Raw genomic sequence first — 69,686 nt, 5'->3', positions numbered from 1 at the left:
GATTCCGCAGTACACCCTGAGCAGCGTAGAGCCGCGCGACTGCTCCTATCACTACCAGTACGAGAACTCATACCTGAACCACACCTGTGTCGAGGCCAGCTTCATCTTCGACCGCCAGTTCAGCTACTACTTCGTGCAGATGTACCTGCCGTCCATCCTGATCGTGCTCGTCTCCTTCCTCAGCTTTTGGATCCCGGTGGAGAACGTCTCCGGCCGCGTGATGCTGGGGGTGACCTCGCTGCTGACTCTAGCCACACAGTTCACCACCGCCCAGCGCTCCCTGCCACCCGTCTCTTACATGAAAGCCATGGACGTCTGGATGTTCTTCTGCATCGTCGTCGTGTTCTTTGCCATGGGGGAGTTCACGCTGGCTTACAGCTTCAAGAACCTGCGGCTGGGCGTCGGCAGCCGGGTGAGGCCGTTGCTAGTCAGACCGAGGAAGGTGGCCACCATTACAGTGCTCCCCGGGGACGCAGAGGTCACCAAACGGCGCATCGCCTTCGGTGCGACGGCAGACTCAGAAGAGCAGCTCGATCAGAATGAGGGCCTAGTGAACCGCTTTCTTAGCTGGCTCAACAAAGGTAACTCGAGTGTCATTGATAACGTGTCAAAGATTATTTTCCCTACCACTTTTGGTGTGTTCAATATTATTTATTGGATGTACTACACTCGTGCACAAAAATGAGCATCTAAATATGCAAGCGCTGATATGACTATACAGTAGTAGACACCTATTGGACAACCAAAGAGTGTTCAAATGAATTATATTCCCAACTTTCGTAATAATGTTTCGTATGTCGTTATGCATAATCCCATGTTCGCTTTCAAAGCATAGTAGGCAAGCAGATCGTTACATGTTATCATTAAATCCACTTTATATAACATACAAGCATTTTTAGTGTATAAATGCAGTTCATTTTCACATGCACCATCTTTTTCGCAAAGTATCGTTGTTTCGATAAATAAGTGTGCTATGCCAAGTACAAGACATTTAATTATATTCGGAACCTTGTTTCGCGCCGTTTTGATTTCTGATGTGTTGTCGCATGGATCAGCAGAGCATAATAAACACCAGCAGTGAATGACTATACATCCAAGTGTTCCAGCCAAATCCAAAAGAGGGATGCAGCCCATAGTAATCATATTCCCTTTAGAGTACTGAATACATATATGAGGCTAAAAACAAAGTTTTATACCATTAAAGAAGTTTCGTTTGGCAGTCATATATGTAGTGTAGCTATATCATATATGGTTGAGCTAAACATTCAACATAACATGATAATTCCTTGCTTTATTTTGCAATATTACAGCCCAACTTGTTTTGTTTTCATCACTGTTCGTTCCAAAAACAACTGCATGAACCATGTAATTGAATTCATATTAATTACATCTAACGGTTAAATATAGACGTAAACATGACGATTTCAACAGAGAAGTAGAAGTCATTCAGAAAGAAGACCGGCTGTTTCTTCATTTGCTAGAGGACGGCACAGAACGTTAGGTGATCTTCAGTATCACGGAGACTTTCCTTGGCGCCTCTGAAATAAAACAACTTGTTAACATCAATCAATGATTGAGAACATGAAGTCAGTGTAAACAATAAGTCGAAGCCATTCTGTTACAAATGGTCCAAAATTGGAAAAAGCTTTTGTATCGCCAGAATTCGCCTCACGTATAAAACGTCACTTGATCACGCAGCTGAACGCTGTGCGTTGAAACTCGATACCTTGATGTTGATTTTGGGCACATCAGCCTGGCCCACGCGGTCGATCTTAGGGAGGTTCTGAAGAGGAGCTTGACGAGCCTCCACGCCATCCCGGATAGGCAGTTTTACCGGCACTGGTTTCAACGGCTCACTGAAAACGGTATGGTATTGGTTATTGGTGTAAAATCACGACTGTCATACCCAATTTAGACTTCAGGACCAAAAACCTGCAGTTACGCTTGTTCATCTCTAACAGCAACAGACAAGCATACAATCTTTTTACGCACACCTCAAGCTATCTGCATTTTTCTTGCCACTGGCATAGAGGAAGCAGCGACATTTGTATGGCGACCGAGCTATATGACCCACCCGGCACGCCTTTCTGACCTGAGAGGAGCCTCGTCAGCGTCCTCCGGGCTCGGCGACAGGATGGTGGCGTTCCACAGAATGTCGTTCAACACATCGATGATGACCGGCATCAGGTCAGTGCGCGTCTCGTTGACGATCACGTCCACCAGAATCGGCCCCAGGTCGTCGGCGAAGCCGTCAATCACAGTGGCCATGTCTTCGCTGTTGAACAGGTTGTGCATCTGGACCTGGTAAAGGAGATAGAACTTTATTAGATTTGATCAAAAGTCCGGAGTAATGAATATAAAGATATAATAGAAAAGCTTGAGTATGTACTGTGAATGTTTAATTTGTTGTTATCAAAGGTTGATGAGTTGATGGATAGAATGGAAATCTAAGAATGTTTCCGCTTACGTCCAGAGTGTCGAAGTGGTAGTAGAAATCCAGATCGGTTATCTGGTAGTGGTCATGTCCACCAGAAAAGTTTTGCTTCAGATCGGCATTGGCAGTCAGGACCATGCCTTCCATGGCAAAGCTGCAAACAATCATGACGTAAGACCTCGATTCAAGTTGGTAGATTGATCACAATTCTAGTAATGACCTGTTGATATAATAGAAGTATTTTATTTACCAGTAAAACGCCTTTTGGGCGAAGAACGAGCGAGCGAGATAGTGAGCCCTGCACGTGCGCAAGGGCAAGAGGGTACTTCCAACGGGCTTGTGCAAAGCACCCTTCTAACCGGTCGCTAGCGGTGTGCCAAATTTGAACGCAATCGGCTCAGCCGTTCCTGAGATCTGGAAGCGGCATTCTGCACGTGCGCACGTGCAAGCGGGGTCCAAACTGACTTTTGCCCGGCACCCTACTAACTGGTCCCCAGCCGTGTACCAAATTTGAGCGCAATCGGCCCAGCCGTTCTCGAGATCTGGGAGCGCCCCCTGCACGTGCGCACGTGCTGTAGCACCCCAACCTTAACACATGCAGATGAATTATCTGATGGAGACCTAACTGTGTACCGAGTTTCAACTCAATCGGCCCAACCGTTGTGCCGTTATTGAGGTTGCAATTTTGGGGGTTCTTAAAAAATGTCTAACTTTACCACGCGCCACGTGCGGTGGTTGGCAAGAACGCATGGTGGCCATTACACCACAGAACTTTTACGTCCAAGTGACATTCAGTAAAGAAGACCGCTTGTCAATCGGATGTCCCGTTCCTAAGATATTAGCTTTTGAAGAGCGTCCCCACGGCCGGCCGGCCGCTCATACTCAGGATTTTCCCTTAATTACGAGCGAGCGAGCGCAGCGAGCGAAGCGAGTCTTTTCAATATAACGGAAAAATCTCAGTATGAGCGGCCCGGCCCGGCCCGGCCCGGCCCGGCCCGGCCCGGCCTGTAACGCTTTTGAGAGGCTTATATCTCAGCAACCGCTGGACCGATTGGCCTGCGGTCTTTTTTGTTGGGTAGCCCCATCCCTTCTACCCCGTAATTGACTACTTTTGATACATCTCAGTGACCGTCGTGGCACGTGCCACGTGAAAAGTCAAGGGTGTTCAAGCTGTTTTGCAAAAGTAGTGATTTTGAGAGGCTCATATCTCAGCAGCCGCTTGGGCGATTGACTTGCGGTAATTTTTGTAGGGTAGCAGCATCCCTTCTACCCAAAATAGGATACTCTCGATGTATGTGGGTCACCCCCAGTGCACGTGCAAAATACAACAATAAGAGGTGCCAAATTTGTTCCCATTTCAGTAACTCGGTAATTACTGGGGCGATTTCGCTGAAACTTGGCATACAGGTAGGCACCCACCAGGCAATGCATTCCCATGTGTTGCGGTTAGGGTGCTACTGCACGTGCGCACGTGCAGGGGGCGTTTCCAGATCTCGAGAACGGCTGGGCCGATTGCGCTCAAATTTGGTACACGGTTGGGGACCAGTTAGTAGGGTGCCGTGCAAAAGTCATTTTGGACCCCGTTTGCACGTGCGCACGTGCAGAATGCCGCTTCCAGATCTCAGGAACGGCTGGGCCGATTGCGTTCAAATTTGGCACACCGCTAGCGACGGGTTAGAAGGGTGCTTTGCACAAGCCCGTTGGAAGCACCGTCTCGCCTTTCCGCACGTGCAGGGCTCACCATCTCGCTCGCTCGTTCTTCGCCCAAAAGGCGTTTTACTGGTTCAGTATGAAGTCGCTCGCTCGCTGCGCTCGCTCGCTCGTAACCACGAATATAACACCAGTAAAACGCCTTTTGGGCGAAGAACGAGCGAGCGAGATAGTGAGCCCTGCACTTGCGGAAAGGCGAGAGGGTTCTTCCAACGGACTTGTGCAAAGCACCCTTCTAACCGGTCGCTAGCGGTGTGCCAAATTTGAACGCAATCGGCCCAGCCGTTCCGGAGATCTGGAAGCGGCATTCTGCACGTGCGCACGTGCAAACGGGGTCCAAACTGACTTTTGCACGGCACCCTACTAACTGGTCCCCAACCGTGTACCAAATTTGAGCGCAATCGGCCCAGCCGTTCTCGAGATCTGGGTGCGCCCTCTGCACGTGCACACGTGCAGTATCACCCTAACCGCAACACATGGGAATGCATTGCCTGGTGGGTGCCTACCTGTATGCCAAGTTTCAGCGGAATCGCCCCAGTAACTACCGAGTTATTGAAATGGGAACAAATTTGGCACCTCTTATTGTTGTATTTTGCACGTGCACTGGGGGTCACTCACATAGATCAAGAGTATCCGACCTTTGGTAGAAGGGATGCAGCTATACCCTACAAAAATTACCGCAAGACAATCGCCCAAGCGGCTGCTGAGATATGGGCCTCTCAAAATTACTACTTTTGCAAAACAGCTTGAACACCCTTGACCTTTCACGTGGCACGTGCCACGACGATCACTGAGATGTATCAAAAGTAGTCAATTACGGGGTAGAAGGGATGGGGCTACTCAGTAAAAAAGACCGCAGGCCAATCGGTCCAGCGGTTGCTGAGATATAAGCCTCTCAAAAGCGTTACAGGCCGGGCCGGGCCGGGCCGCTCATACTGAGATTTTTCCGTTATATTGAAAAGACTCGCTTCGCTCGCTGCGCTCGCTCGCTCGTAATCATCCACAGCCATTTTACTATTTTATTGTAATAGCCAAGGGGGAGGGGTGGTGGTGGGGGGGGGGCTGACGGGGTACAGTCGTAAAATGTATAGGATTAAATTAAAGGATTAGGTAGTATAGGATACATTAAAGGTAGTGTGCCACCTTTGAAAGATTTCCCATTTTATTTTTCCTAGGATAAGAAGCTTCTGTTTTTACCTAATATCGCCAAAAAATCAAAAATGGGCCTGGAATAGTGCCTTTTTCGCCTAAAAGTTTATCGGTTTTTCGATATGTATAACAACTGTAGTGGACTGACCTGCAAACAGGCGTCGGCAACAAATCGCGAATGCGGCGCACATGTGACAATAAGCAAAGGACTATAGAGTTACGACGTACGGGAATGAGTTATCAGTGCACAATATCGAGCCTTAAACTGTATGCCTGTATTGGTATTGTTTCTTTTATTTGGCTGTCGAACATTATTTATGGTTTGAAATATGATTTTATGTAAAATAATTGATATGAAAAAGCCGTCTCTTAAGTTATGACCCCATTACAGCACACGCAAGTGGCAGAAATGCCAATGATCAGCTGACGCATTTTTCTTGGCCGAAGGCAGAGCGCGCGGCCCGACGCACCACCACCGAACCACAAAGCATGAGCAGAAGCCGCGCCCAAAGCCAGGGCCCCGGTAACGTGAGGTAGCCGAGTCGGGGCAGCGTGCGCTGACCCAAGCCGGGGCCGCAGCTTTGGGCGCGGTCTACCGCATCCCCGCGGGCAGCCCCGGGCTATCACATGACACCGGGAGGACGCGCGGCCCCGGCTTGGGTCAGCGCACGCTGCCCCGACTCGGCTACCTCACGTTACCGGGGCCCTGGCTTTGGGCGCGGTCTACCGCACCACCTAACAGGCGTGTTCGAAACCGCAGGAGATGATGATGAACGGGTTTATCGAAACTTGATTGGATGAGCGTATCGGTAAAAGCGATTTCAGTGTGTGCATTTATTGTTCATAGTGGTGTGAAATGTGGTTGGGGTACGACCGACAACCCGTCGGGGCGAATTTCGCACTGGGGTACTCAAAATTTGAAGAATTTAAGACGTTTCCATGAGTTTTGAAGGTATGGCTAACTTCTAAAAATCCGGTTCTCCTTATCTGGGCCATTAACTCCATACGGTCCAGGAAAGCTGGCACACTACCTTTAAGGTTCGAAGAACACGAAGAACACTTTTTATCTTTTTTTAGCTTTGTATTCTGATGAAGAGCTGTGCTCGAAATTATTAATAAACAAGTGTTTTGATCTAACCTTTTCAAACTAGGAGGGTAAGGTCATTAATCAAAATGCTTTAATATGATCCTCGCACAAGCACTGAGAAACTTAAAGAACTTCCCTAATTTTAGCCAAATTCCTCTAATCCTACTGGATATAGTTATATTAATTAGGCAAAACCGAAACTCTATTGTTTAACTTAGTTAAGTTTGTTCATTGAATCATCCCCAAGCACACGTCCAATGATGTATGAAGTCATAGTACAAAAAAAGCCCGAAAGGAATGGAGTAATCCGACTACAATTATACCACGGAATGCAAACACGGCGCCGCGCCCGGCCCGGAGTGACCCGTACAACTGACCTGGCGGGGCCGGCGCCGTACAGAGGAAAGAGGTCACCGATGACGCTGCCGCTGCCGAAGGCATAGTTACACTCCAGGCTGAGGGTGGGCAGACTCAGAGCCAGGTCCAGCTTCAGGGTAAGCATGTTCACGTGGATGTTGTCGATGACGAACGTTGACAGATCGTGCAGGAGAGCTTCGGTGATGTTCAGGTGGATGCTGCGAGCGAAAGAGGCGGCGACGTGAGGCGATGCTAAAGAGCACGAAACTCTTGTCCGATAGATCCTGCAGTTGTTTTAGGGCTTGTGCCACGATCACGTATAAGATTAAAACGTCTACACGATTTAAGATTAGCATGCAATGTAAAAATATTGATTTACACCTATGCTAGCGGCATATTTTCGTCGGTGTAGGTAAATGATCGAAATGTGCTCATTTGTTGTAGCCACATACGCATGCCGGGATGAGATCGGCAAATAGCGGCCATTTTACCTTTGTAAGTTGAAACACCTTTGGTGTTCTTCACTTTCTTTAAATCAAACACAACTCTATAATTTTCATTTTGTGGGAATTGATTCTGATGCCAATGGAAAACCACCATATATGTAAACTTACGTAAGGAGTCCCGGCTCATCCAGGTTGAATGGGATGTCGGGAATGGGCTGCGGCTCGCTCAGGGAGTCTCTGAACGCCTCCAGAAGAGCGACGATGAGCTCATCGATGGGTCCGCCGACGGCCGGCGGCGCTGTGCAGCCGCGCAGTGGACACTCAGGTCAGTGAGAAATAGGGCTTCAACTGGATTATTGTTGCATTATCTATATTTATTGGTTAACATTGCATTAAAGTTATTGGTTAATCACTGTTCTGCGAATATTTATTATTACGAGCGAGCGAGCGCAGCGAGCGAAGCGAAGTCTTTTCAATATAACGGAAAAATCTCAGTATGAGCGGCCCGGCCCGGCCCGGCCTGGCCCGGCCCGGCCCGGCCCGGCCCGGCCCGGCCTGTAACGCTTTTGAGAGGCTTATATCTCAGCAACCGCTGGACCGAATGGCCTGCGGTCTTTTTTGCTGGGTAGCCCCATCCCTTCTACCCCGTAATTGACTACTTTTGATACATCTCAGTGACCGTCGTGGCACGTGCCACGTGAAAAGTCAAAGGTGTTCAAGCATTTTTGCAAAAGTAATGATTTTGAGAGGCCCATATCTCAGCAGCGGCTTGAGCGATTGTCTTTCGGTAATTTTTATAGGGTAGCTGCATCCCTTCTACCAAAGGTCGGATACTCTTGATCGATGTGAGTGACCCCCACTGCACGTGCAAAATACAACAATAAGAGGTGTCAAATTTGTTCCCATTTCAGTAACTCGGTAATTACTTGGGCGATTTCGCTGAAACTTGGCATACAGGTAGGCACCCACCAGGCAATGCATTCCAGTGTGTTGCGGTTGGGGTGCTACTGCACGTGCGCACGTGCAGGGGGCGTTTCCAGATCTCGAGAACGGCTGGGCCGATTGCGCTCAAATTTGGTACACGGTTGGGGACCGGTTAGTAGGGTGCCGTGCAAAAGTCAGTTTGGACCCCGTTTGCACGTGCGCACGTGCAGAATGCCGATTCCAGATCTCAGGAACGGCTGGACCGATTGCGTTCAAATTTGGCACACCGCTAGCGACCGGTTAGAAGGGTGCTTTGCACGAGCCCGTTGGAAGTACCCTCTCGCCCTTCTGCACGTGCAGGGCTCACTATCTCGCTCGCTCGTTCTTCGCCCAAAAGGCGTTTTACTGGTTGAGAATTTTCAACAGAATGTAATGAATGAGAGTTAGCATGCGTGAAAAGACAAAGATGTGCTGAATATGGGCTGTCTTGACGGGAAAACTGAAAAGGCCATACTTGGAAAAGGCTAAATAGAAAATAAACCAATTTGAAAAAAATAGAAAAAAGAAATAGAAAATATAAAAATAGAAAAGAAAGCAGTACATCTATAAATGGTTCGGACCATATCATATGGAATAGTTCATGCCGAAGCCAGTGCCAGCAAGACAGTAAACGTTACCGTGCTGTTACTCACAGCTCTTGGGCGCCCCGACACATTGTGTCACCAGAAGACACACCGCCAGTGGCTTCAGCAGCATCTGGGCGGAACGAGCACAGTACGTGAGGCATTGCGATGTGAAACCGTTCGAAACAGCGTGACTGTCACCGACAGAACTTAATCGGAATCGGTGGCTGGAAGTCTGCACCAAAAACGAAATAAGCTTAATAAAATGCTTGTGACGTTTTTCCAAAAGCAAAAACATGCATCTGAATGTACACCGCAAACCATGAGATGAGCCCTTTTCTCAAAAGAAAGCAGCAATTTTGACCACATATTGCTGAGTTACTAAGCACGATCAGACGCTGATATGACATCACTTTGCAACGAGAAAAGTTCACTGGTCTCCAACCTTATTCCCGCAGTTCACATTCAGATACCCTCCCCAGCCGAACTCTACCTTGGCGAGCTGTGATTGCCCTGTCGCAGCTCTGGCAGGCCTGCGTCCCCACCAGCGATGCCCCGGCGACTGGCCCTCGGGCCCGTGGGCTGACTGGCGCCCGGATATCTGTGAGACAGCTCACACATGGTAGGTTCACAGGAGCCCCGCCCTGTTATAACGCCCTCATTTCACAGGAGCACCCACGTCGTTTTTAAGGTGTGGCTGTGATATTTTATGTTTCTAAATGGATGCGGAAGAGAGAAAAAGAACAAGTGGTGTGTATCTTCATGCTGTGTGGCTACTGGCTACTGAACCTAAGCGGTCAAAACGTGAATTACTCACGCGTACATAAATGTAAAAATTCGTATCTGAAGTCTATATTTCCTATATCAGTTTTAAGGCTCAATAAAAGTTTTTTTGCTCTTGTGAAAGGAGGAAGCAAGGAGGAAGAAAAACTATTGAGATTACACTTTCTGTTTTTTGTCTCCTGGGCAAGTTTGAAAGTTGCAAAAAATCTATTAACGAATGATGTGCCGCGAGTTTTTCATTTTATGTCATTCACAACTTTTTAACAATTTGCAAACCAGAAAAGCCCAGGCCAGTAAACATCGTATCCATAGCATCTTTCGACTATCCCCGAATGTAGTTTTTCGGCGGGGGACAGCCAGCGTCTGTTGTTTCTCACGCTATCGGGGCGTGTATATCTCGCCTCTCCCGCTGGCCTGTGCGGGAAGCACTGGGCTCAGGGACAGGGACGTGGGTAGCGGCGCCCAGCGGAGCAGGTGACGCTCTCAATGACCTTGGAGCCCGAGTTTGCAGAGGCTAAACGGCCCAGGACACGTTTTGATAAGAGTTGTTTGGATATTCCTATTTCATATATTTACGCATCAGATCTGCATAGTTCTATGCTACAGACGCAGTTAGCCGTGGATGCAAAAGTCATTCGAAAAACGCCATATGTAAAGGGAATTAGTAGGTAAGAGACGATTTTACACATATAACACATCAGATCAAATGTAGTGTCTCGGCATTGGTAAGACTTTGCATAGATAACGTTTGTGAAAGCTAGCCTGCCATGTACAAAGCACATCCTATATATAGCAAAAGGACATTTCAACATATCTCAATCTTAGTTATTTTTTATTACGCAGTTGAATCCAAGCATATCATGTAAATTTTCCTCTGGTGTTGAAGATAAGAGACGCCTGAGAACGACACACATGGCTGGCCCCTAGAGACGGTACATGGCTCAACGTCACTTCACAAAGCTGCTGCTGATGCTTTAGTGGCGCAGAAACTACCATCGGAGGCACACATTGTAACTTGCTGCTCAAAGGTACGCTTGTTTTTGCGTGTTCAAACTACATCCCCACGTTTTATTTTGCTTCTTGATCTTTATTATATAACGCAGCCTAGATTTGGTCGACTTAGGAATGCCATTTTGTACTTAGCATCAAAACATAGCCGTTGCTATTCGTAGGTCTAGTTGTTATTGGCGCCTTTCTCAACATAATTTCAAGAGATTTATTCATATTCTGTGAGCTTCAGTATAGCTGAGAGCTATTTTACTTATTTTTGCACTATTTTTATTCTATTCAACGGTGGGAAAGTTATTTAAATGCACATACTATGCTTACATATATCATTTGGTAAGCTAATGCTCCAATTTTGCAGATGCTGCTCCGGACTTTTTTGACGTGCCTTTTGGTGTCCCAGTCTGTTAGTGGGCTGCCGAAATTGGCCTCCGTTCAGGCTGGTAAGTGGTAAAGTTCAAACGCATCCCATGAAGCGGATCCCATAGCGGATGGCTATTATCAGGCAGGTACGCATAAAAATGACATTTTCTCTTGCTATCGAGTTACGTAGATTGATAAATGACTGACCTTCATGTCACGGTGCACTAGTGCTGTATCATAATTTTTTTTGATAAAGTAGTGTTGCCTTTATTGTAAATGTAATTAATCGACATTTCTTAGCAAATAAAAGTACGTACGACGAGGTAACGTTTTTCCACATTGCAACTGCGCTTTAAGTGACTGATCATATAGGACGTTAATAAAGAGCCTCATCTAAGTTATGCGATATCACCCCGACAATTAAAAGCATGGTATTGCTATCTAAAGCACGCGGTAAATTGCCATCCCTGTTGCGATGGGTTTCCTGCAGCGGCGGCGCGGTCGTCCAGTGACGCTGCCGTCTCGGGACCGATTGACGACCTGCTGATTGCCCTGCTGGAGCAGCTGAGGAGCCTCCTTCCCGAGCCGCTGCCGCTGGGAGACCTGGCCATCGACGTCGACTCACCGTCCACGATGTGAGACTGCGGCCTATAGGATCTCTATTGGACACTATGAATTGTCCCTTAATGTTTGCATGGTTTACTTGATGGACCACGTTATGTACAATTGAACCCTTGCATGGCATTGTTCAATGGAAAAGATGAATCGCTCAATGTTATAGCATGCAAAATTCATAATCGCTCCATCCATGTGAGTTCCGTCAACATGGTTACACACGGCTAATGGCTGTTAAGATGTTAAAATGATAATTGCGCCATTTGATGATGTTCTTTATGATCGCTGTCCTCGAAGCACCGCCTCTAAAAGTAACCAACTTCACTTCGCAGCATCCACGCCAACATCACTGATGCCGTTCTGCACAACCTCTCGACGTTCATCATCGACAACGTGCACGTGAACATGTTCACCCTGAAGGCTGCCGTCGCCCTGAGCCTGCCGACGCTGAGCCTGGACTGCAACTACTACATCGACAGCAGGAGCGTGCTCGCCGAGCTGTTCCCGCTCTACGGAGGAGGCCCTTGCAGGTCTGCCACCTATCGTAGGGGAAGTTGGGGCAATGCCGGAGTTGGGGCAAAGCCGAAATTCGAGATATTTCGAAAACCGTAAGACATGGATGCCACCTGTCAGTGATGCTCTGAAGCTTAAGTGACTACAATTATCGCATGTTTGTTACGAGTCGTCATTCGGAATACTTCGACTGTGAGGGCGCCAAGAGCGTTTTCAAGGTACGTTTCCTTTGTACTACATGCGCCTTTGAAGCTGCATTTTTTTACTCATTATGCTACCGTTTGTCTGGCCAATTCGGTCAAGTAATCTTTAGCATGTCTTTGCATAAGTGTGCTGCCTATTTGAAATTTATACAGCACGTTGAAAAGTTATGGGCCTGCAAATGAAAGTATGGCTGGCTGGGGTAATGCCGAAAACGTGCGATTACGCACGTGTTAAAAGCACGCTACGTGGACTTTACTGCTGTAGAATAGCAACGCGTATTTTTAGTCACACAAATAACACTTTCAACCGACACAACGGCCTGTTACCTATAAGGAATGATTTACCTGGCATTTTCTTATTATATCACACAATTATAACTTCCAGTGTGCACCGTGTCCTCAAGCTCTTGAAACGTGTGTCAGCTTTGATGAATTTTGGATAAAGTTTGAGATAAAATGGCAAAACATCAATGTCGGCATTCCCCGTAGATCATTTCTCCCATTTTCGGCTTTCCCCGCAGTCCGGGGCAACGCCGAAAAAGTCACTTCTTTGATATTTTTAGTTTGTGCGCTTAACGGTATGCGAATTCATCAAATGCGCCTGGTATGTTTGAAAGGCAAAAGACTGGCCTCTCGAATGACGCCAACAAGAATAGCGTATGTTGTCTACCTTGCGTGCTACGGGCGTCAGAAAAAAAAGTCTTCGGCGTTCCCCCAACTTCCCCTAATAACAAACTATGTCAGCCCTACACAATAACTTACGCAATAGCTCTTGATGCAAGTGATATCGACTCAATGCTAATGCATCACCATAGTTCTTTTGGAGAAATTATCCATGAAAAGAAACATCATGCGATGAATTTAGGCGGTTTTCGCGAGGCGGTTTTCGCGTTTAGGCGGTTTTCGCGTTGTTTTGACTAAGGTCTTTATCATTCATCATTGTATCTGATCCTTCGAAGTGACTAATGACCTCGCACTTCTGGTAGCGTGGCTCTGGGAAATTTGGCGGCCGCCGTCGACGCTGACCTGAAACACAACCGATCCGATGGTAGCGACCACTACCAGATCGAGGCGCTCGACTTCAATCTGCACTTTGACACTCTGGACGTGAGCCATGATAAAACGCCGCATGCAATGATAGTTTTAATGTCGATTGGCCTCTCGTTTCATTTTAGTTTGTCATTAAAATAGAACAATCATTTTCATAAGAAAAGGCAATCATTTTGACCATACTGCGGTATATGCCCCTCGTTGGGCAAGGGGTTTAAATGAACATCGGGAATTCATTTAAACCCTGTTATACGTCAAATCTTTGTGACCACCGTTTAATTCTTATATTGCTAAGCCGCCGCACCCGATTACAGATCCAGATCCACAACCTGTTCGACAACGACGAGCTGGCCACTGTGATTGACGAGTTTGCCGACGACTTTGGCCCGCTGCTGGTGGATATTTTGGTCAACGACACCCGTCGCGACCTGCTGCCGACCATCATTGACGAGCTGAACGACCTGCTCTGGAACGCGTCGCTGCCCCTTGCCGAGACTCCGGCCGTCAAACACTTCCAACGCTGGACCAGGTGGTAATATTTTTCCTTACGATTTCAATAAATTAATATATTAGGGGAAAGTGGGGTAAGACGGTCAGGGTAGGTAAGACGGGCACCCCTTCTGCAGACAAAACCAATAGCGCTACGAGCGAGAAAAATTAGGACCAGAATTGCCTTTCCCACTACAGGGTGGACCAAAAAGGATGGAAACATTTTAAACTCGTGTAAAACATGCATCATTGCATGCATGTGACTGGGAATGATACCAAACAAGAGTACATTTCGTGGAAATTCATAATGGCATCACTCTCATATGCTTTCTCTCGTTTTCAGTCTCTCACAGCAGATGTTCGAAATGACCACTTTCGCGAGACAGGCACAGAGCGACCAGCCTGGCTGCTGACACGATAGCCCGCTTGTATGGCTCACACAGCCTTGCTGATCGCTCTCTTCAGTTCAGAGGCTTTCTGAACCTTCCTTGTAGACCTGGCCCTTGAGATGACCCCACAGTAAAACATCCATAGGGGTCAGGTCGGATGAGCAGGTAGGCCAGTTCCGACTGGCACCGCGGGATATCAGCCGGTCACCGAAGTGGTTTTCGATGCACTTGAGCGTTGTTTTTGCGATGTGAGGAGGCGCACCGTCTTGCTGGAACCACATAAGGTCTATGATGAGGCTGCCATGATTCGTTTGGACTTGCTCTCAGAACTTCCTTAGCGCCGCCTGGTATGCGCTGTTGATTGACGGTCACAGTGTCGCCGCTCCCTTCTTCGAACCAAAGTGGACCCACGATTCCTTTTCCGCTGAGGGCACACCATTTCGGTGACCTTGCTGCTGTGCAGTGACTTCTTTATCATATCATCTCAAGGGCCAGGTATATACAAGGAAGGTCTATGTGACCTGAAGAGAGCGATCACCAAGACTGTGTGAGCCATACCAGCGAACATGTGTCGTCGGGCTATCGCGTCAGCCACCAGACCGGCCGCTCTGTGCCTGTCTCGCGAAAGTGGTCTCTTCGAACATTTGCTGTGAGAGACTGAAAACGAGAGAAAGCAGATGAGAGTGATGCCGTTATGAATTTCCACGAAATGTACTCTCGTTTGGTATCATTTCCAGTCACATGCATGCAATAATGCATGTTTTATGAGAGTTCAAAATGTTTCCATCCTTTTTGGTCCACCCTACACACCACCATTGAAGTCTGGTGAATTTGTGTTCAGTCGATAATCTTTTATTTTGATTTCTTTAAAACACTCATTTCATTGAAAACATCCAAAATGTATTGTGCAAGCTTTTGTGTGCAGCACTATAGAGTTAAAAACTCGCAATCACTTGTGGTACACTCATATGCCACAGTGCTCATTTACCGCGGATTTGCTTTGTCTGTATCAAATTGTCCACAGAGAAAAATCGTGCTGAGCTTCTGACATTGAGTTTGGGGCACTGAACTCTATAATGTGGAATGCGCATCGGCCGCCAAATGGTGTCCAACGGTGCCGCCATGTTGCGCAGACCAGAAAGCGGCCGCCGCCTGTGCTGGGGAATAGGGAATTCGGGACCTCGATTTACGTTTGCGGTCGCTGCATCCGTTACGCTCAAGCTATGTGGACACGGAACCCGGCATCTTACGCAGAATTGAGTGGAGAACAAGATGAAATCCTAAAAAATCCTCAGCTACAAGGAACTAATACGTTAAATCCTTATAAGTCAATGGGGAAATATGAAAATTGCTATTTTGGCGCCGAGAATGATCTGAAACTATCTCAAGCATATCGAATCATGATTTCATGCACTTTTTGCAAGGTTCTATGCTTCATATTTGCATTGTTGCCCTTGCGTGACGTCATCTGTGACGTCACAAGGGTCACAATTTTTCTTCAATAACTCCCGATCAAATTGAGCTAGCGAGTCGGGAAAGCCACCAATGGACTCAGGAAGACCTGCCGAATCGAATGATATGCGACATGACCTCTTTCGACCAACTTCGTGACCTGGGGGTGCTGACCTGACCTTGACCTGAGGTCAACACCCTAAGTTGACCTGACCCGAACAAAAAGTATATCACTCGATGCGCCTGAGCTAGCTGAACACGATGATGCCAAAATCGCGGCTCTACGGCCATTTTTGGCGAAGCTATTTACCAAAAACCGAACCCGTGCCTTAGATCACTTGACCTGACCTCAGAGGTCACCGGTTGACCTGAGACCCTTACAGCGGGTTCCTACCATTCACTCTGCATTATACTTTGCCGCATACGACCACTTTACCGCTTAATTCTAGTTTAATTAGCGGTGCATTAGCGAGGTGGGTTCAATCAACCCCCTCGGCCGGGGCAAAGGTAGGTCAGGCGAGTGAATTTGAGGAATTCTGAAGATACGATCGTGTTCCCCACTCAATTCTACGTAAGATGCCGGGTTCCGTATCTACGTAACTTGAACGTAACGGATACGGCGGCCGCAAACGTAAATCGAGGTCCCGAATTCCCTATTCCTCAACACAGGCGGTAGCCGGTTTCTGGTCTGCGCAATATGGCCGCCACCGTTAGACACTACGGCCAATAGGGTTGAAGCGGCATTGCTCCCCTGTGGTTTGGGGTAAGACGGGCAACTATGAATCCAATGGGTCTGTAATGGTGAAAATATTTTTGTTGCTGTAGGAAAAAAGAAGCACTTCTAATGAGAATATGTTCGATTCCGATACTCACAGACATGTTAGCAATATTCCTTCAGCACAGTTTATTCTCGAATAATGAATGTGAAAAACGGTTCTACATGGCTTATGAACTAGGGCCTATATACGAGCATGCGCCTTCTGCACGAATCTGGTATACTACCATTTCCGAAGCACTTGAGACCAACGAGCGACTGTATCAATGCGGCTAATCTCGGGCATTTGTTGCGAGCTGTGCTGGTCGGTGAAAGAAGCTGGCCGTCTTGCCTTACCCATGTGACCGTCTTACCCCATGGGGTGGGGTAAGACGGGTTTTTGCAAGGTTTTGCAAAAATAGCTGCAGTTTATTTGTTGAATCAGGTCTAAGCCTCATCTTCTGGCAAATGGAAGTAAAATGTCTACAAAAGGTTTTCACTCAGTTTTCCGTTTCTATGATGTTTCTAACCGGCCGAAAAATGGCTCCAAAGTTATGGTGCCCGTCTTACCCCACTTTCCCCTACACTGAAAACAATTTAACCCAAGGCCCGCGAGTAAACCGGTGTTTTGCGGGTACCCCTATCCGCAACCATTTTTAACCACCCTCCCAGGAGTACAGTAAGGTCCCATTGCAGTGTAGTCGTCCCTGCTCTCAGCGGACTTGTTCGCTGACAGCGGTTATATCCGCTCAGAGCAAGTACGACTACACCGCAATGGGACCTAGCACTACTCCTGGGAGGGTGGTTAAAAATGGTTGCGGATAGGGGTACCCGTAAAACACCGGTTTACTCGCCAGCCTTGGGTTAATTTTTTTTCAGTGTAATGCATTTGATGAAATGATAGAAATGATAAGTTGTTAGATGTAAATGATGACAATGCAATAATTATCGCGTGTTTTGCTCGGTCCGTGTTATGGTGTTGCTGATATTCGAGTTGTGATGGCGTTTATTTTTTTCCGATAGGACGGCCCCGTCGACAAAGTTGGTCAAGCTGACCAGCTCCGCCAACGCCAACTCCTTCTTCGACAACATCATCCCGAACCTGCAGACGTTCATCGTCGCCAACAGCCTGGACCCGATGCCGCTGCCGGAGATGGATGCTGAAGTACGACCGTCAGCATACTTTTCTTGTAGTTCAGTTCGCTAGTCAAGCCCGTTTGATTACATAAGTTATGCCGTAAAGTTAGATCAACTCAGCGTCTAATTAATCTCGCCAACTACTAACTAGTAACAAGGTTATTTCTTTGTAATTATTTTAGAAAACTTATTTTCTTTAAAACTAGTTTATAAAACACTTTCTTAGAGGCTGAAACAGCACTTGCACTAAAATCACAAACCCAAAATCATCCATTCATCGCATCTATTGACAAATAAGCAACATATGTATGACTCTACATGTCCACTTTGCTACCAAAGAAGAACTTTCCACGCATGCCAATCTCATTATTGGTTCCACCTCACCAGGTCCTGGGAAATACCGGCGTGAAGCTGTATAACGGCTTTGTGAACGGCCTGTCGTCTGTTCACCGCACGGCCGACGCCCACCTGGTCTACGACGAGGTCGAGTGGCTGTCAGTGGACGGCGGACTCGGATTCGACGAGCTGGTGGCCGGCTACAGCCTCAAGATCGAGGTGTTCGGCATCGGACCGCACGTCTCGGCCGAGATCCATCTAACCGGGACGAAGGCCGAGTTCCAGGCGCAGATCTCCTCCCAGGACCTGGCTATCGAGCTGGGAAAGCTGCGAGTCTCCGACATCGGGTAAGAAGCGTTGAAATACAGTAGCATAAGATAATCCAAGAAACATCACTAGAGAGTTGTGAATGGTTAACACGTCATGCTTTCACGTTTAACGCTCCGTTTATTTATTGTTTCCATGGGTGTAGTAGACAAACAAACCGATAACTTTGTGGCAATTTGTTGAACGCTTCCCCTCATATCATTTCCACACTGTTTCAGGAGTATCAGGGTGATCATCCACGGTCTGAGCCTGTTCGGGTGGCTGATTGACCCCATCATCGACCTCATCATCAACCTGTTCCGGGGCCCGATCGCCGACGCCATATCGGACGCCATGTTCAGTGCCGTCAACGACATGCTCTCAGAAATCGACCTCCTGGCCATGCTGGAAAACCTTTAAATGATGACGGGATGGTGGAAACGTGGTGAATCATGTAATGATTCCGACAATAAGTGCCGTACATTTATGATCATATGTATGATTTGTCTAGTTATCCAGTATTCATGCTTGCCAAGATACGTTGTCCTGGAAATGAAATACATTGATATTTGGTGTAATAAATGACATTTAGATACGTCCATTGGGGACCAAGAAAACCAAAACCATCCCGAGGAAGGACTATGAACTGAAAAGATGGCGCTAACATGGACTAAGCGACCACCCAGTTTGTGCTCTGCCGCGCGGGTCAGCCCGTCCTGAACGTCGAGCTACAGAGCCGCGGCACTGTCGCCCAGATGTGAGCTTGTTCTATCATTTACCGGGGACCGTATAAGCCGGAACAAAGAATGGTGATACAAATGGGAAAAGGGCACGTCCTCCAGTTAAAGAAGATAGATTTAGTGATTGAAAAAATATGTCTGTTAGCGTTAGCGCCACTCTCGGAATAAATCGGATATAAATTATGCCAGTTACCAAGAGCTTCAAGATCTGAATTAGATGAGTAGATCACAGAGGACAAAGTCCTGCCTAAATCTAATAACGCTATACCTAACTAAATGACAGCAATTATGGCAGCATTTTATGTTGCATACTTTTGTCGTACCATTCGTAAGCTCATAAGCTCGTAAGCTCGTAAGCTCATTCGTAAGCTCGTAGGTACAGTTGAAAAAACTGCACAGCACGTGTAAGCGATGCTATGGAGAGATGGGGGATGGGAAAGAGGGAGAGGGAGGGTGGGGCGAGGAGACGGATGTCAGGCTTGCGGGAGGTCACCCACGGAACATTCGGCCTTTCCCACGAGCTCACGTGGCTGATTTCTCACGCGCCGAGGAGCGCTAACCTTCACTGTAAACCAAATTGACAAGTCTTGTGTAATATAACCAATCATCTCTTGGTATGGTTACCAACTGATACTTTTTAAACAAGCCGTTGTCTGGTGCATTGCTTGTCAGGTGACAACCACGAGTCAATAGTTACTATGCACACAAACTTCTCAGTATCCAGACCAACTCTACATTTGTTTCAACGTTTGTTTCTTAACCAGTTTTGGAAACTTGTTGCCGCATGGTTATTTAACCGGCGCCTAACTTGTACTGGTCAGCTGGTCAGCATAAACATGGTCAGCTGCGCCTGACGTCAGACTTGGCGGACCAATCAGCGGTCGCCGCCCGCCGTTAGCGGGCCCCGGCGCGGCGGTTTCAAACCAGCAGTTGTCGCGCGTCCGCCGTGCAGCCTGGAGCAGCGACGAGGGCTGTTCCAGCATTTGTGCAGTAAAAAGTGAAATCTGTGAACTGTGGTGTTCGTGCTGTGAGTGAGGCCTCCTCTGGCCTGCGGGACGCACTAATCGTGCCTATACCCGTGGTCGAGACGCCTCCCTTCCCCTGCGCGCGCAATATAGGGGAAGCGGGGGTAGCACCGCCATGTGGGAAACACCGCCATCCTCTCTATCGGCAAAACTCTGAATTGTAAATGTAAACACCCGCCATTTCGGTGTCCGAACGGAAACGGGACGCCGCGTGAGGTAGGTTTCGCTATGATTTATTTGATTTTGAGATCGCAATTGCCCAATTTATGAATTTCAAACCATCGTTGTAATCATTTGGCATGTTTGAGCAGCAAGTAAGTGGTCATTTCAAGTCAAAATGCCTTGATTTTTACGTTAAATTTGAGGGCATGAAGTGCTCTTTGTTGAGAAAGGAATTACAGAAGAATCGCGTCCCGGCTTGTTTTGCTGTCGCGGCGTTGTCGGTCCATGACTGTGAGTGGGGTAACACCGCCATGCTCAAGTTCAAGTTCAAGTTCAAGTTCGGTGTATTGAGGACATTTCCACATAGTGGCTTAATATTTAGTCCGAGTCAGAGTACATAGATAAAAACATGACACAGTCAATATCACAGTAAATCACAATCAAGAGATGGGTATATAAAAACACGGTCCAAAGTCGGACAAACCAGACCCTCAACTATATCGACAGCCGGCGCAGAAACTCGGCGCGGGTTACAGAGCTGGTGACAGCCGGCGACAGGCGGTTCCACGCCGCGGCCGCTCGGTAAGAAAACGCGCGGCGCGACGCGGACAGGCGGTATGGAGGCAGCTCGAGAGCGCCCGCCTCAGTCGACCGGGTGCTGCGCCGGGAAACCGCTGTACGAGGGACGAACAGGGAGCGGATCGCCGCGGGAGCGTGCGGGTCCCTCAGCGCCCTGTAGACGCCGAGGCAGTCACGGCGCTCAACCAGCTCGCGCACGTCACACCAGCCCAGCGCAGCTAGGATCGGCGATATATGGTCATGCCTGCGCACGCCAGAGACAACCCTCGCACCAAAATTCATCGCCTTGCTCGGCGGTGCTACCCCAAGGGGTGGAAAAATGGATAAAGCCGCAATGATGATTCACTCAGCTCGGAGAAGAGCTTTAGTTAGGCCGCAAACGTCGTCTGTTTTTTAACCTCACGTTTGACTTCACTGGATGTTTCGAAATAAACGTGAATTTGTCATGCTTTGTATGCATATTGTCCGCAACAAACAGTCTGATCTGTGACAAACTAACAACCAATTCTTGTGCGTCTTACGAGGGGCGTTCAAAAAGTTCTCGGCCCGACCATGAAGGAGCAGAGATACGACGTCGACTTATTAGACCAAAAATGTTCATTTAGTCAAATAACCAGCGTTAAGACAAAAATATTTCGTGCAGCGCTTCGCGAGAGGCCCCTGGGTCTCCATAGCCAAGTGGGTTTTGGACGCATCTGGCACGTCCAAGACGGCTGCTTTTGTCTCCTTGCTGTCAGCGAGGTTGCCACTGCTAAGCGATTTCCTTATGTTGGGGAAGAGGTGGCAGCCTGAGGGTGCAAGGGACGAAGAAAAAAGTGGCTGTGACAACAACTCGAAGCCACAGCTCACTGCTTCGCTGATCGTCACCCTGCTCATGTGTGCTGGTGCGTGGTCCTGGACCAGGCGCACACTTTTAGTCAGCTTCCCTAGTCTCTCCTTGATATCTGCTGCTCGCTACTGTTATCGAAGGAAGGTGTAGCATTCATCATTAATTGTGCGCCCCTGTTTTAGAAAGTTGACGAGCAGAGCCCCGCCATCATCCAAAAATGCAACCACCGTCACCTTGCCGTCTGACTTTAACACGTCGCACACATTTGGTGGCCTTTACTCAGTGTGCTTCCACTTGTACAATTCGGTCACGCCCTGAGGGTCAATGTGTGACACCCACAATCCCTCCACGGTAACAAGTAGTTCAATGAACTCTTTTGGATCTTCGAAATAGGGGCCACAAATTTTGCGTTACGCCTCCTTTCGAGTTTGCCTTTCCTCTGGAGTCAGCAAACGGGAGATGCATCTTGCAGAAATCTTAAACATATTAATAGGCCGTCGAAGAATGGCTTTGAGGAACCTGATAGACAACTCCGCTTCTGCTGCGTTGTTTCAGACCAGAACATTTGTCATTTTTCACAAAGAAGTGCTTATTTTTCATATTTTCTTGAGTCAATGCTGTTGATGGCTGGCCACTGCGGGGGTGACCATTAATGATCTGTTGACCAAAATTGAACAGAGATGCCCACTTTTTGGCGCTACTGTAAGAAAGACAAACCTCAACATGTGTTGGCACTAGCTTTTCGTGAATAACGTTTGATGCATTTTTCTGCAATACATGAACCAAATCACTGTTCTATTCTGGGCGTCACCCATTCTGACCGGAAATAGCAAACTATGTTACGATTAATTAGCAGCCTGAACCAATCACAGGGCAGATTGGTTAATGGCTACGTAAGTGGACATCCCAATAACACATCAATGAACACACCGCGTTGCAGGCCGAAATTCCAACTCCTTCATGGTTGGGCCGAGAACTTTTTGAACGCCCCTCGTATATGAGTTTGAGTTACTATTTCAGACAGCAGTAACGCTTCCAAGGGTGGCTATCACCGTAAGGCCGATCTGTGGATAACATCGCCATCAGTGGCGGTGCTACCCGCACATTTTTTGGAGGACGAAAAATGCAGGACTTGTTTTCGACGTCTGTAAAGTAGCGAAATTTTATAATGGAGCGCTGGACACTATGCCAACATGTAGGAAAACATTCCTACTTTCACATGAATGCAAAAGAGCTTCGTTTTTACTACGCATATCAGCTCGGTGAGCAGAAATGCTTAAGGTGGCGGTGCTCCCCCCGCTTCCCCTAAGTGGGCCAGACCTGTGCATGCACATGTGAGCAGATGTTTTGCGGTCGGTGTTTTTTAATATAAATACATTTATTTGCCTTTAATTCAACTCTTTGTATTTTTAACTTAACTGATGGACATATACCTATGGGCTGTAAAAGCTAATCTAGTTGGCGATCATGATTTATTCGAATTATCTGCGTGATCGTGCAACTGCATGATTGTTATGCTTAATGTTCAGGAATTATTCGTCATAGGGGCATGTTATACTTCTGGCTTGATGCGGTGCACAAAACCATGTTCTTCCACATACGCAGCAGTTCTTGCTTCAAAGACTTATATGCTGACGGTGCACGATAGGTATACCTACTGGGTATACCTACCTCATGCATTTACCACATCCATTCGAAAATATGCACTCGGAATTGTCTCCAGTCAATACCTAGTATTAATTACGTGACCGTAATAAATACTAATGATTCCAGAAACTTCCGAATGGATGTGGTGTATGCATTCATTGATTATATAACCCATCAGTATTTCGTTTCTTGTCAGCGCAAGCCTTTGAGCAATAACTGATGCCAGTCATGGTTTTGTGCACCACTTCCAGCCAAAAAATAACCTGTCCGTATAGAAAATATTTTCTGAATCAGTATCGTGGCAATTGAAAACGAACGCGAATCGTAAGTTCTTAAGGTTATCAACGGAAACAAAGCGATTGTAAGGAAGAACAAGTTCGAACGGAGCGTTAGTACACTTACTTGTTGACGATTTGTAAGCTAGCAATGCCAAGTCAAAGGCTAGTTCATCAACAAACCAGGGGTTGGTGAACCCTATCCAGAAGTTGGTAGGTCCACAAGGCCCAAACTAGTACTCAACAAGGTGACGCCTATGCGAATTGGAACCAAACTTGTAGACAAACTGTTAGTTTGTTGGCCAACAAGCCTGGGGTTGGTGAATCGGCAAGGTATCGACAAGGTGACGCCTATGCGAATTGGAACCAAACTTGTAACAAAGAGCCAACTTGTAGATTTGGTTTACAGTGTTGTCTGGCTAACAAGTTATACAATACGCAGTCACCTGAGTCGGTGTAAGCTTTACAAATTTGTAAATGTGATTCATCACAATATTCGTGAGTAAACCAGGTAAGTGATAATTTTGCTTGTTGACGGCAAGCTTTCCATCTGAATTTTCCTTCTAAGAAATTACGTATTTTTGTTAATGAAACCATGACAACGGACAATTGTAAACAGTTCATTTTGCAATCCTTTTTCAATTTTCTTCTGAGCAGCGACATATTTAGCGAAATTTATTAGCGAGCTGGGGTGGGCCATGTAATAAAATGAATACTGGGGGTAGGGGCAATAAGAAAACAAATATTGCCCTCTTTGACGTCACTGTAGCCTTCGGGCGAATACTTCAACAAGCATAATTGCCCTCCGCTAAGCCTCGGGCAGTAAAACATGTTTCGGTCTTCACCCTCGGGTTACAGTGGCGTCACATCGGGCAACATTTTCATATTTGCTTGCTACCCCACATAGTTTTCATATAATGGACCATTTCTATCCAGCCATTGTCAGACATTTATGAGCAACGACGCATATTTTAAGGGACCAATTGAACAGTGGTCTACCGGTTCCACCAAGCTATTTTCTTCTTTTTTTAACCTTAACAGTCCGTTTGCAGTACCACCGTCACACTCTTTGAACCGAAAATTGCCTCATAAATGTACAAAGAGGGAGTATATTTGAACTATACATAGAAGGCGTTACTGCTGCTGCAGTACATACGGGCATGGCAGGGGTGGCACATATAAATACGTGGTTTCACAGTACACTTATGAGCTACTGGGTAACGATACGGTCATTTACTCAAACGATGGAATTCCGTAAAGCAAAACAGCTTTTGTAACCGATATGTAGTGTAGACAGCTTACCAGAGACGACGTAAGATCGCAGAACGATTACAAAGGAAAACCAGATGCGATTCATGTGAAGATTACAGCAATACCTCATACTATTCCGGAAATAATGTGACTGAGGGCCGTCAACGCACACATAAGTCCGTCAGAAATCGTACAAAATCTACACGTTCCTACACGCATATAGTTCTGATCGGCTAGAGGGCTCGAATATCATTCGGGCACTGATCTCATAGCGGCCATAAATATCGTGCCACAATAGGTACATGGAACATACAACATCACAACACGGAACATTGTGGATAAGCAAGTCATCTCTCTCCACGACACAGGTGAATGACAAAATGCGCCGATTTCTCCCACTTTATACAGAATGCCACAATGCCCAGGCTGACACAACTGTCGACCAGATAGGCCTAATTCAGGCCTTTCAAATACGTATGTCACCTGCCACATGCAGGGATGATATCAAACCCTTTTGACTTAGGGTACTAACGATATGGCACAATATCAAATAGGTTGAATATCAGTCAACGCTGTTGGTCTCGACAAATTATCGTCCGATTTCCACTGTGGATCGTCATTTCTTAGGTGAAATATATATATTAGTAGCTTCAAAGTATAAAGGTATAGTTCGTTTTTTCTAAGTTCGACCCTCACTGTAAACATCTTTTTGAACATAGCACGAGAATTGCTATCTGAATTACTTAGAAAACTGGTTAGCGCACATTGTACTGGAGACATGAATAATATTTTCCAAATAAGATTTTTAACACCGATGATATACCGTTCTGTTAAACGCCGTTGATCTATTGGTCAGTTCATTTATAATTTCTGACAAGACGTCTATCCCTGTGGGGTTGTATATAAAGGCAACTACGAGCTAGCAGTCTGGAAAATAAGAGCCAGGGAGAAATAATTTTGAGTAAAATTAATCGTCTGTGAAATCAATGTGCGCTAGCCAGTACAGTGAGGGTCGAACTTAAGAAAAACGAACTATAGTTATAGTGGCTTCAAAGACCGTGGCCGACTGCACGTTAATACAGCTTTGACGAGGACAATTATTACATTACAAGATCAATGCTTTTTCCAAGCATGAAATCAATTTAGGGGGATGCACTTCAAAAAAGCTTTTGTTTTAATTTGTAAAACAATCAGAGATTCTCCAACATCGTTGCAAGCGTCTTATTTTCGAATTGATACGAAAGAGCTGTAAAAAACACAACCTTCGATGGTACAAATAATTACGCAGCACCACCGAGAACCAAGCCGACTTGACTAAGACGCCTCCAGAGTACTTACCCTCCTATCCTCCTAGGCCATAGTTGCATCGTTGGCACCTTACACAGCTCACACATGACTACTAAACAACCAAATATCTCCAATGTCGGAGAAACTCTCCGTAAAACACACCGAACTCACCGGAAGAAGTAGAAACATCTCGCTCCACTTGACGTCATTCTACCGATACTGGTGGAATGCAGTTACACAGAGTCGGGTTTGTATTTGTAGGCGCGTTTCCAGATCTCGCACAGACACACGGTGCAGTGGAAGCGGTAGAATATGGCCAGAGGCATCGACACGTGGCTGATGATGGTCCACGCCCAGAAGCCGAAGAAGTGCAACTGCTTAGGGTGGGCGTCCGAGCGCGAGGTCTCGAACGTGTTGATACACCACATGGCCAGGTTGCAGATGAGGAGGAACGTTACCACCTCTCTCCCGGGCTTGTGCCGCACCTGAGGGGAAGGGAATCGGGATCACAGCCTTCTTAAAACGAACGGACACCTGCTGGCAAACGTGCAAAGTATAGGAGAACGTTTTTTTATACATGCCATGGATGATGGTCAGCTCGATAAGATTGAAAAAAAAAACGCAGCAAAGTGCAATTATTTTATGTTTTCTTAGTAGGAGACAAATATGCGAAGTGTTATTTATGCACGGTTGATGTAGATTATTGATGAATATGTTCATTTATAATCCTCACCTGACTACTTCGGCTGGCCTGGCGACACGAGGCGTCCAAAATGAACATCGTCTGCATCGTCACCTGAAAAAGTGACACATCGGTATGCCATTCAAGAGCAAAGGAAACAGCGTGGGAGGTATATAAAAGCTCTTCATTATATTGACATTTGACACAACCCAGCTTCATATTTTTTTTACACCTTTGCCTTAACGTGGCGCATATCGGGATTCTTCTTGAGACATCTAGCCGATACAATGAGAACTTGATTGTCATGCGGTACAGCTTCATTCAGGCGTTTGATGGCAGAGACATCTAGGGGGAGAATGTGAACTACGCTGATGTCTCTCTCTCTCTCTCTCTCTCTCTCTCTCTCTCTCTCTCTCTCTCTCTCTCTCTCTCTCTCTCTCTCTCTCTCTCTCTCTCTCTCTCTCTCTCTCTCTCTCTCATTCATAGGTCATAGGTCGGTCATTCATAGGTCATAGGTCAAGGCATTCATAGGTCGATCATCTGACAATTTACATTACAAAATTGGAGATAAAGGCTTCGATACGAGTACAGATGTGAGAACAAATGTGCAATGCTGCGCATAACTAACTACACGTATAAAGCAACTAACTACAGGTCGATGCAAGTAAACGACAGGTTTGGCATGACGACAGTGAACTGCAATTTTACGTTGCACAATGCAACACACAGCATGATTTACACTTTACAGACACTTAGAAACGCACTAATATGCACAATCACATACATCATAGAAATATATACTTGTGCCCTCTTCTAATTAGACTAAGCGTCTGGCTTCAGGCTGAAACACTACATAATATTGTTCACTTGTTCACTTCATGGCCACCTTGCCATACGAATAAAATCTACCATGCGTTAGCGTCTATTGGCGGACATATGGTTGTTTTATAAACCACGGAGAGGCGGTCGGACAGGCGCCTAACAGCCTCGAGCCAAGATTTCAACAAGCATTATTGTCCTCAGCTACGCCTCGTGCAATAAAGCATATTTCGGTCTTCATCCGTGCCATATCTTTCGCACCCCGAGCCGACAGTTCTCACATCGCCTGTCTCACCTGTATCTAGCTCACCTGGTTCACCTGTGCCTGCACCTCACCTGCACTATGGACATGATGCCGGTGATGAGCTGGTACAGGTCGCCGGAGAAGTGGGAGCCGATGATGTTGAAGGAGGCGTACAGGTAGACGCCCGTCTGCGCCACCACCAATAGGATGTTGTCCAGCTCGATGTTTCGCTCCGAATCGTACCTGAAAAATACGAGTCATTAGTGTCTGCAATTTAGCAATTGAGCGGTATAACTCGGTCGCTTTCATTGTGCTCGACTATTCCACAGGAGCAGTTGGTAACGTAACCACCAGCCTGAACCAAGCAAACAAGGCTGAGTCGCTGTTTCTGTATCATCCCTACTAGCCTCTTCACTGCCCTCGCGAACCCACCTGAGTCGCTGGATCTGTATCATGCCGACCAGCGTGGCCAGGACGGTGACGCTGTACAGCACCAGCTCCGTCATGCTGGCACTCATGATAGCCACCGAGCGAGTGGCACCGTTGTTGATGAGCACGAAGAATAGAATCAGAGAGATGACCGAGGCGACGAACACCAGTATTCCCAGAAACAGACCCTTGGAAGCCCTGGAAGTGCAGAATGGTAAGCGTGTTTTGGCAGCCGATGCTACGGTGAATGTTTGACGGCAGTAAAGCGACAGCAACACATTCAACAGCGTGGAAAGTAGGCATTGCTTATTCATAAGTGGACGTCGCATCATTAAGTATTCAGAACGAAGCACATTGCTAAAATGTTTTCCATTAACAGCGCCTTCTTATGAATTAAAGTAAAACTTGGCTCGCAAGTTTAACGTGCGATTCTTAGGACATGAAATGTAAATTAATATATCTTAGGGATTGACGTAGGAAAGTAAACAGCTTTTACTGTATGCTTCCTCACATAAACTTGTGCTTCTTCATGGAACATCACGGCTCTGCAGTGCTCATTTCAACATATAGCTCAATTTAGCTAAGTGTTTGACTTGTGGGACAGTCGCGTTACTTTATGGGTTTCTGTTTGATGGAGGTCACGATTGACCTTTAAAAGCGTTATCATCAGCTCAATAACATACAGGACCTGGTAATGCTCCCCTGCTTATTGCTCACATACAAATACCAACCTTCTACAAAGAAAAACGGTGACGACTTCTTTGAATGAACTCACCTTGCACAATCGACTGAATACTGATGTTTCTTCAGCTTATCGGTCACCACCGAGAGGCTGAGGTCGGGCACCACACAGACCGTGTTCAGCTTGTTGAGGTTCTTCCACATGACGTAAAGCGTGGCCGCGCAGATGAGCGAGTACTCGATAGTACAGGGGAAGAGGAACGGGGCCGCCGAGTTCACCAGCTGACCCATGATGTCGGAGCGCATACACTTGGTGAGCGAGGTGCCGTCCAGGGTCGACCTGAAGTGACCCAGGTCCTCCAGCAGCGTGGCCGTCTCGGAGCTCACTTCAGCGCTCTCGGAGGACGAGGATGCCACTGGAAAACGAAGGAATGCCGGTTATGGAGAGGTTCTAAGTTGAATAATTACCACTTACTTTTGTTGAAAATATGCTTCGTTCAGACTGAGCGGTGTTCTTCTCCTTCCATGAGACTTTTCTCTACTATTCTAACCGCGCCCTAAATTCAACATGGCAAAGGTCAGTAAATGAATGAAAGAATGAATGAATGAATGAATGAATAAATAAACGAATGGCTTAATGAATGATTGAATGAATGAATGAATGAATGAATGAATGAATTAATAAATGAATGAATGAATGATTGAATGATTGAATGAATAAATGAATGAATGAATGATCAGTCATTTAATCAATCAACAAGACAACCATTACCACCCAACTTACACTCATTGCTGTCGTCCAGTCCCCCGGGAATTCGCAGTGAGTCGGCGTCATGATCCAGCTTGTGCAGCAGGTGCACCAGCTCATGCTTCGTCTCCTCAATCACCACGTTCAGCCAGACACAGAGGTTGGTGCCCACCATGTGCATCAGGCCGAACCGCGCCACCAGCTTGTGCTGGTTCACACACATCTGTAGACAGAGAAATTAACGGGTGTTAGTGCGAAACAAATGGCTCTAAACGAGGAGCAAGTGAAGGTTACAAGGTGATGAAACGCTTCACTGAAAAGGGAACGTCCGAAAGACAACAATGGGTGTTTGGGGAAGCCAGATCAATACGCGTGTCGTTGAAGGAAATGAACTGGCTTGTTTTTCTCGAGTTGTTATGTTCGGAACTCACCACCTCTGAAGAAGAAAATAGCGTTTCAAACTACGCCACTTGACTGCAAAGCAGAAAGTGCGTTTATGGGCGCAATAAGTTCACGCTAGTAGCGTTTTTCCAAGTCCAACTTTGCTGTCGCACAAAGGAGCTTCTTTGTCGGATGTATCATAGATCGTGAACTTACACGAGACTCAGAAAGTAAGTTGTCACCGAGACTAACCTTACTTTAACTTCCTGAATATAAACGTACACATTATGCATATCACCTTCGTACTTACACTGGCGTTGAGGAAAATGAAGTACATCTGGACAAAAGTGAAGGCTAGCCGTAGTCCGGGGGTAACCACCACCAGAATGTTGGTGCACTCGTCCAGGGCAGGCATCTCGAAATACTGGCCCATCGAGAGGCCACAGTAGATCATACTGCCGATTCCGAACACTGAGGGCAAAGAACAGGGGTCGGGGGGGGGGGGGTCAATTGTAATGAATAAGGTCATGCGCTATGCACGCCAGTCAGAAAGCAATGTCATCGCGTTGCAAATACAACTGAGTGAAGTGGCGTTTAAAAGCCCATGAACAATGGAAATTTCATCAACTTGAAAAAGCGAGAAAGTAAGGCACTTCAGATGATACAGACTGCTTATGACTATCCTAATCAGGCCTTAAGTCTTTAATTAACACGAAAATATTTCAAACCACTTTTCCCTGATACACCGTCTCACTCACGGACAGCTCCCATGCGGAGGTAGAAGCTGCCGTAGTTGGCCACCAGCACCTGGTACGGTTTTCTCTGGGAGGCGCGGCTGGTCTGACTGATGGAGTCCAGGTCACGGCCCAGCTTGTCCCGCTGTGAAGCCTCCGGGCGCAGCAGTCGGTCTGTAAGAAACAGCGAACAGTTCTCGAGCCATTCTCGGTATATATGACCATCGGTTGCCAGCTCAATCAGTTCACCGTGGGCTAGTTTAAAAATGTTGCAACACGCGTACGAATTCATGCATGCAAAGGGCGTACAATATTATTTGTTATTTCCAATTAAAAAAAACAACAACTTATAAGGTACTTCACTCAATCTCATTTATCACTGCATAATTACTTCACTGAGGCGCATTTGTCCTTGCATACCCCTGGAAATACCGACAGCAGAATGGACACCTTCATAGCATTGCCATTTGTCACTATGCAACAGGTGTTTTTATATGAAGTCGTGCACAAGTCTATCTAAAACGTAACACAGTGGAAGGTCGTGAATGAAAGGTCTAATAAAGTAGGTCGAGCGGAACAAATGGTGGGGAAATACAGTGCAAAACAGCAGGCCTCCGGCACTACAGTAATGACATACATTGTGCTTGAACATTAATTTGCGTTAAATCATTCGTTTCATGCTCCACTGCTCTACAAATAATATATCAACCGATATTGCACAAAGAACATCTATCGTAAAAGGGAGAGAGATCAGTAGGAATGCTGATTCAACACTACATTAACAAACAAGCGCAAATTGTCAAAACTAGCCTTTACGCGATTTATCGTCACTTTTCTTTGCCACCCGTCCGCCTCTCGGGCCTGGCAAAATGACATGGAGGCAGACATCAGGGATGCCTCGGGCAGCGTGAATAAGGTGTTACGTTTTCAGCTCGGGAGAAAAGCAGTGTAAATCACTTATGACCTAGCTCAAAGATGCAACAGATTGATCTCTTTTTATGAGGAGTGTCCTGCTTCATAAAAAAAAACTGACCAATCGTGAATAAATTGTTAGTTTATACTTCACAGCACAGATCAAGTCCAGCTCACAAGTAACTAAACGAGTTCATTTCAATGACTAAAAGTAAATGACACTTCTCGCTGCAGTCGTAACTTACTGAGCCTAGAGACGCTGGCACTGGAGAGCTTGGACAGCTTTGAAGAGCCCGGCGACGATGAGGACCCAGACAGGTCTCGCATGAGGAACATGTATACGTACAACAGGAACAGAATGCTGACGCTGTACAAGAATATGTAGAATGCCTGAAACAGATGTGTGGTAGAGAGCACAGTAAGAGCGATGGGCATGTCCGTGCTGACCGCCTATTAGCGTAACAATGTCCAATATCACGCCCTAACGTCGTAACTAACAGAAAACCAACGCAAATCGCAATCAGAGAAGTAGCTGGATGTCATCAAGGTTCACATTTACCCGATTCGAGTAATTTCTGACAAATGATGACAAAGCTATAGGGATAGCTTGAAGTGTAAATACGACACATAGACAAATCCTGCTGAAGTTAAGAACAATGGAAGCAGCGACAGGGGCCGGACTTCGACTCACATTGTAATAGAACGGCGGTATTTCCGGCGATATGACCTCGGAGAGGGGGAAGGCGAGACCGATCACCACCAGCAGCTTACAGTAGAGCGCACTCAGTACCAGCATCAGCGACTCACTGCCGGTGAGAAAATAGAAGTGAGTTGTACGAGCAGAACAACGTGAATCAGCCTCAACCCAACCAACCGGATGTATTAGTCGGTACAACATTGAACAACACCGAACGTAGCCCGTAAACAAAACAAGAATCAGAAGTGTTTTCGAATATCTTCATCGTTTGGAAACATGACAACTGCCCCACCTGATGTAAAGCCGAGACAGTCGGTCTCTCAGCCACTCGCAATTTGCACTGTCTGCATTGCTAGCAATTCCGTCCTCCACAAACTCCTGCTCCTTCTCCTGTTGCTGCTCCTGATCTATCTCCTCATCCAGAGTGAAGAGGACAGCCGGCTCCCCCTCACCCCCGACCCTCAGTTTCCAGGGGCGTGGCGGCGTGGCCGGCGGGGTAAAAGTTACACTGGGCGGCCGATGACGTGGACTGCTGTCGCCCATGATAGGCACAGTTGGAGGTGGTTCTATTTCAATTTGGAATAAAGAACAACAAAATAAGCAAGCATTGGTGGTTGGATTCAATGATTCATGCGAAACTGAGTTCTAGCTTGTAGCTTAGCTTAGCTGTTGAGATTAAAAAAATAAAATATTTCCAAGAATAAGAAAAGCGTTGGTTCCTTAAGTTTGGATCTTTTGTTTCTTCTCCACTCGTCAATTGAATAAAATGTTCCGTTTTACTTTTCAATGCTCGATTTTCTCCGCTTAGCAAAATAATTCACTCTTCACTTCACGATTTTCATTCACCACCAGTCACCCCAACCTTGCCGCACTTGTCTGGCCTCCGTAGCGTCCCTCCAATCCTTCACAAGCACGCCCGCCGCCAGCCGCTCGAACCAACTGCCCCACACAACCGCTCGGCAGGCGCCACACGAGAGAGCGACGGTTGGCCCGCCCGTTCACAGCCGATCTCCGAAGGGATCACGTCCAATCAGACCCACTTCCCCTCCCTAAACGACCCGCTTCCTGTGTCGAACTGACCTTAGGTTATGCTCCATCGATGTCACGCTTGCAATGCAGGATGTTGCGACAGATTATCAACTAGGCGTTTGGTAATTTTTGTCGGCACCTGCGCTTGAAATGGTTGTCCATAAACACAACAAATAAGTATTCAGCGGTGTGGGGTTATTTTGTCGGCTCGAGTCGCTCCAACAGCACAGAGTCTGCGTGGTGTAAGACGCGCATTTAGACGATTGGCTCGAGCCCAGTTGAATGCACCAACGCTGGCAGCGATACAAGTTTGGCGACGGTTGCTGGCACTGATTGAAATTCCAACAATGTGTCCCCATAACACACTGCTGGGCTGGTAATCTTCGAGAAGGTCGTTTTTTTTTTGCGAATTGTTAAACCAAACCAAAGATGTCCGACTTGTGGCAAGACCACGGATAAGTCATTGTGACCAACTTTACGTTCGAGGCACCCTAAAGCCCCAATAAACTAACAATCACAAACATGTCTTTATCCAATGGTTTTAATTGTTTCAGTACATTACTAAATTGCCTTAAAATAATAATAACAATATTATACATACAGGAGCCAGTAAAAAAAAAAAAAAAACGCTAGCCTATAGGCAATTGTAAAAATATCGTCGGTAAAGGGCAGCGACACATTTGAAAGTTCACAAACTCATAAAGATAAGTTGGCTTTCTCGACTTACATTTCCGAAATTACCGTTTGCAAATCATATGGCGCAAATAGCGTGACTTCTAACCCGCATCAAAAGGTTTCGCTTCTGTCACTTACCTTAATCAGGAGCTGAACATTGGTAGGCATTTTTCAATGTTCCGTGTAACTACTTCATATATCTGACGCCTTTATTGTAATATCAACGATACCCACCAGCTCTGTTGTTTCATGCTTTTGGTGTGCACCGACGCCAGGTCATTGTCGTCGTCCAGACAGGGCGCGATCTCGTCCAGGTCGTCCGAGTCGCCGTCCGCGCAGCTGGCCAGAAACTCCTCCGTGGCGTGACTGCGATCAATAAAACACCGTCAGACCCACCGGCCACGCCGGCCAAACGCGATGAGCTGCACGTAAACGGATCGTGAATAATAGAGCTACGGCACGAGCCAGGAAGTCAGGCTCAAATGGCACAGCAGTAGAAAACAAACTACACACTCGTAGCGTCCACTGTCGTAAGCACAACCTAATTACCAAATGACAGTTAATTGCTACAATATTTGGATATCAATCTTACCTATCACGACGATCAGTGTGCATGATGGAGACGGGGACTCGCGGTGGTCCGGGTGGTGGTCCTGGTCCCGGTCCTGGTCCTAGCCCCGGTCCCGGTCCCTCGGCCAGGGCGCGGCCCTGCGAGGGACCGGGGGCCGGTGAGGGGGCCGGTGCCGGCGGCGATGGCGGTGGGTACGCGGGGGCTGTCACCTCCACCCGTTCGGGCGAGGTCCGGGAATGCAGCTGAGGGAAGCTTCCCGACCTGGAAAATAGGACGGAGAGGTTTGTTAGTCTCTGTAACAGACCGACAATTGGTTTGAGTACACGGTATCATGACGCGTCTAATGAAAAGAAAATTGTGTACGGGCATCCCTAAATCATAATATTGCAAAGACATACAGTGATAATTGCTCTTTTTTAAATAAATCATTGCAATATATGATTTGTTGGGTGCTAAGTTCATCCAGTCTCTTGCCTTCGCAAATACCCTCAGTTTGTCCTCGTCTGGAATAGCGCAATGTTGGCGTGACCTTTGCCCGTTTAATCCGGAAGGGTAGTCGGATCGAAGCGGTCATTTTGGCTGCAGACACACTAAAGACAGCAGCACACCCTGACGTAGGAAACCGTAAACGTCGCGATCAAACGATTGCACCCGGCCACTCTTTGTAAACGTAATCGCGTACTATAAAACAGTAACAATGCACAGTCATGTAAATAAGTAATTAGAGTAGATGTGCTTTCAGCAAAGGAATGTAATTTGCTTAGTGGTTCAACTTCAGTGGCCAGTGGGATGGAAACTTGCATGAGTTAGCATATTATTATCACAGAAACTTCTTATGAATCGTATACACAACGAGTAGTACCGATCAACTGATACAATGGAATTATCAAGAGTTGAAACATGAACATTGAACTGCAATTTTTTACGGTTTTTATACGTATCTTTCAATATAGATACAGTATGTCGACACTTCATTACTTAGGGCAATGAGAGATAAATGTGTTGATATTTTTAAAAATTGCAGTAACAATTGTATTATCAGGCCGAATTATATAAATATTGGAATAATTATTAATTACATTAAAATAATAATTGTAGACATTTTTTAGGTTGAATGTATGAGTTTATGTTACGTTTTCATTACGATGCACATAACTTATTTTTTAAGATTGAAACGAAACCTGACGGTGCTATGCAATGCGCGTGACAACGCGACTCACTCACATAGATAATTTCCTTTTTAACCTGTGCATTGAGGCGTCTCGTAGACCAATTGCAGACCTTTTAGCTCACTTCAGTAGATCTAATCATGGTACCTTGCTTATCATAACTGCCTGCTCGACTTTTACAGAAATAGAGAGACTGCGTTCAATGTTCATGCACAGTCTAGCCCCACACCACTATTTCAGACACTCCAGCCAATACGAGCAGCTCACTCGGAGTCTCTGCACGGCACACTTCAGCACCACACCGCTAAGCACCATGCCCCGTCCCGCCGTTTGGCAACACTGCTCAGCCGTCACCAACCCGCACCAATTGAGAGAGCGGGGGGGGGGGGACTCAGGGGGGGGGGGCTGTTGCGACCACCGGCGGCAGTCGTTCATCACACCCTATCGAATCCCGACCGACATCGCCATTGAGCTATGGCAGTCGATACAGGATGACAATCGACAGCTCTGGAACGAACTAGGAGGTCGAGCTCTGATCTATGGGCGTCATGTCGATAGATAGAAAGATTATCACCTAATGTGCAGATCATCATTTTTTCACGATAAACGCCGATAGGATTTCTAACTAGTCAGATCATACAAGCTCCATTAACTCCCCCCCCCCTCCCACCCCAAAGAACACTGACGGTTCAAGCAATGATAAACGTAAAAAAACTTCAGAGAGAAAAAGTTCAAGGTTATAAACGTACTACATTTAAAATTGTTCAGACAGCTGACAGTTCCATGGCGCATAATTCTTTTTCAATAAACCTTTACATTTTACCCTAAAAAGATATCGTGAGGCATTGTTGAAAGCTGAGACGGTGGAGCTTCCGTGTAAAGCTGCCCAAACTCAGCGGAAGTCCTACGACGGAAGTCTGAATCCCCAGCGGGCTGTCGAGAAGTAGCCATACAAGGACCCCGCGGGGGACTGATTCACAACACTAAGCAGGTGGTGGCCTACAAACCAGCCTCCAGCACGCACTCTCTGCCACACGCGGAAGTGTTTTGGGATTTACAATATCGTTTTAATGTGGCAAATGGCAGAAGTGAGGAATTGATAAAAGTTGCTTTCATTTTCGATGAACTTCAACCAAATCTCATGCTCAATCAAATGCGTGTTGTATTTGTCTCTCAGTTTAATATAAGACGTGCATAAGATGAAATAAATAAGAGCACAGAACGTAGAGGTAGCGGAATATGATTCATCGGCATACCTAGTTATCGTAAGACAACTTTAGTGTCCACCGCCGTATCCGCCGCCATATCCACCGCCGTATCCGCCGCCGTTTCCACCGTATCCACCGCCGTTTCCACCGCCGTTTCCACCGTATCCGCCGTTTCCACCGCCGTGTCCGCCGTGCGAGGCGTATCCCGAGTAGGTCACCTCGGCGTTGTGTCCGCCGTAGCCGTACTGGTCCGAGTGGTACTTGACGTGCTGGGTGCGGCCGTCCGGCAGCGCCACGCTGTAGTAGCCCTGGGCCGCCTTGCCGTCGTTGCTCTCGCTGTGGGAGAACTTGGGGCCGTAGTGCGGGTCGTCGACGCCGTAGGAGAACTTGTAGGAGGTGGGCACGCTGTGGTCGCCGCCATAGCCGCCTCCGTGCCCGCCTCCGTGCCCGCCTCCGTGCCCGCCTCCGTGCCCGCCTCCGTGCCCGCCTCCGTGCCCGCCTCCGGCGCTGACGGCGGCCACCAGGAGCGATGCGATCACCAGCACCTTCATACTGCTGCTGAGCTGTGACTACACTGCTGTGGACGCTGGGTGGACTGGTGGTCTGACCGCTGGCCGTCTCCGTTATATACGGCTGGGTTGGGGGCTAGTGCCGGGGGCAGCCGAGGGTGACCGGGCTGACCCAAGCGGTTCAGTTCCTCACGACTGGAGTATAGCCGTGTCACGTCTAACAATTAGTTGTCCATGGAGTGTCTAGAAGGGAAACATAAGCGTACAAGACAGTAGACAGTTAGACACTGCATTTGAAAATGCTTTCAATTGCATAACCTATTAATGAGCAAACGAGAAATGCATGGTTTAATGATAGAAAAACTCATCAATAGTGGCCCGACCGGTTTAGGGCCCGTGACGCTATTCAAGACTTTTGCATGTCTCGACGCACCGGCTCAACCAATCGTCAGGCGTCTGCTGCGTCAGATAGTTCCATTTGTTCTAACGGTCGCTTTTATATTCTTATCGAGAACGTCTGGGCTGTCTGTGCTCAAAATAATCGTTGACAACCTGTTAGAAGAGTGGAATGCAAAATTGTCAGCTGAGGCCTCGCTACATTTGTGCACGTGCATAGATCACCCTCTACATCTGAAGAACGGCTGGGCCGATTGTGCTTAAGGAAAGCACGCTATGAGAGACCGGCTACACAAGCTGACCCGCACAAATCAGACGATGATCCCACTTTGCACTTAACAACTCCAGGGCAACTGCAGTTTCAATCACTCCTTGGTCGTCGAAATTACGTTTTTTATATAATACGCAGGGCTCTAAGGATTAGCTAAGGAAAGCTGATGAAGTGAATCTCTCTCATCTCATTTACAACTCATGGTAAAAGGTAATAGCCTCTTATTGGTCAACCGCACATACCAGGTGAAGTTCACAAATCAAATGACCAGAAAAGCCAGCAAGGTGGCAGCATGCTGACAAAAAAAAAAAAAAGAAGAAAGACGACCGAACACTACACAGCGCCCATGCTATGCTATTTCCCGAGAGCTTACCAGTGTCGCCCAGTCACAAGTCACGTCGTTTTCAAAGTCATTATCGTCCTAACTCCTAATGCACAGTTACAGCAAATCGTGTAAACAACTTTAATTCCGCTAAAGCGAGCGTAACCTGACTTGCACTTCCGCGCCGGTCGTTCCACCTTCACGGCCACGACCGGAGACACGACAGCACCACCACTGACATCACGACCCGGCGGTGACCCCAGGTGTCGACTGGGGCGGCCCCGAGGGACAGCCCTCTCCCAGGGACACCCGGCGCCACCAAATGTGACACAGACGTGACCCGGCTGTGTATGTACATACATACCCCAGTCGTGAGGGGAGCCCGGGTCAGCCCGGTCACCCTCGGCTGCCCCCGGCACCAGCCCCGAACCCAGCCGTATATAACGGAGACGGCCAGCGGTCAGACCACCAGTCCACACAGCGTCCACAGCAGTGTAGCCACAGCTCAGCAGCAGTATGAAGGTGCTGGTGATTGCATCGCTCCTGGTGGCCGCCGTCAGCGCCGGAGGCGGGCACGGAGGCGGGCACGGAGGCGGGCACGGAGGCGGACACGGAGGCGGACACGGAGGCGGGCACGGAGGCGGGCACGGAGGCGGGCACGGAGGTGGCTATGGCGGCGACCACAGCGTGCCCACCTCCTACAAGTTCTCCTACGGCGTCGACGACCCGCACTACGGCCCCAAGTTCTCCCACAGCGAGAGCAACGACGGCAAGGCGGCCCAGGGCTACTACAGCGTGGCGCTGCCGGACGGCCGCACCCAGCACGTCAAGTACCACTCGGACCAGTACGGCTACGGCGGACACAACGCCGAGGTGACCTACTCGGGATACGCCTCGCACGGCGGAAAAGGCGGTGGAAACGGTGGATACGGCGGTGGAAACGGTGGGCACGGCGGTGGACATGGTGGAAACGGCGGTGGATACGGTAGTGGACACGGTGGAAACGGCGGTGGATACGGCGGTGGATACTAACGCTAGCGATCACCGTCTTTAAAATATCTGCATGATGAGCATCTGCGCTTTAAATTTGAAATATTTTATATGGATGAATGTCGAAAAGGCAATAGTGGTGACTTCTTTGATTGCATGTTATGTGTGAAATATACAAAATAATAATATACATGTCGTATTTTCTTGACTAACCAAGAACGTTTTTGATGTTCCATGTAATCATGGGCTCCCCCACGGTCTATAGGTCGATGATCTTTCACCAGACGTGTTCATGGAGCTGAGAGGTGGATCTATACGATCTTAGTGGAGCTTATACGATCTGAATGGATCTTTGATCTAATAGATCTATCGACAAACCAGAAACAGGGATCTATGTTCCAATTGGATCCCACAATGCGCAACCTTGCAAACCATGTTTGGAGGTGGTTCCATGTCAAAGAACAATTCACAAAACGATAAAATAACTACCTACTTCTGTGTCGAAAAAATGAGTACCCAAGGAGTTACATGCTCTCAACCTATCCCAATGCAAAAAAAAAAATGCATCGATGACTCCAATGGGTCTCTCGGCAAGCGAAAGGGCTGGATCCATCTTCCCATCGGTTCTGAGATCAAGATCGGTGGGAGCAGATCTCAAATATCTTTTCTCTTTCTCGCATCCATGCACACGGCGTATGGTAGAGTGAGGATAGAGGAAGGTACCGTCATCTGAAAAACTCGCCGCGTTTTTCAGCAGCGATGTAAAAAACGAGGGAAGATTTTTTAAGATTATTGAATGCTGAGCTATTACGTTTTTGATTATTTGACAATCAATTCAAGCCGGACGGTCTCATCCGAGAAACAGTTGGTTTGGCTGCTCTACATACTGAAATATGATTAAATACGTTAAGCGTCAAAGGAGATGAAAATTGCATGACTTTTCAATACCATTTAAATATTAATGGGGAGGTTTTACAAGAAATACAATGATAGATAACATTCAAATCGGGTTATCTGGTTATCTCCAATGACTTCGAACTGAATTTTACATCGTTTTTTTAGCCCGCTCTGTAACGGTCTTCTGTAGTTATGTGAACTAATTACACAGAGTAGTGGATTCGGAGCCAAGTGATGGGCTCCGAATCAGCGAACTGTCTAACATAATAGACAGTTCGCTGATTGGTTGCACGGTTGTGAAGATATAACCAAGTCTTTCAAAGCAAGATCCCTGATCGGGCAGGGCCACCCTTACCGTCCCGGTAACGGTTTTTCTTAAAGATAAGACAAAAAAAATATTGTCATGCTCATAAACAATGTCTATGCGCATGACAATAATTTTATCATGTTCAATATTACTCTGGCAGATTTTTTTCAAAAGGATTCGCGATTGACTTTACCTTAAACCTTTCCATATGACGTAGAGAGTTATGTGTCATTTGCTGTGATTATTGAGACCCGGTACCTTTAGAAACTTTACCTAACTCTGGAGCAAATTCACGTGGTGAGTGTTTCATCCATTTCATCCAGCCTCCTCGACCGAGACGAACTATAGAAAGCCACCAGGTATTGCGAGTCTTAACGTTTATTTCCACGCATGACGTAAGCAACAGCAGTCTTTATCCAATCCAAAACTGAGCCATTCATGCATGGAATACAACACGACATCCCATCATGAGCTCGCTAATGACATTCTCTACGCCAAGAGGAAACTGTGGAACGACTTTAGTATCCGCTGCCGTATCCACCGCCGTTTCCACCGTGTCCACCACCGTGTCCACCGCCGTATCCACCGCCGTATCCACCGTTTCCACCGCCGTGTCCACCATGCGAGGCGTATCCCGAGTAGGTCACCTCGGCGTTGTGTCCGCCGTAGCCGTACTGGTCCGAGTGGTACTTGACGTGCTGGGTGCGGCCGTCCGGCAGCGCCACGCTGTAGTAGCCCTGGGCCGCCTTGCCGTCGTTGCTCTCGCTGTGGGAGAACTTGGGGCCGTAGTGCGGGTCGTCGACGCCGTAGGAGAACTTGTAGGAGGTGGGCACGCTGTGGTCGCCGCCATAACCGCCTCCGTGTCCGCCTCCGTGCCCGCCTCCGTGTCCGCCTCCGTGCCCGCCTCCGTGCCCGCCTCCGTGCCCGCCTCCGTGCCCGCCTCCATGTCCGCCTCCGTGCCCGCCTCCGGCGCTGACGGCGGCCACCAGGAGCGATGCGATAACCAGCACCTTCATACTGCTGCTGAGCTGTGGCTACACTGCTGTGGACGCTGGGTGGACTGGTGGTCTGACCGCTGGCCGTCTCCGTTATATACGGCTGTGTTGGGGGCTAGTGCCGGGGGCAGCCGAGGGTGACCGAGCTGACCCGGGCTCCCTTCACGACTGGGGACACAGCCGGGTCACGATTCATGCCTTACCGATCCTGCCAAACATGCATATTGCAATTGGATGAAGTTTTTTTTGCTTTATTTAAAAACCATAAACAATTATAAAGACATAGTTTTAGATTTCATTAATCCGTAATATGCTGTTGCTGTGGGAACGAGGGATAAAAAAACAAATGTTTAACTAAAAAAGCAAAATTGTAAGCATAGTTTGCAGAACTCACTCGCAAACACTGACGGATCCATGAGGGAAAGGGGTTATTTGTGGCCAGTGCGCCCCTCCCCCCGCCTTTTTGGAATTTTGAGATTTTCTTAGGGGTCTTGGACCCCCGCAGTGTGCAAGACCGCCTTTCTGGATACGCCAGTGCTCATATAATAGGAAAACGTAGCATGAAATATCGGGGTTCATTTGAGCTGGTGATCACTGATGCCTTCAATAGAAAGGGCATCGCTTATCACATGTTGCGAGATTAGCCGTGTTACGAAGTTTCAGGTTTGCTGCAGTGACTTCATTACACCTGCTGTTTGCATTGGAGCACGCACCAAATCACACCATAGTTAGTCAACCGTAACACTTTTCCCTCCAAGGGCAGAACATTGTCAGACGTGACCCGGCTGTGTACCCCAGTCGTGAGGGGAGCCCGGGTCAGCCCGGTCACCCTCGGCTGCCCCCGGCACCAGCCGTATATAACGGAGACGGCCAGCGGTCAGACCACCAGTCCACCCAGCGTCCACAGCAGTGTAGCCACAGCTCAGCAGCAGTATGAAGGTGCTGGTGATCGCATCGCTCCTGGTGGCCGCCGTCAGCGCCGGAGGCGGACACGGAGGCGGACACGGAGGCGGGCACGGAGGCGGACACGGAGGCGGGCACGGAGGCGGACACGGAGGCGGGCACGGAGTCGGCTATGGCGGCGACCACAGCGTGCCCACCTCCTACAAGTTCTCCTACGGCGTCGACGACCCGCACTACGGCCCCAAGTTCTCCCACAGCGAGAGCAACGACGGCAAGGCGGCCCAGGGCTACTACAGCGTGGCGCTGCCGGACGGCCGCACCCAGCACGTCAAGTACCACTCGGACCAGTACGGCTACGGCGGACACAACGCCGAGGTGACCTACTCGGGATACGCCTCGCACGGCGGAAACGGCGGTGGACACGGTGGAAACGATGGAAACGGCGGCGGATACGGTGGTGAACACGGTGGAAACGGCGGTGGATACGGTGGTGGACACGGTGGAAGCGGCGGTGGATACGGTGGTGGATACTAACGCTAGCGATCACCGTCTTTAAAATATATGCATGATGAGCATCTGCGCTTTAAATTTGAAATATTTTATATGGATGAATGTCGAAAAGGCAAAAGAGAGACTTCTTTGACTCTATGTTACGTGTGGAATATACAAGATATACGACATGTCGTACTTTCTTGAGTGATCATGATCGTTTTTATTGTTCGATGTAATCAGGGTCTCCCCCACGGCCTATAGGTCGATGATCTTTCACCAATCACCAGACGTGTTCATGGAGCTGAGAGGTGGATCTATGATCTGAATGGATCCTTGATCTCATAGATCTATCGACAAATCAGAAACAGGGATCTATGTTCCAATTGGATCCCACAATGCGCAACCTTTCAAACCATATTTGGAGATGATTCCATGTCAAACAAAAATTCACAAAACAATAAAATACCTACTTTTGTGTCGAAAAATTGAGTACCCAAGGAGTAATGTTCTCAACATATCCCGATGCAAAAAAAGCATCTATGACTCCAATGGGTCTATCGGCAAGCGAGAGAGCTGGATCTATGATCCCATCGGCTCTGAGATCAAGATCCGTGGAAGCAGATCTCAAATATCTTTTCTCTTTCTCGGATCCATTGCGCACAGCGTATAGTTGAGTAAGGATAAAGGAAGGTACCGTCAACTAGAAAACGCGTTTTTTAGCGGCGATGTGAAAAGGAAAGAGATATATATATATATATATATATATATATATATATATATATATATATATATATATATATATATATATATATATATATATATATATATATATATATATATATATATATATATATATATATATATATATATATATTTTTTTTTAATTATTGAATGCTGATCTATTACGCTTTTGATTATTTGACAATCAATTCAAGCCGGACGGTTTCATCCGAGAAATAGTAATGGTTTGGTTGCTCTACATACTGAAATATGATGAAATACGTTAAGCGTCAAAGGAGATAAAAATTAGACGACTTTTCAATACCATTTAAATATTACTGGGGAGGTTTTACAAGAACTACAATTTAACCCTATTCCTGGCGGGGGGGGCCTCAGGAGCCCCCCCCCCCTGAGGTTTTTTGGTTATTTCTCCCAAACGCGTTGAGCTAGGAAGCTCAAATTTTCTGACTTTTCCTAAAAGGCTTCTACGCAACATGTCTGAAAATTTTGAGTTGATCTGACCTCAGGTCAGGTCACCAGAGGCGGTTTGGTGACCCTACCTCAGAAAAGTTTGCAATCACGCCAGAGCTAGAGTTTTTGACCGATCGATTTCTTCTCTTCAGGCTTTAGTTAGGGTACCAGTATGTGCAATTTGTATATCTCGGAATTTTGATATCGGTGACCTAAGGTCAGGTCAGTTTCGCGACCTCCCCATTATAAGTCAATGGGGGAAAAATCAACTCCCTGTTTTTACCACTAAAACGGGTCGGAATGGCCCCATATACCATACATGACTTTATATACGATCAAACTTCACTACCTTGAGGTCTGTTTTGCTGTTGGGCAGCTGTGAGGTCATGTGACGTCATCAAAGGTCAGCAAAGGTTTTTGGCCAATAACTCCGTACAGGAACAAGATACAGACGCGTGGATGGTCTCATTGTGTTCAGCTCGTCAAGACGCATCGAATGATATACATGATGACCTCGAGGTCACGTGACCTGAGGTCAACCTTTGACCTTGACCTTGCGAGGTCAACATATATATCATTCGATGCGGATTGACGAGAGGATCACGATGATACCCTTAGTTTGTTCCTATCTTGACTAATTCGAAAGTTATTCGAGAAAAACTCTCTCCATATCTAGCGCCGCCATTTTGACTTTTTCGACCCCTGTGACGTCATCTTTGACCTGACCTGAAAATGACCTTATTAAAAATTGTAGATCTTGACCGTGCGTATCCGATGCCGTTTACCGTTTGTCGCTATCTTGCTTCGTTCTCGAGATCTCAGGGGGGGGGGCGAATCGGCCCCCCCCCCCCGCCAGTTTCTTGTCCCGGCGGAGCCCGCCAGGAATAGGGTTAAGATAACAATCAACGCTGGTTATCTGGTTATCTCCGATGACTCCAAACAGAATTTAACGTCGTTTTCATAATCCGCTCTGTAACGGTCTTCTGTGGTTATGTGAACTAACTACACCGAGTATTGGATTAGGAGCCAAGTGATGGGCATACCTAACATAATAGACAGCTGATTGGTTGCACGGTTGTGAAGATATAACCAAGTCTTTCAAAGCAAGATCCCTGATCGGGCACCCTTACCGTCCCGGTAAGGGGCACCGTCCCGGTAAGGGTTTTTCTTAAAGACAAGACAAAAAAAAAACTATTGTCATGCGCATAGACAATGTCTATGCGCATGACAATAATCTTATTATGTTTCATACGCGCACTGCAGCGGGTCTGAGCCGAACACGAACTGCAGGGGGGGGGGGGTTGAAAACAACCCCCTCCCCTGAGATCTCGAAAACGGTGCAACGTAGCGACAAGCAGAAAACGGCGTTGGATAGGTTGAGATGAGGTCTACAAGAAATACTAAGATCATTTTTGGGTCAGGTAAAAAACGAGGTCAGCAGAGGTCACCAAACTCAAAATGTTGCGATTTTTTTTAGCGATCTCGACATCCTCCATATTTCCGCTTTATCTCGGGAACTAGATGAGCTAGAAAGTTGCGAAAAAAGCATTCGATAGCTGTTGAAACGCTCTTTCGCTAAGCTGTCCTCAGATTTGACCTAAGGTCAACGGTTCAGCCTATAGAGGTCATGTAATGTCAGATCAATATTGCAAATTTTCCGGAAATGCTTTTTCTGCAATAACTTTTCTTCCCAAAGAGATAGAGAAATATTTCACACACCATCGTTCTTAGCTCGTCAAGGCGCATCGAATGGTATATAAGTTGACCTCGAAAGGTCAAGTTCAAAATTTAACCTTAGGTCAAGGTCATGACCTGACCGAAATAGGTCATGTTGCATATCATTCGATCCGCATTGACGAGACAAACACGATAAACGTCGAACGGAGTCTCTGTCTCTATTCAATTAAAAGTTATTGAAGAAAAACCGTTGGTGACCTCTGGTGACCTGAGATTGAGGTCATGTTAGGTCCAATATTGACCAAACTAGGGCAAGTTGAATATTGATCGACGCGTCTTGATAAAATAAGCGGGATGGTGAAAGAATGACGTTTCTATGTCCCATACTTCTCGAGTTATGTCCGAAATTGCATGCCGGGCCCCAAAAAGTGACCTGACCTAAGGTCACAGAAATAAAAATTTCGAAATATAAAAAATGTTCCTTATGGTCTCCTTATATGTTTCTGAAAGTTTCATAGCATTCAGTCAAATGGTGTGGATGTAGCACAGCGTCAAACTTTTTATAAGGTGAGGTCACTTATCGTGACCTGGTGACCTGACCTTGCATGACCTAACACTAATGTTTTCAGAAGTAATGTAAAATTGTTTGATGACCAGCTATACAAAGTTTCAAAGTCGTAGCGTCACTGGTTTTTGAGTTACAGCGAAAAAATCAGAGGGGGGGGGGGCGGGTTGAAAACAACTGAAACCCTGGTTGAAACCCTGCAGTGCGCGTGTTAATATTACTCTGGCAATTTTTTTTTTTTTTTTAAAAGGATTCGCGATTGACCTTACCTTAAACCTTTCCATATGAGGTAGAGTGTTCTGTGTCATTTGCTGTGATTATTGAGTCCCGCGGTACCTTTAGACCTTCACCTATCTCTGGAGCAAACTCACGTGGTGAGTGTCTCATCCGGCCCCCTGGACCGAGACGAACTAAAGAAAGCCATCAGGTATTGCGACATTTGCGAGTCTTATTTATTTCCACCCATGATGTGAGCAACAGCAGTCGGTATCCAAGCTAAAACTGAGCCATTCATGCATGAAATACAACACGACAACCCGCCATGAGCTCGCTAATGACATTCTCTACGCCAAGAGGAAGCTGTGCAACGACTTTAGTATCCGCTGCCGTATCCACCGCCGTTTCCACCGTATCCACCACCCTGTCCACCGTTTCCACCGTGCCCACCGCCGTTTCCGCCGCCGTATCCACCGTCGTTTCCGCCGTGTCCGCCGTTTCCTCCGCCATGCGAGGCGTATCCCGAGTAGGTCACCTCGGCGTTGTGTCCGCCGTAGCCGTACTGGTCCGAGTGGTACTTGACGTGCTGGGTGCGGCCGTCCGGCAGCGCCACGCTGTAGTAGCCCTGGGCCGCCTTGCCGTCGTTGCTCTCGCTGTGGGAGAACTTGGGGCCGTAGTGCGGGTCGTCGACGCCGTAGGAGAACTTGTAGGAGGTGGGCACGCTGTGGTCGCCGCCATAGCCGACTCCGTGCCCGCCTCCGTGTCCGCCTCCGAGCCCGCCTCCGTGCCCGCCTCCGTGTCCGCCTCCGTGTCCGCCTCCGGCGCTGACGGCGGCCACCAGGAGCGATGCGATAACCAGCACCTTCATACTGCTGCTGAGCTGTGGCTACACTGCTGTGGACGCTGGGTGGACTGGTGGTCTGACCGCTGGCCGTCTCTGTTATATACGGCTGGGTTCGGGGCTGGTGATGGGGGCAGCCGAGGGTGACCGGGCTGCCCTCACGACTGGGGTACAGCCGGGTCCCGATTCGTGCCGTACCGATTCTGGCAAACATGCATATTGCAATTTGATATAGTTTTTTTTTGTTATATTTAAAGACCATAAACAATTATAAAGACATTGTTTTAGACTTCATTAATCCGTAATGTACTGTTGCTTTGGGAACAAGGGATCAGAAAAACAAATGTTAAACTAAAAAAAAAATTGTAAGCATAGTTTGCAGAACTCACTCACATATACTGACGGATCCATGGGGAGAGGAGTCATTTGGGGCCAGTGCGCCCCCCGCCTTTTTAGAATTTTGAGATTTTCTTAGGGGTCTTGGGCCCCTCGCAGTGTGCAAGACCGCCTTTCTGGATCCGCCAGTGCTCACTTAAAAGGAAAACTTAGCCTGAAATACCGGGGTTCATTTGAGCTAGTGATCCTGAGGCCTTCAATACAAGGGGCATCGCTTATCACATGTTGCGAGATTAGCCGTGTTACGAAGTTTCAGGTTTGCAGTGACTTCATTACACCTGCTGTTTGCATTGGAGCACGCACCAAATCACATCATAGTTAGTCAACCGTAACACTTTTCCTCCCAAGGGCAGAGCATTGTCAGACGTGACCCGGCTGCGTCGCCAGTCGTGAGCCGTGAGGGGAGCCCAGGTCAGCCCGGTCACCCTCGGCTGCCCCCATCACCAGCCCCGAACCCAGCCGTATGTATATAACAGAGACGGCCAGCGGTCAGACCACCAGTCCACCCAGCGTCCACAGCAGTGTAGCCACAGCTCAGCAGCAGTATGAAGGTGCTGGTGATTGCATCGCTCCTGGTGGCCGCCGTCAGCGCCGGAGGCGGACACGGAGGCGGGCACGGAGGCGGACACGGAGGCGGACACGGAGGCGGGCACGGAGGCGGGCACGGAGGCGGGCACGGAGGCGGGCTCGGAGGCGGGCACGGAGGCGGACACGGAGGCGGTTATGGCGGCGACCACAGCGTGCCCACCTCCTACAAGTTCTCCTACGGCGTCGACGACCCGCACTACGGCCCCAAGTTCTCCCACAGCGAGAGCAACGACGGCAAGGCGGCGCAGGGCTACTACAGCGTGGCGCTGCCGGACGGCCGCACCCAGCACGTCAAGTACCACTCGGACCAGTACGGCTACGGCGGACACAACGCCGAGGTGACCTACTCGGGATACGCCTCGCACGGCGGAGGAAACGGCGGTGGAAACGGCGGATACGGTGGAAACGGCGGCGGACACGGCGGTGGACACGGTGGAAACGGTGGACACAGTGGAAACGGTGGTGGATACGGCGGTGGATACGGTAGCGGTCACTAAAACTGTCTTATCACCCCTTTTTATCGAGTGCTGACGACAATAACCTATCGAACACCGTTCGTGATCGAATTCATGTGAATTTTGATCGTATCCAATATACCAGTAAAGCGCCTTTTGGGCGAAGAACGAGCGAGCGAGATAGTGAGCCCTGCACATGCGGAAGGGCGAGAGGGTGCTTCCAACGGGCTTGCGCAAAGCACCGTTCTAACTGGTCGCTAGCGGTGTGCCAAATTTGAACGCAATCGGCCCAGCCGTTCCTGAGATCTGGAAGCGGCATTCTGCACGTGCGCACGCACGTGCAAACGGGGTCCAAAATGACTTCTGCACGGCACCCTACTAACTGGTCCCCAACCGTGTACCATATTTGAGCGCAATCGGCCCAGCCGTTCTCGAGATCTGGAAACGCCCCCTGCACGTGCGCACGTGCAGTAGCACCCTAACCGCAACACATGGGAATGCATTGCCTGGTGGGTGCCTACCTGTATGCCAAGTTTCAGCGAAATCGCCCCAGTAATTACCGAGTTACTGAAATGGGAACAAATTTGGCACCTCTTATTGTTGTATTTTGCACGTGCACTGGGGGTGACCCACATGCATCGAGAGTATCCTATTTTGGGTAGAAGGGATGCTGCTACCCTACAAAAATTACCGCAAGTCAATCGCCCAAGCGGCTGCTGAGATATGAGCCTCTCAAAATCACTAATTTTGCAAAACAGCTTGAACACCCTTGACTTTTCACGTGGCACGTGCCACGACGGTCACTGAGATGTATCAAAAGTAGTCAATTACGGGGTAGAAGGGATGGGGCTACCCAGCAAAAAAGACCGCAGGCCAATCGGTCCAGCGGTTGCTGAGATATAAGCCTCTCAAAAGCGTTACAGGCCGGGCCGGGCCGGGCCGCTCATACTGAGATTTTTCCGTTATATTGAAAAGACTCACTTCGCTCGCTGCGCTCGCTCGCTCGTAATAAGTTACGCTGACATTGGAGATATGTTTTATCTGCGCAGCTTCAAATGTTGATATTTTTACCTGAATTTATAATGAGTTTCCAAATACCTATTAGAGATATTTGGGACAGAAGTTGAGTAAGTCTTATTTCTGGCATATTGGCTTACAGCGCCAAGTAACGTAAAAACATAAGCACAAATATTTATGGTATATATGCCTATACAAGTAAAGGAAGTCACACGAGTGCGTTATTCATTCTTATTTTTATGTCTTTTTTCATAACTGCCGATAATTTTTCTTGTACAAATAAAGTAGACGCACTCCAAATGGCCAAAGATAGGTACTGATTTTTTTTTAACGGTTATCCCGGAGGAGTACGATCGTAGAGGAACAGCTATCCACCGGTTATTTAGCGCGATAGCGGTCAGCCCGAAACACGAAAAAACGCGATCCAGAACGGAAATGGCTAGCTTTGAAAATATAAAAGACGGATGTGGGACAAATAACTATGAGAATGTAAAGGCTGAAACAGACTCTTTCCGCATTTAGGAAATCGCATGCGACTCATGCGAAAGCCTATTCAAATACGTTATAATTCTTCTCGCATAATACATTATAAATCTTCTCGCATCAATCGCTTGCGGGAGGTGCTTGCGATTGATGCGAGCGTGCTTCCATGTATTTGAATAGGCTCTCGCATGCGATTTCCTGACTGCGGAAAGAGTCTGTTTCAGGCTTAAATCATCAGCGGGATTGTCTGATCGCATCAGCAAGATAAAACCTCACTCGTTTGCCAGCAGGGCCTCGCGGCTCGCAAAGCTCTTACGGAGAGAGCTCATGATAGGGAGGTCAACCGTCAAAGTAATGCCGTTTTGATAGCTCTGCTCTGCACGATGCTTCTCACCTCTTGCCGTACACCTGCCCCCTGGCGGTAGTAGCCTGTACTACAGGTACCCAGGTGGCCCGCGGGTCACACACCCGCCGTAACGCTCCTACAAGTGGAGCGGCTGCGATCAATAAGCCCGGCTTTGTGGCAATGCCATTCACAGAGCTGAGACCGAGCGGGGGCGCACAATGGACTCGGAACGATAAAGGAATGTGGCGCACACTGCTCAGAGGATAGGGAAACGTCTTAGCGATAGCTAGTCTTGGCAGCACTGCTATGACATTTATTGCCTTGCACGGCGCACGCGATTTCATCATGACTTTATTGTATTCATGACGATTTATTCATACAGGATGCAATCACTGGCACTGGCATTGAGAGTTCCCAGAGATCCTTAGAATCCTTAATTGTCCATCTCTGCCCACCGCTGCTCGATATTTCTTTTTAGTGTTTTTAGGCCCAAACTATACAATTGACCTCGCCAATCGGCAATCTTCATTAAGATAAACCACAAAATGAAAATCCTTCAAGAAAATGGCTCAATTGCTTTGTTTTCAGTGAATCTCGTTAGCATATTCAACAACGGAAATAAGTTAAGACAGAAGACCTTTCGTTTGATATCATCAGACAGCATGCTAGCATTTCATAAAAAAGGAAATGGATATGAATATTGATACTGATGTGAATGAAAGTGTTACAATGCTGTGCTTCGTTCTTTGAAAATCTTTGAATATCTCATTTTTCACATAATTTAAAGAACACCATACCAACTCATAGTTCCGCTTCTATCAAATCACCTTTGCTATGAGATGAAGAGCGTAAAAATTAGTCGTTTTCCTTGCAATCTTTTCCTTTTCTATAAATCAGCGATTTTCGTGACGAGCCAAAATTCCCAGACGTGCCATTTCTATGCCACCACACATTGCAGCTAAAGCGCAGATTTGAGTACATACCTTCCTCGGGCCTCGAGTTCAACAGCCGAGGCCGAATATCCCAGATACTTTTGACGCACACAATTCGAAAGAGCTCGTGACATATGCATTCATTCATGTTTCATCATCCCAGCTAACAGCCATGACCATAAAATCTACATATTGTCGGATTTCACAGACTAATCCGTCTTCCTATCACACCATTACCATACGCAGTGTCTGTTTCTACGCCACTGTAACCACCGTGACCCAGCCCACTATAAAATGTATTATTTAGCCGTCATGGCAGCAACCGGCTGGTGCCACATCAGCAGTTTCTATCGGAGCTGACGGTGACATCCTCGTGACGAGCACGGCCTGATGACATTCCGACTTTAGTACCTATATTAGACACCTGTGGCGGCGTCAATCACTCCCGAACGAGGCATGGCCCATGGGCACGCGGGACGAGCTGCCGCTACCTTGGCACGACCTTGGCTAAAACGGATGGCTGGCTGGGAAGGTCGCAGCGGAGGACAGCGTGAAATTGAGGCACGTACGTGGTGGCGCGATGTCGCCTGATGTCTGTGGAGCGGTGGCATCGGTCGGTGTGGGGTAGAAAGGACAATGCACTAGACTTGACATGATTTGATGCGCATGCTATGCAGTCCATGAGTATCCAATGGAGCGCACCACTGCCGCGCAGTCTGTTACTGAGTTTCTGGTCAGTCGGATAAATAGAATGACGCGGATTACCTAAATGGACGAAAATTCTCCTGAAGTAGTGTTCCTGTTCATGGAGCGCATATGAAAAAAATCGATTGGTTTCAACATGTAAATCGGTTCGGTAAGTGAATATGCCTTATATGTTTGACTGATAAAATATCTCCTAAAAATTGACGCTTGATGAAATGGGCGACAACATTCGAACTCGTAACAGGTCTACTGGTGTCTGCCACCAACTTTCATGTTAGCACTCATGAACTCTACATTGTCACTCACGACCCCAGCATCGTAACATCCCAACGAACAAGTCATGTTTTATCTTTCGACGATTACCTAAACATCGTACCGGAAGAAACCTCATGTCCAAGGACAGTGACTTCCACTGTTTAGTGTTTATGGTAATCAATCAATTCACGTTATCCATGAAAAGACGGGAGCCCTGTACACGACCTTGTAGTGTTGCACGCAGCTGCAGACTGAGCAGCACAACCTACACGCTATTCTGTGATGTGACGAAAACATGTTTACATTTCACTCTCATTCAACTCAATCTGCGCTGCAATAATCTCAACATCTGGGTGTGGCGCCGAGCGTAAGCGGAACCTCCCAGGGCGAAACCCACGCCGCTAACCCAATGTGCGCTTCGCCCCGCGCCCAGACGCGTAAAGAAGGAAAAACAAATAAATAAGTTATCAATCGATAAAAGTGGAATCCGACGTAGACTTGGAAATATATCAGTGCCTATACCCATACAAAAACAGCTAACATCCAGCCAATCAGGGGCAAAACAAGTACTATTGAAGAGGCGTAGGCAAATGAATGCATCAAAAATAAATATACCTAATATATCCGTCCATCTGTCCGCCCGTCCGTCCGTCCGTCCGTCCGTCCGTCCGTCCTCTCTCCGTCCCTTCCTTCTTTCCTTTATTCGTTCCTTCTTTCCTTTATTCGTTCGTTCGTTCCTCCGTTCGTTCGTTCGTTCGTTCGTTCGTTCCTTCCTTGTCTCCCTCTCCCTCACTGTCTCCCACTACCTCCCTTCTCTCTCTTGCTCAGTTCTTTTCTTCCTCTCTCTCTCTCCATCCCCCTCCCCAGCTGATGGTTCACCTCCGCTGACAGATCATTACCAGACCACACGGCCTTATCTGTCCGTCCAATCAGTGAGGCCGCGGTGGGCAGACAGCTCCCGTAAGGACCTGGCCGGCGCCCCCACCCAATACCCATACGACCCACGACCCACGGCCGACACACTGCCCATGGCCCAAGGCAGTCTTACAATGTCCGTTGTTCAGAGCCCACAGCAAGCGGTGCATGAATTAGGAGACAGACTGACAAAAAGCTAACAGCTCATTATTTCAACATTAAATAACCGTGTTGCCTGAATGACATAGTAAGTTCCATCACGCTGCATGGTAAGCTATGTTCTTTTGCACGTTTCTGACATGAGATAATAAAATTACAAAATACGCTCTGAAGTTTGGAAATAAATACATGGAAATAATTGGAAATAATTCTGTTTCAAATAGCATGTTGGCGAGCATTCATGAGAAAATAATGCAGTGCCGACACTCGACTTTCACGGTCGAGTTGCCATTAGAGAAAACCCAATGATCCTTGAAGCCAAGAGAGGATCCGGCAAGTTGGTCCTGGGGGAGAAGTCAAGGGAGAGACGGAGGGAGAGCCATGGGACACGCCCAAGACTGCTGATTGGCGGGCAGCCATTCAGGCGATAACACTGCTCATTAGCTGACAGAGAGAGGAAAGAAATCACGGAAGAGGGGAAACTATAGAGCCATGGGAGAGAAGAAAAGCTACTTAGGTATATTGGTACCGAAAGCGGATGTGTGTATGATATACAGTGGCGCGGGAACCGGGGGGGCTAGGGGGGGCTGAGCCCCTCCAACTTTTCGGCTGGGGGGGGCTCGTAATGTATTTGAGCCCCCCAGCTGGAGGAATCGAAATCGGAAATCTACCAACACAATTTCATAGATTCATACATAGGCGCGGGAACCGGGGGAGAGGGCAGTGGGGGGAAGCTTGCCCTCACAACTCTGGGGCCGTGGGGGCGGTGCCTCACAACTTTTCATGAGGCCAGGAACCGTTGGGGAAGCCTGTCCTCCCCAAATTAGGGGTTGTGAGTCACAAAGGAAGAAAGCATGTGAGTGAAAAATCTACCTATTTTACTGACTCGGCAACTCATTTGGCAGCTTAAAACTTTATTCCAGGATGCCAAAACGGTAGTTTCTTCACTCAGCTGAGACGGAATGCCTCACTTTTTTTTTGCAAATATTTTCTTCTTTTTTTCGTTGAAAAGGCCAAGGTCTGAAAAATAAGTGGCCTAAAACCGATGAGAAAGCTAGATTTGGGGGTACCCTAGGTTGATCTCTATGATGGTTCAGCCCCCCCAGTCTGGAAGAAGTTCCCGCGCCACTGATGATATACGAGTACTCGTACACACAAGTCTGAGTCATCAGACGTGGAACTGGAGAGGGCGCGTTTATGTTGTGTTCGACACGCTGATGTTCCGCCACACATGTATCACGCCGACGCACACACACAGCCAGCATGTCTGGCAGTATGAACCGCCGCCGCGCAGCCAGACACCGCTCGCGCAGAGCCCCGCCGTCTGCTTACTGTCGCTGTCATCGACACCGTCCCGTCAGGCGGAGAGGCCTGATTTGTGCGTGTGGCAGCTGGGGCGGAGGTCACGCCAGTCCCCGCGCGCCAGCTGGCGACGGTCAGATGATATCCTCTCAGCGGGACGGCTCCCAGGCTCGGGGCAGGGACAGGAACACGGGGAGGACAGGTCAGGCTCCTCCCAGCCAGCGAGACGCCGAGCGTTCACGGACTCTCGGGAAGGGAGGCAGCGGTAGAGGTGGTAAAATGACTCAAGAGAGGTGGAAAGGTAGCATCCAACTTGATGACTTGTGGTGATAGATCTGCCAGAGACCCATCACCGTCTGCCATCGCGTTGAGCGATCCTGTCACCACATGTCCCAGCCCTCTTTGCAGCGTTATTGGTGAATTATGACCAGTGAAATTCAGGTCGGCAGTGGGACCTGTTTTTGTGGTTGGTCTGATAGCCGTTCAATGAAAACGGCACTCGTCCGTTTAAAACTGGCGGAGGTTGAATGCATTAAAAACTCGGCCCTTCTAAATAACGAATATCTCATTGGATGTTCCACAAAAAGCTAACTTTTCACAAATCCAGGAATGTAATACCTACTAGTACGACACGTTTCGTCCAACGATGTGATTTACATGTTGTGCGGGAGATAAATATAGCTCCGAACTTCGCCTGACGCATTGCCCCTCAGCTCCTCACACCTGAGATGCATAAAAACGCAGACATGACAAAAACAATGCTCCTCTGAATAGCTTCCAATTGATGACATGTGTTCCTGCCATGTTTGGTAGAATCACCAACTTTTTATCGAAACAGGTCAAGGCTCTATTGAGGTGCCGGCTTACGTAGCAGGGCAGGTTAAGTAGCAGTGCATTATTGTTTGTTGCTGCCAACTTGCACTAGCCTAGCACTTATAGGCACACAAACACATATCAAGTCTTAATGACCTCCATCTGCTCCAATGGGAATCAGTTACACCATGCACCTTCCAGGTATATAGCAATGCATTCAGCGCTCGTCAGCTGATAACAACACCGTCATCCCAGCAATTTTATGTCTGAGACATTCCAGTGTCTGAGGCACACCACCACATTCCATAGTCCTTACATGACCGTATACCCCATAAACCCGGTCACACCAGGCCGATAGGCTCATACGTGGCGGCCAGCCCGGTCAACAGGTGGCCTGGGCTCTGTTATGGTGATGTGGCAGAGAAAGAGGTGGCTCTCGCCAGCCCGGCGGTCCCTCTGTGTCAACAAAGGGTCACCGCCGGTCTCCGACGCCTCTGCCGCCTTCCGCCGGCACTCGGGGGAAATTCGAAACGAACTAAGACCGCAGGCGCTCCCCGGGTGCTCCCCGGGTGCTCCCGGCGGCAGCCCTCCCCCGCCCCGGGGCCATTTCACAGCTCCATCCGCCCGGAGACAACGCAACGACGCGACGCTACCGACGGCGTTCGATAAGGGCGCTCTATGGCTGACGCACAGCGCTACTTTGAGCCCTAGCGACACATCGGATAAGGGTCGTCGGAAACGACGCACGCCGGGCACGGATGTTATGGGAGCAGTAATTTAGGCGGGCGGCGTAGTAAATAGTGCTTGCTTTTGTTGGGGAAATGAAAGCGAATGACGGAAACTTGGTTACACCCCTGGGGCACTAAGCTCCACCGACCGAAGTATGAACATAAATTCTCATATCCTGAGTATTGTGCGACGGCATCCCGTGGCGAGTATTTGTTGATTGTTTTGCTAAAGGCAGCAATTCCAGGAACGCCAAGCAAAAGAAAGACGTACAAAAATAGCATTCGTTGGAGACATCAAAGACACATAGAAAAATTGAGGGCTAAACACTACACAGCTGAACAAAAATCACCATGCCCTCATTCTCTTTCATTTTGGCTATTCAACAAGAAGAAATCTTCTCAAATAACAGAGACATGGTGCGTCATCCGCCCTCAGGAATATAAATCCAAAGCACAATACTGTACACATTGCCGTGCCTCAGCCACTTACAAGCATAAATCTAGACGTATACATCAGCCCGTTGGACTAAGCGCAAAAAAATCATCAACATGAGAATAAGTGCAGCCAGGCGAGGGTGTGCGAGGCATTAATGACGCATTTCTGACGTCAGCAGGAAAGCATCATATCATCGGTGACAGGGTGGTCGGCATCCGAGGAACTTTGTGTCGGAGAGATTGCTGAATAGGAAGGTGACCAAAGTTCGCCAGACGTGCAGTCATGAGTCATTGATTACAGTTAACTAAGCTAACTAAGTTAAAGTTGCAGACTTAAGTTACTTAAGCTTCTAACTAATGTAATATAATCTTTCTAGCTTATCTTCGATGCTTTTAACAAATTAGGTAATAAACATTAGTTTCCTTAACATATTTGTGTGGAGCATAGGGGAGAGTGGGGTAAGATGCCCAGGGTTTTACAATCTCGTGTATTATTCGAAAATGACGATCGGAAAGCAAAAACTTGGAGTTTCAACGGAAGCCGACATCATTTTTCTCCAAAAAACAACACACTTTCGTGCCTGAAATATGATAGCTTTTATGCTATTAAGCATTTTCCTGAAGAAGTTAAAGGGGGCATCTTACCCCACAGGGTGGGAAAGACGCCCCTGGGGTTGGGGAAGATGCCCCCTGCACTATAAGTGACATAAATGGGCACGTGAATCGCCTGAACGAATCAGTAGACCCTTCGAGCTTGCAATAGACACTAAATGTCATCGTAAGGGCCCTCAAAAGTAGTCGTAAGGGGCTTCAGAGGTCATCGTTAGGGCCATCATAGTTCAGCGTGGCCAAACTAGCCTCCGTGGTGGCGTTCGGAGACCGCTGTGGGGCCCTTATAGGTCTTCATAATATCTTGAGGGCCCTCGAGCCCATCGTGGTGGGGACCTCAGATGCCAGCGCGGCCCGTGGAGCCAACATGGGAGCCCTCAAAGGATGTCGTGAGGGTCCTTGGAGCCAATAATGGGGCCCACAGAGGCCGTCGTGAGGGCTCTCAGAGCTAGATGCCGCCCAAAAAGTCGCTGTGTGGGCCGAGAGACCGGCATGGGTAGCACCCGACCGTACTGGACTCTCAATAGTCCCAGATCGGCTTTTGTCTCTCATCACAAGTATGTAATAGATGATTTGACGGGTTCCTTGAAGGCCAGCCTACGGATTTAGGGGGGGGGGGCGTCTTTCCCCATCACGGCTGGGGGCATCTTACCCCAAGGTACCGAATTAACATTGAATCAGTACAATTTGTTAGCCATAAAACTACACCCTGAAACAAACTGTTTGGGACACAGTACACGCATGTTAATGTATCACGACCATAGCAAGGGACATAAAAATGATTTACCTTCTTTGATATTTACAATGTTTTGACACCAAAATATTTTTTGAAAGCAGCAAATAAAAAACATGCGGTCACCAGCCAGCCGTTGTCCAATTGAGCTTCGCAAATTTTTGTGCAGTTAACAAGGCAGTCTTCCACTTTACGCTAAGAACATTAACCCGCACCCCACTGGGGGGGGGGGGCTATTTATAGCCCCCCCTCCCGTTTTTCTGCAATAACTTCCAAACCGCTTGACGTATCGACACCAAACTTTCAGTTCCTTCGGCTGCATCAACACCTTGTGTCAAAATTTGAACTTCTTAGCTACCATAGGTCGGCTGGAAATGACGTCAGAGTGACGTCATCTTCGGCCGATTTCGACGCAAAACATCTAACCACGGCAATCGCTCCCAAGGGCTCAGTTTTTAAGCTAGATCCAATTTCTTTGCATGAGAGGACTCAGAATAGACAGCGCTATCAAACTGCTATCTCGAATTTTCGAAATTTTGAAAATTTTGAAAATTTTATATAATAAAATTCAAAATTTATATTTTTACATTTTTTTTCCAAAAGTTTTTGACATTTCAAAAAAAACCGGAAAATATGTGATAGAACGCGTTATTATGACTAACTCTAGCAAGTTTTGGCTAAATATCTTCAAAAAATGGCCAAGTTATACGCATTATTGCAAAAAATTCACAATTATTAATTTTTCAAATCAATTTTTCACCACGCATTTGACATCGTACGCCAATATAAATAGCACCATCGTGTTCCTGAGCTCAAACTGCATTCAATAGACACCTTTTCTGTTGAAAAATTATAACTTCAAAATTTGACCTTTTTTGACCTGAAAAAAAAAGAGAAAAGAGAGACAAAAGCCGATCTGGGACTATTGAGAGTCCAGTACGGTCGGGTGCTACCCATGCCGGTCTCTCGGCCCACACAGCGACTTTTTGGGCGGCATCTGGCTCTGAGAGCCCTAGGCTAAATTCGACTCAAAATGACCTCGAATGACACAGACGACATCAAATTCGAAATCTTTGGCCTAAATGGACCATAAAACATGTGTCACGTGACCGACGCATGATATAATATTTTCGTGACCTGTGATGACCTGACCTTGACCTGAAAATCAAAGTACAAGTTTGGTACCCCCAGGGTATCTAGAGCATCTGTTCACGAGTGTGTGAACAAAAAATGAGCCTGATCTGACTTGTAAGACGGCGGCAAGAGCCCAAAACGTGAACAAGCCAAAATGCTAATAATTTTTACTTTGACCTGACCTGTGACGTCATCGGTGACCTCGAGGTCAATGAAATTAGGTTTCGTTCGACAGTTTTTCCGGGGCTATCAGACGCCGTTTGAATTTTGACGATCGGCCCAGTAGTTTCGGAGTTAGGAGGGGGGGGCTATGAATAGCCCCCCCCCCCCCCAGTAGGGCGTGTTATACGCAGACCCCAGTGGGGCGCGGGTTAATTTCCAGGTTCGATTCATTGTTTCGCCCCTGGGGGGGGGGGTGGGGGTGGGGTGGGTGGGGCGTCTTTCCCACCCTGGGCATCTTACCCCACTCTCCCCTATTCATTATGCGACGTAACATGTTGAAATTAATTTACGTATCATGGAAATGTGTAATTGTGTAGGCACTCGTCTGGCTTTAAGACATTCTCCTCCGAACTGGGCCGGTATTTTGAGCAGAAAACTCATCCAACAGGACCATTTATAACGCCTATCTGGATTTATGTAGAACCACAAGCGGTTTACCGACGCACATCGCCCTAATGCATAATGCATTCTTATCTCACCCGGGAATCCGGTTGCGCCTTACGGTGACATTTTTGCGCCCTCATTGCACACGGTGCGCCTCAAATCGACTGCACTCTCAGTCGACTGTCATCGAGATATTGCACACAAAAGTGCGCTTTGACTGAACAAAAATTAAAAAGACCAATAGTTCTTAAACTTTGCATGACATGAGCCTGAAAATGCCGGAAACATATAAATCGAAGTGGTAGCATGACACTGGGTGCATTGGACACTTGATATCAACATCTTATGCTTTGGTATTCAATAACATTCATTCCCACTTCAATCTGCACATTTCGTCGACTGAATGCACCGTGAGTCGACATTATGTAATTTGCTATAATGCCAGTGGACATTTTAAAATATCATTTATTTCGAAAAATAAAAATAATTCACTGCATTCTTGCATATGAATGTGATGCTCGAGGTCTGTTTTGTCTAGTTTTATTCGGAGCATCGTATTTTCCATCGCCTTTAAGTGCAATAGGCATTTAAAGAAAATTTGCGTCAACTATCCGCACAGGGCGATGTCGGTGAATCAAAGTTTCACTTGACATTTTAGCCAAAATCGAGTGCAAATTTTTTTAGAAAAACACTGTATATAGATGAAAGGGTGTGCTAGTATTGTGCGCAGTGTTGAAAAATGTTGGAAAATACCCGACTTATTGTTAAATACATCTTATTTCATTTAAAATACCATTTTAAAGAAATTCTTCCAGTAGAATTATGGCGCAGTTTTGAATTTTGCGCTCTAGATCGTCACAAAATTGTCAGATATCAGCGCAATGGGCCGTAAAATGACATTTTACTGTTAGATAAGGGCGCATAAAGGAAAAAATGTCGTATTTAAGTTCATTATATGAAAAAAAAACTTCATGACCATAAGGAGTAGGACCGATCGCTCAGCCGGCCCTGAGGGACGTCTGAGGGCCCCGTAGGTCCGATGAGGGCCCTTCAGATAGATCGGATGACGGCTTACAGTCCATGAGAGTCTTGTAAGCCGTCTAAGGGCCACCCAGGCCGACAAGAGGCCCCCTCGCACTTGCAGAGGGCCCTGTCGGACCGACGAAAGACCATCTCAGACAAACGAAGGGCCCTTTCAGATCATTTGAGGGCCTCCTCAAACCTATAGGGGCCCCTCAGATCGATAGTGGAGCCGATCTGAGGTCTCCAAACCGACATGGGGTCAGACCAACAGTCAGAAACCAACTGACCAACAGACGACCCCTCAAATGAACAGAGGAGGTCGATGGAGGGCCCCATGGACCGGCAGGGCCCTCAGAATAGCAGAGGGCCTCCCCCAGGTCGGGAGAGGTCCCCTGAGACTGACAGAGGGCCCCTCAAATCGATGAAGGATCTCAAGTGGGAAAAAGCCCCTCCAGTGGACAGAGGCCCTTGGACGAACAAAGGGCCCCTCAGGCCGATCGAGGATCCCTCTCCCTCAGACAGACAGAAGGCCCTCTGGGTCCAAAAGAGGGTCCCTCATCCAAATAGCGGGTCTTTTAAACCAACAGAGGGCCCTTCAGATGTTCTACAATAAAATATGCTTATTTACACATTGATTTTGTGTTGGACCAATCCACACACCGCTGGACCCATCCAATCCACCTGGCCCCCTGGATTCAATAGGCCCCAAAGCTCTTAAATTGGGGCCCCCTTGGTCAAATTCTGGCCACGCAACTGCGTCAAATGATCTGTGGCAGGAGCCTTTGCGTCGCCAAGACCCCGCTTTGTCAACCAGGGACCCCAATGGCATAGGGGCCCCGGGCTGGGCCCTGGCCCCAACTGGAATAGGGGCCCCTGGACCTCCAGGGGGCATGGCTCCTTTGTCCCCCTCTGGCTACGCCACTGTGGGAGGGGGCCATGTGCTCAGAGCTCCGGGGTAAAATCCAAACGATTCTGTCGGATGTTGCTAGTCGAACGATGTGAAAGGTTAACTTCTTAGACCACACCTTGGCCTTGCGAGGTCAGGTCAAAGCAAAATTTTTGCTGCTTTTTTTTGCCGCGATCAAGGAATATCGTGTGCTATGTGCGATGCATCGTTGGTGCTGACATTTTGTTATGCGAAATCGGTTGGAGGTGATTGGTGCGGTTCTAGCGACACAAATGACAAGTTTGCACTTCTCGGGGTCAACTCAGGTCAACTCAAGTCAAGTTAACATGGGCTGTTTTCATCCGATACCGCACTTAAAATTGTGTGTGTGTTTGTGTGTATGTATGTTAACCCGTATGTATGTGTGTGGGGTTGGCGTATGAGGTGTGGGGGTCGTTGGGTAGAGGGGTCAGGGGTTAGGGAGTCATGGAAGTACATCATCAGTTAGAAGGCATTTACTTATGCATTTACCGCGGCACACGATAGGGAAAGCTACGATAACTTAAAATCATAATTTCTCACTTCTGAATAAAAAAAAAAATCCTGCCACCACCAGGTGTAAACTCGCATTCCTCTTCAAACACAGTTAAATGCCATTCAGTTTCACGTGATATATTTGCACGCAATTTTTCGGGCGGATTCTGAGCTTTTTACTAGTTTTTTTTTCATCATTAAACCATAGACATGGTACAGGACATTAACACAGGATAGAAAAACACGTGGTACGCCCTTCCCCCAGAGCAGCAGTCCTTACAAACTGAACTGAACACACAACGCATCGAACCGTATGCCGCTCCCGCCGGCACCGGCCACTCTAAATCAGCCCGTCCGTGTCACACGTCAATTACGTCACTATGCTTTAGCTCTCGCAAGCCACACGGTGACAACGCAAGTTCGACGATTACGCAGTGACGGTAACACCTTCTGCCAAACGAGCGAGCGTTGACCGTCGCCTCCTTCGTAAGTACTGTCTACAGCACGCGCCTCCTAGCACGCTTACTCCTGCCACTCGAATCCATGTCCCGATCAAACGAGCTCGTCACGCTGGCTCGTCGCGTCCCACTCTGCAGCAAGCTCTGCCTCCCGCACACTCACGAAACGCTCAAACTCGAGCAGCGCAATGACCACTGACTTGACAGTGGCAGTGTGATGCGGGACCTTCTTGAGAAGAACCTTCTCGATGTCGTCCAATCTCTTTCTCATGATTTCAGATGGTCCAGTTGTGTCACATACCTCGTTGAATAATGAATAGCGACCTCAGCTGCCGCTCCTGCCGAAGGGCCGTCGTGTTGGCTTCCGCCTCCATCCTTTCTTAGAATGGGAGAAGAGGCTGATCAGATCCTCTTCCTTCCACGCACTGTTCCTCGCACCATCACTGGCGCAGAGACCGTCGAGCAACATCGACTCTAGGGCGTCGGCGACCGCTGCATCTTTCATCTGGCCGCGAGCGGAGCGGTCTGCTACACCGTGGCTTCGCTTGAGATGCAGTTGCAGGTGCCGCACGCGAGCACCACACTGGTGGCATGTCAGGATCTTCGGCATCGCAAGTTTCCTGGAAGGAAAGACAGAAATAAAGGACGCTTCAAGTTGACTAAACGCAAGAGCAGGGGCATAAAACGGTTGAGTACAGACCTTCAGTGTTGTAACTGATCTTAGAGCATATCCACTTTACGGCGCTGCGCCGACAAATTTATTATAGCTGTTTTGATATGCATTCGCAATTTGTGCATATTTTTTTAAGGTCAGGGCACCATGTCATGTTAACCGACCTCACCGCGAAACACGCTTTTCTTAAATTGGCAGCTGCGCCAGGACCAGACCTATGGATAGAGGATCTTGAAATTTACCGAGACTGGGAAGCACATCAACAGTTACAACATGCATATGTCATACTTTCTATATCATTGACATTTTTCCACAGAGGCTCCATATAGAGATAATCAAAGGTCATACGGTATAATTTAAGGTCGTAAGTAATTTTTCACCGATAACCTGTGAAGGAAACGAAGTATAGTACTTAAGAGAACAAGACGCAGTGGGCGAGATGGAAAGAAAAAGTGGAGGGGAGAGAGGGGCTGACAGAGTGGGAGGGGAGTGGGAGGGCTCACCGAGTGGTAGGGGAGGAAGGGGCAGACAGTGAGCGAAGGGAGCGGCTGGCAATTGGAGGGGAGAAGGGGATTGGCAGAGTGTGAGGGAGAGAGGTTGACAGAGTGGGAGGAAGAGAAGCTGTCAGTGAGGGGGGAGGCAGGAGCTGACAGAGTGGGAGGGAGAGGGGCTGACAGAGTGGGAGGGGGAGGGGCTGACAGTGGGAGAGGTAGGAGCTGACAGTGGGGGAGGGAGGAGCTGACAGAGTGGAGGGAGAGGGGCTGACAGTGGGGGAGGGAGGAGCTGACAGAGTGGAGGGAGAGGGGCTGACAGAGTGGGAGGGGGAGGGGCTGACAGTGGGAGAGGTAGGAGCTGACAGTGGGGGAGGGAGGAGCTGACAGAGTGGAGGGAGAGGGGCTGACAGTGGGGGAGGGAGGAGCTGACAGAGTGGAGGGAGAGGGGCTGACAGAGTGGGAGGGGGAGGGGCTGACAGTGGGAGAGGTAGGAGCTGACAGTGGGGGAGGGAGGAGCTGACAGAGTGGAGGGAGAGGGGCTGACAGTGGGGGAGGGAGGAGCTGACAGAGTGGGAGGGAGAGGGGCTGACAGAGTGAGAGAGACAGGGGCTGGCAGAGTGGGAGAGGAGGGCGGGGCTGACAGTGGGGGAGGGGGAAGGGCTGGGAGTGTGAGGTTACAGAGAAGCTGACAGAGTAGGAGGGAGAGGGGCTGACAGTGGGTGAAGGAGGAGCTGACAGAGTGGGGGAGAGAGGGGATGACATTGGGGAGGGGAGGGCGGGACTGACAGAGTGACAGAGTGGGATTGGCCAGAAGGGCTGACATAATGGGATGGGAGGTGCAGACAGAGTGGGAGGGGAGGAAAATGAATGAGAGGGGAAGGGGGCAACAAAGTGGTAGTTGAGGTATGGGCTGACAGAGTGGGGGAGAGAGTAGCTGACAGAGTGGGAGGGAGAGGGGCTGACAGTGGGGGAGGGGGAGGGGCTGGCAGAAAGGGAGGGGACAGAGGGGCTGACAGAGTGGGAGGGAGACGGGCTGACAGAGTGGGAATGTGAGGGGAGGGAGGAGCTGACAGAGTGGCAGAGAGAGGGGCTGACAGTGGGGGAGGGAGGAGCTGACAGAGTGGGAGAGGAGGGCAGGGCTGACAGTGGGGGAGGGGGAGGGGCTGGGAGTGTGAGGCTACAGAGGTGCTGACAGAGTGGGAGTGGAGGGCTGACAGACAGAGTGGGAGGGAGAAGAGCTGACAGAGTGGGAGGGAGAGGGGCTGACAGTGGGGGAGGGAGGAGCTGACAGAGTGGGAGGGAGGAGCTGACAAAATGGAGGGAGAGGGGCTGAGAGTGTGGGAGAGAGAGGGGCTGACAGTGGGGGAGGGAGAGGGGCGGGACTGACAGAGTGACAGAGTGGGATTGGCCAGAAGGGCTGACATAATGGGATGGGAGGTGCAGACAGAGTGGGAGGGGAGGAAAATGAATGAGAGGGGAAAGGGCCAACAAAGTGGGAGTTAAGGTATGGGCTGACAGAGTGAGAGTGGGAATGGGCTGACAGTGTCGGAGGGGGGGATGCTTACAGTGTGGGAGGAGGAGGGTCTGGCAGAAAGGGAGGGGAAAGAGAGGCTGACAGAGTAAGAGAGGAGGCAGGGGCTGACAGAATGAGAGGGAGAGGGGCTGACAGAGTGGGAGTAAGAGGGACTGACAGTGGGGGAGGGAGAGGGGCTGAAAGTGGGGGAAGGAGGAGCTGACAGAGTGGGAGGGAGAGGGGCTGACAGAGTGGAGGGAGAGGAGCTGACAGAGTGGGAGAGAGAGGGGCTGACAGTGGGGGAGGGAGGAGCTGACAGAGTGGGAGGGAGGAGCTGACAAAATGGAGGGAGAGGGGCTGAGAGTGTGGGAGGGAGAGGAGCTGACAGAGTGGGAGAGAGAGGGCTGACAGTGGGGGAGGGAGGAGCTGACAGAGTGGGAGAGAGAGGGGCTGACAGAGTGGGAGAGAGAGGGGCTGACAGAGTAGGAGAGGAGGGCAGGGCTGACAGTGGGGGAAGGGGAGGGGCTGGGAGTGTGAGGTTACAGAGCAGCTGACAGAGTGGGAGGGAGGTCAGGTCATGAAACAGGATTGAGTAATACATACCTTGAGATTATATCGCTGACCCAAAGAACGCCTGTCGCCCATACACTGACACAACCAAGGCCATGTACCCACACAACAGAACCTTCTAAGCAAGGAGACGCTACAACGACCTGCGCCACGGAACGATCATCTGCGCCAGACCGGCCGCGCCATCACGCGGCCGGCGAACGCTGCCCGACATGGACTCTGTGCCCATATGGACGGCATGAAGGAATAACTTCAAGCATACAAAGAAACACAATGTCGGTCAAATGTGCAGTTCCAAAGTGCACCCTCATTAAGTTTTCCGAAATCGACAGACTGCTCCTAGTATCGACATAGCATGTCGAGTTAAAGTGCATGACTGTGCAGTTTCCCCCCAAAAAGTGGAGAAATATGTCCCGACGCCAAAACATCTCACGTTAAGACTATTCATTGTTTGTTATAACTGCATGCAATTAAATAATTCTACGTCAATTCTGTATACACTCACTATCGAAAAAATGTTTTAGCGCCACTATGAAACGAATCACAGCTAAAAACTCTTAGCTTTTTTTAAGTGCAGTTCGTCGGGTTGAAGCGCACTCATACGTCACAGGTCACGTGACTGCGCTTATAACCGATTCCGGCGTCCAGGGAGCGAAGCCGACCTTGTGCTAGTATTATATCACATCGGGACTGACGGATCGTCCGCCACAATACGAGCGTCTCTTCATAGGCCTGGATTACACCCGGGATCCCCTGGAATTACTGGAGACGGCCGCACAATGGAGTTCCAGTGGTGCTGCTATTGTTGTAAGTACTACGGGGTGTGACGGTATTTTCGCCGCTTTGTGCCTATCATATAAAATGTCAATAATCTATTGTGATAAAGTCGTGGAAGGAAAGCTCTGCGAGCCACCACTGCCAGCTTGAGTTCACCAGTCCAAACAAAGCGCGTGGCACCAGTACCAACCACCTCTCGCACTGAGTCGCCCGACCAGCCGGCAGAAATCAACTCGGAACGGTCCTTAGTCTGGCTCGGATTGTTGAACAATAGCTACCTCTGCCGGCAGGGGACCTCGCCTACAGTCCTTCACACGCGTATACGCAGCAGCCTATGCAGATCCGTGCACCGAGCACCAACAGTATCTCTGTCCTTGATCGGGCGCGCACAGTTCTCTCGCCGGCCTGTTTACCTTCTGGTATTTACGAGCCATCAGCGAGGGTGTTTTCCGTCACAGTAACTCTCCCTAACGGCTCTCAGTCGACTGCACTGTGTGACCAGCTGCCACCGTCACGTCGTCATAATGCCGCACTGTCACAGCCAATGAAACAAATGGTGCAATAATATTGCAACACGGAATATTGCAAGGGCACGTTCGGTCGGCGGCCTATTACGCCAGATAGGGTCATGTGGGCTTTATTTGATCGTGCTGATTGAGTTCACCCATGGCTGCTATGAGCGAGCAGTTTAGAGCGTGATATTTATGGCATTGAGACCGACACGTCGGCCGTATTGACTGGTAGACCAGTGCCGGTTCATAACGCTGCTACGTGTCTTATTGGGGAATGGGTTGCAGCGGTTATTGATCTGAGCTGCAAAAGTGATAGCTGCGGGGCTCGGCGACTCGCATCTGAGTGCCGAGCTTTAGGGCGGCCCGTCGGGAAGTTTTCATGGTTATCAAATATTTTGCAGCCATGGCGCATCGTGTAGCTGCCGTGCTCTACACAGCAATATATATTTTAAGCTCTGGCTCCCAAATGCGTCAATGCATATTTATTCCCCAAAATTTACGATCCAGTACCTATATCGTGGAACCTTGTGAAGGGTTGGACTCTTTAGTGCTAATGGAGGGTTGGATGAAAGCTGCCAAGTCACACTATTCACTATATTCAGCCCATGTGACCTCTTAAGAACACCTTATTTCTGTTGAAACGAATAAAAACGAGGAAAACATGATTTTACACTATTAAGTGCATATAATCTCTTTTAGAACGTACCAAGTGTTATAAATAAGAGATTGTGGTGATAGGATTCGATTCACCGGAAGCCACCCTGGTGAACGTGTAAAACACTCGAGGAGTTGAGAAACTTGGATACGGTTAGGGAATAAAAATGTGATTAAATATACCGCAGAAATGTCTCGTTCACAAACAGGCCAACCGCATAAGAGGCGATTGCTTCCAATATCCAGCCATCCCAATCCGGACCAGAAAACTCGAAATCGTACCTGATTCTGCCTCGTTATCCAGATAACTTATCTGCCTAAATAAATGGGGCATTTCATAAGACATTACGTAGCTTGAAAGTCACTACGCAACATAAGCATTCACCTTCACATGTTTTCGGTGGTAAAGACCATGCTTTTATCGGCAGCCCGCGGAATGCATGCAGCATAGGCCGAGTGAAGCCGTAAACTAGGTTACAAGTTACAACACAAGCTACTCAGTTGATCAGTTCATGAACCCACTCCCCACTCCCAGGTGACGGGTGACCGGTCCCCCACGGAATCCTTACTTGACTGGCAGTGGCGGCAGCGCCAGGGCGGCAGGCGGCGATGTCGGCGGCGGCGGCGGCGGCGGCGGTGGCGGGGTCGACCCCCGCCTCTGTTTCGGCGGCGTTGCCGGTCGCGGCGGAGGGGGAGACACTCGCGGCGGCGGAGGGGTCGGCGGCGGCGGCGGTACGGCGTCCTCGTTGAGCCGCATGGTCGCCTCTGTGTTGTCACTGGAGGCCGTGTCCAGGCTGTCCACACTGGGCGTCTGAGCGGTGTCCGAGCCGGCCGAGGGCGCCGCCAGCTCCTCCAGGTCCGAGTCAATTCCCTTGTCAAGCTGCACGTAATAGCCATCACCGGACTGGTCGCCGCGGCTGCCCCGGCGCGGCAGCCGCGAGCTCACGTCGACCGCGTACTCCTCCTCCGGAGCGGCCATCGCACGCGACTGGCTCGTCTCGTGGCGGCAGCTGCCGCCGAGCCGCTCCCCACACTCCCCTCCCCGCGCAGACGCGTCGAGCGGCTCGCGCGGTGCGGCCGCTCTCCCCCGGCTCTGCCCGCCACACCAGGGCGGCCTCCCTATGCTCGCTGGCTCCCATCCGGCGAACGGGAAATGAGCCGGGTGACGGACGCCACAGGCCAATAACCCGCTGCCGCCCTGCCATCTGCCGGCCCGGGCGGGAACTAGCCCGGTGAATGGGTCCAGCTCGCTCACGTGAATGGGGAGGGCGCCGTGTGCGTTTTGTGGTCGTGAGAACCGCCACTCAGCGGGACAGAAGTCAGAGGTCATTCGACACGAGCCAGACTGTGTGGACATACTGACGGACAGAAGTCGCCCCGCCGCGCTGATAAGGGGCTATCGAAGAGGCGAATGTGTGATAGATAACACCACAATGACTTCTTGTATTCGTCGAAGTAAATATCAGAACAGCGTATGTCCCGGTGTTACATGTTTGCCATTGTGTATTCG

At 48.5% G+C, this 69,686-nt stretch overlaps 7 protein-coding genes and 1 long non-coding RNA gene across 10 annotated transcripts in view; 3 read left to right on the top strand and 5 right to left on the bottom strand.

Moving 5' to 3' along the window:
- The window catches only part of LOC122382617 (glycine receptor subunit alpha-1-like), a 945-nt gene extending 110 nt beyond the window's left edge, over window positions 1–835 (top strand). The window contains exons 1-2 of the mRNA XM_043368175.1: window positions 1–581; window positions 831–835. The exon at window positions 1–581 is cut by the window's left edge and continues 110 nt beyond it. Coding sequence (XP_043224110.1) covers window positions 1–581; window positions 831–835 — 586 coding nt within the window. The remainder of the gene's footprint in view (window positions 582–830) is intronic.
- Window positions 836–1,276: 441 nt separating this feature from the next.
- LOC122382606 lies at window positions 1,277–9,354 on the bottom strand. The gene is made up of 8 exons (XM_043368163.1): window positions 9,224–9,354; window positions 8,800–8,863; window positions 7,352–7,481; window positions 6,758–6,955; window positions 2,468–2,588; window positions 2,093–2,301; window positions 1,727–1,856; window positions 1,277–1,538 (listed from the first exon to the last, which is right to left on the bottom strand). Exons 2-8 carry the CDS (start codon window positions 8,861–8,863, stop codon window positions 1,515–1,517), a joined length of 876 nt encoding a protein of 291 aa, XP_043224098.1. The 5' UTR covers window positions 9,224–9,354; the 3' UTR covers window positions 1,277–1,514.
- Window positions 9,355–10,457: 1,103 nt separating this feature from the next.
- On the top strand, window positions 10,458–18,707 carry LOC122382605. The gene is made up of 9 exons (XM_043368162.1): window positions 10,458–10,541; window positions 10,880–10,961; window positions 11,372–11,516; window positions 11,829–12,026; window positions 13,199–13,319; window positions 13,577–13,791; window positions 17,370–17,511; window positions 17,871–18,166; window positions 18,365–18,707. Exons 2-9 carry the CDS (start codon window positions 10,880–10,882, stop codon window positions 18,543–18,545), a joined length of 1,380 nt encoding a protein of 459 aa, XP_043224097.1. The 5' UTR covers window positions 10,458–10,541; the 3' UTR covers window positions 18,546–18,707.
- Window positions 18,708–24,471: 5,764 nt separating this feature from the next.
- Window positions 24,472–69,290, bottom strand: LOC122382600 (proton channel OtopLc-like). Of its 3 annotated transcripts, none has more exons than XM_043368155.1 (14): window positions 68,746–69,290; window positions 34,544–34,783; window positions 34,186–34,317; window positions 32,242–32,356; window positions 31,796–31,940; window positions 31,449–31,499; window positions 30,663–30,812; window positions 30,215–30,375; window positions 29,560–29,746; window positions 28,870–29,191; window positions 28,098–28,292; window positions 27,758–27,908; window positions 26,654–26,716; window positions 24,472–26,405 (listed from the first exon to the last, which is right to left on the bottom strand). In XM_043368155.1, exons 1-14 carry the CDS (start codon window positions 69,153–69,155, stop codon window positions 26,154–26,156), a joined length of 2,574 nt encoding a protein of 857 aa, XP_043224090.1. In that variant the 5' UTR covers window positions 69,156–69,290; the 3' UTR covers window positions 24,472–26,153. The 3 variants fall into 3 exon arrangements, with proteins under 3 accessions (XP_043224090.1, XP_043224091.1, XP_043224092.1); XM_043368156.1 differs by having other exon boundaries at window positions 31,455–31,499; XM_043368157.1 differs by lacking the exon at window positions 31,449–31,499.
- LOC122382603 (glycine-rich cell wall structural protein 1.8-like) lies at window positions 36,837–37,657 on the bottom strand. Its single transcript, XM_043368161.1, has one exon. The coding sequence runs from the start codon at window positions 37,448–37,450 to the stop codon at window positions 36,968–36,970; it is 483 nt and encodes a 160-aa protein (XP_043224096.1). The 5' UTR covers window positions 37,451–37,657; the 3' UTR covers window positions 36,837–36,967.
- LOC122382601 (glycine-rich cell wall structural protein 1.8-like) lies at window positions 38,880–39,575 on the top strand. The gene has a single exon (XM_043368158.1). It carries the CDS (start codon window positions 38,914–38,916, stop codon window positions 39,427–39,429), a length of 516 nt encoding a protein of 171 aa, XP_043224093.1. The 5' UTR covers window positions 38,880–38,913; the 3' UTR covers window positions 39,430–39,575.
- LOC122382602 (glycine-rich cell wall structural protein 1.8-like) lies at window positions 46,871–47,531 on the bottom strand. The gene has a single exon (XM_043368159.1). The coding sequence runs from the start codon at window positions 47,496–47,498 to the stop codon at window positions 47,007–47,009; it is 492 nt and encodes a 163-aa protein (XP_043224094.1). The 5' UTR covers window positions 47,499–47,531; the 3' UTR covers window positions 46,871–47,006.
- LOC122382604 lies at window positions 62,643–67,380 on the bottom strand. The gene is made up of 2 exons (XR_006256704.1): window positions 66,267–67,380; window positions 62,643–63,603 (listed from the first exon to the last, which is right to left on the bottom strand). It is a non-coding gene; the product is annotated as an uncharacterized LOC122382604 (long non-coding RNA).
- Window positions 69,291–69,686: the final 396 nt, after the last annotated feature.

The sequence above is a fragment of the Amphibalanus amphitrite genome, unplaced genomic scaffold (assembly GCF_019059575.1).
Source record: "Amphibalanus amphitrite isolate SeventyFive unplaced genomic scaffold, NRLGWU_Aamphi_draft 000143F_arrow, whole genome shotgun sequence".
Taxonomy (NCBI): domain Eukaryota; kingdom Metazoa; phylum Arthropoda; class Thecostraca; order Balanomorpha; family Balanidae; genus Amphibalanus; species Amphibalanus amphitrite.
Note: the sequence above shows the minus strand (reverse complement) of the source record. Positions and strands in the feature narration are given on the sequence as shown.

What these genes read in the sequence shown, in the direction of transcription:
- LOC122382606 (XM_043368163.1), bottom strand. Translation starts at nt 8,863, where the DNA reads ATGCTGCTGAAGCCACTGGCGGTGTGTCTTCTGGTGACACAATGTGTC. An exon ending in ACCACTTCGACACTCTGGAC is followed by an intron (nt 2,302 to 2,467) that starts GTAAGCGGAAAC and finishes CTCCTTTACCAG; the next exon opens with GTCCAGATGCACAACCTGTT. An exon ending in TGCCCAAAATCAACATCAAG is followed by an intron (nt 1,539 to 1,726) that starts GTATCGAGTTTC and finishes GTTTTATTTCAG; the next exon opens with AGGCGCCAAGGAAAGTCTCC.
- LOC122382605 (XM_043368162.1), top strand. Translation starts at nt 10,880, where the DNA reads ATGCTGCTCCGGACTTTTTTGACGTGCCTTTTGGTGTCCCAGTCTGTT. An exon ending in GTCGACTCACCGTCCACGAT is followed by an intron (nt 11,517 to 11,828) that starts GTGAGACTGCGG and finishes TTCACTTCGCAG; the next exon opens with CATCCACGCCAACATCACTG. An exon ending in TGCCGGAGATGGATGCTGAA is followed by an intron (nt 17,512 to 17,870) that starts GTACGACCGTCA and finishes CCACCTCACCAG; the next exon opens with GTCCTGGGAAATACCGGCGT.
- LOC122382603 (XM_043368161.1), bottom strand. Translation starts at nt 37,450, where the DNA reads ATGAAGGTGCTGGTGATCGCATCGCTCCTGGTGGCCGCCGTCAGCGCC.
- LOC122382601 (XM_043368158.1), top strand. Translation starts at nt 38,914, where the DNA reads ATGAAGGTGCTGGTGATTGCATCGCTCCTGGTGGCCGCCGTCAGCGCC.
- LOC122382602 (XM_043368159.1), bottom strand. Translation starts at nt 47,498, where the DNA reads ATGAAGGTGCTGGTTATCGCATCGCTCCTGGTGGCCGCCGTCAGCGCC.
- LOC122382600 (XM_043368155.1), bottom strand. Translation starts at nt 69,155, where the DNA reads ATGGCCGCTCCGGAGGAGGAGTACGCGGTCGACGTGAGCTCGCGGCTG. An exon ending in ACTGGACGACAGCAATGAGT is followed by an intron (nt 29,192 to 29,559) that starts GTAAGTTGGGTG and finishes TTCGTTTTCCAG; the next exon opens with TGGCATCCTCGTCCTCCGAG. An exon ending in ATACAGATCCAGCGACTCAG is followed by an intron (nt 27,909 to 28,097) that starts GTGGGTTCGCGA and finishes CGTATTTTTCAG; the next exon opens with GTACGATTCGGAGCGAAACA.